The sequence below is a fragment of the Xenopus laevis genome, chromosome 9_10S (genome assembly GCF_017654675.1).
Source record: "Xenopus laevis strain J_2021 chromosome 9_10S, Xenopus_laevis_v10.1, whole genome shotgun sequence".
NCBI lineage: Eukaryota > Metazoa > Chordata > Amphibia > Anura > Pipidae > Xenopus > Xenopus laevis.
The window spans coordinates 96,701,351-96,773,439 of record NC_054388.1 but is presented as its reverse complement, the minus strand read 5'-3'; the positions used below and the strand labels follow the sequence as shown (position 1 = coordinate 96,773,439).

The following is a 72,089-nucleotide window of genomic DNA, read 5'->3' as shown; positions in this document are numbered from 1 at the left end:
AATTCTATTTTGCCTTTACATCCCCTTTAATGTTTCCAACTCCAGCTGCAGGGACAAAGATCATGGAGCCAGATTTAAACAGATAAACTGGGATTGTCATTGAAGGATTATTTTGCTGCAGCCACTGGTTCTGCATAGTTGGAGAAAGTTTGTATTAAACAATACAAAAACTATAAAATCCACATTAGATTACATGACAATACAGGACCCAGTGCAGTTTATTATTAATCAGTCTTGCTTTATCTGCTTCTATGGCAGATATTATTTGACTTGTTGTGTTGTGCTGATCATTTATGATGATCCCTAAGGAGCCCAGACCACACTGAGCACGTGCATGTTCTTGGTCTTGCAAAGATGTTTAACAGCTTTAAATTCCTAAAATTGTTCCAATTAATCTAGATGTCCCCTGAATGCTTCAAATTCCTCAGTGGAGGATGTTTGAAAGGGAGTATCCTAAATACCCTTTTAGTTAGTTTAAAGAGACTACTGATATAAATGCCCCCATAAAATGTATTGGCAGTAGGTGTATAGCTGCTCAGTATCTGTCCCTACACAGTGAGCTTAAAGGATAATCCGTTAATTAGCATTAAGCGTTCACTTACCTTCCCTTAAATGGCCATTTAGAAGGAGGGCATTTGCTAATGGGCACTTTCTTTTCCTTCTTTCAGTACCTGGGAAACTGGGAATGAGAATACATTCTTATGTAACACAACCTGTATGGGGCCTGTAGAGGCTTTTGGTTTAATAATTCAAACTTGATCGTTATAGTATTTTTCTAAGCACTGCAAATACCTATTTTTTTTTTTTCGCTTCCTCGTTTTCTATGTAGAAAATAAACAAAGGGAAACGTCCTTTGTTCCGTCTGCTTAGAAATAAAAAGAGAGACTGCAACAGTCTCATGTTACTGCTCAGATGAAAACCATGCTTTCCTTGCTTTCTTAATTCTAGATTCGACAACTATTCCGCCAATGTTATGGTGGATGGAAAGCCAGTTAATTTGGGCTTGTGGGATACAGCTGGACAGGAGGACTACGACAGATTGCGTCCGTTGTCTTACCCTCAAACGGTAAATACCTGATTTGTTATTACTTACAACCTTCCCTCCTGGACCTCCTGAATTATTATTAGCTGTATTTAAAAAATCCCTTTATATGGTAAAATTCTGGAAATTTCCTATTGCCAGAGTCTTGGAGGCACATTTATCAAAGGCCGAATTTCAAATTCATGTGAGTTTTTAAAAACTCCCCCTAAACTCCCATACATTCAACCATTCAAAGAGCCGACCGATATCGGCAGACTACTTGAATATCGGTCGTTCGGGCTGGACGGAAAATTTTGATCGGGTGCCTTTGAAGGCACCCAAACATCGTCCATTGTTAGTGCTGAATCGTCAGATACAGGTAGAATTCTATTGTTTCTACCTGTATATCTGACTATTCAGCTCTACACGTGTCTATTGAAATGAACAATCTTTCTTGGAGATAGCATCGAAATGCTATCTCCCATATCTGTAGATGTATTAATTGGGATGAAAGCAGATGTTTTAAGGTGGACATACCCATGCCTATAAAATTGTAAGAAATTTTGTGTGGTTTTCAACATGTCTATGGCATACATTTAGGGGCAGATTTATCAAAATGTGAGATTACAACTCACCAGAAAAAAAACTTGCTCGCTTTCTATTCGTTCCTATTGAGTTTTTAAATGCATGTTGTCCTAAACTCTAATATAGTTTAAACAAATAAGCTGCTGCGTAGAAATAAGGACAGCCATTCAGGTTTCAGTAGGGCTATAGGGCACTTATTTGCATTAGAGAAAACTTAATGGGATACGGTCATAGGAAAACATGTTCTTTTCAAAATGCATCAGTTAATAGTGCTACTTCAGCAGAGTTCTGCACTGAAACCCGTTATGCAAAGAACTGTTTGCTCTTTTGAAAATTTAATTTTGAAATCTGATATGTGGGTAGAAATTTTGTCAGTTTCCCAGGTGCCCCCAGTCATGTGACTTGTTCTCTGATAAACTTCAGTCACTCTTTAATGCTGTACTGCAAGTTGGAGTGATATCACCCTTCGCCTCCCCAGCAGCCGAACTGCAGGTTGCAGGTCCCACTGCAACTCTTTCAGTTACATTGAAACAACAGGAGAAACAAAAGCCTGCCAGAAAGCAGTTCCATCCTAAAGTGCTGGCTCTTTCTGAAAGCACATGCACAAGCAAAATGACCTGAGATGGCGCCTACACACCAATATTACAACTAAAAAAATACACTTGTTGGTTTAGGAATGAAATTGTATATGGAAGAGTGAATTTTTTGCAGTGTGATTTAGAAATAAAAACTACAGCATAAAAATCATGACCGAATACCTTTAAAGTGGACCTGTCACCCAGACATAAAAATCTGTATAATAAAAGTCCTTTTCAAATTAAACATGAAATCCAAATTATTTTTTATTATTATTATTATTAAAGCATTCATAGCTGGTGTAAATGCATCTAAAAGTCTCAGCTGTCAATCAAATATTTCTGCCCCTCCTCTATACCGTAGGTATTGAGTCGGGGCAGACAACTACTTTCACTTTCCATTCATCACTTACTAGATGTCACTGCCCTCCCCACATTCCCCCTCTCTCAACCATTTAATTGTGTAACCAGTGCATGGGGCTGGACATCTGGTCCCCCATTCTGGTGCACAAACAAGATTCTGAGATGATACAAGGCTTTTCTTAAAGGAACAGTAACACCAAAAACTAAAAGTGTTTTAAAGTAATGAAAATATCATGTAGTGTTGCCCTGCACTGGTAAAACTGATCTGTTTGCTTCAGAAACTCTACTATAGTTCATATAAACAAGCTGCTGAGTAGCAATGGCAGAAATTGAAAAACGGCTAAATGGCACAGGATAAATAATGGATAACAGATAACATTATGTTCTACAGAGGCTATCTGCTTTGTAACTTGAGCCCTTTCTCCTTTGAACAGCTGCCCACATGGCTACGCAGCAGCTTATTTATATAAACTATAGTAGTGTTTCTGAAGCAAACACAGCAGTTTTACTAGTGCAGGGCAACACTGCATTATATTTTTATTACTTTAAAACAATTTCATTTTTTGATGTTACTGGTCCTTTAATAACAGTGTCCACAAAATGGCTCCTGCCTGCTTGTTATAATTATTAATTCCTAGACAGAAGGAAACGAGATTCAAATCATGTATACAGTTTAATTAAAGTTCATTTTGCTTGACTAACGTGACAAAATAGGATTTGAAACAATTTTTTTAGAGTGACATGTTCCCTTTAAGCTTTTGAATGCAGATGAAAGGGTTGAAATGCTTTTCATGAATTGCTAAACACTTGAAGGATGACCATTTTTCATAAGCTAGGACTGCCTATTATTTTCAATCCAGCTCTACTAATAGACGTAAGTTCATTCCATTATGATCCTTTAATGGAAAATCTTTTAGGACAGTTCTGTAGCAAAGGCATCCAGAGAACCCGCACTGTTGGGCTGGGATAGTTCTGCACTTGTAGCTTTGAGACCGCTCATCTGAGTTATGGTTTTGTTTTAGCTTTATAACATAATCTTGTTGATTATTCTGTGTATGAAAGTTCATTTTTTTTTTTTCATACAATGTTCAGAAACTTACAGAAAATAAGCCTTGTAGACTAAAATCTGCATTTGAACCTAAATATTTTCTGTTAGGCCCTTAGCCCGAGCCCCAAAGCCTCCAATGTTTCGGTGAGTTTGTTAAATCCCCTTTCGCTAGCTGAGTGGGTGGCATATTCTCAGCAAATGCAAAGCACCTTCTGTTGGTGTGGGCTGTAATTGGAACAAAACTCGTTTCCCTTGCATGCGGCGCACAATTAATGCTTAAATGTCACCTTGATCTCCATAACACCCTGATTGGGGGTAAAAAAATAAATAAATTAAAAACATAAATTGATTTTATTTTAATGTTCTCTCCTTTTTTTTTTATTTTTTTTACTCTCTTGTTCTTTGTTATTTATGTATGTCTCTCTTGTTATGCAGGGAAAGGGCCAAATCTGCAGTTTTTTAAAGTTTTTTTTTTTTTTTTGTTTTTCAGGATGTATTCTTAATTTGCTTTTCACTGGTCAGCCCAGCGTCATTTGAAAATGTTCGTGCTAAGGTAAGTGTTGGTTCTGAAATGCTGCATATTAATATCACATGAAGTGGGAAGGGGATGTATTAAAGGGTTGATTTACCTTCGAACAACTAGTTTTCAGATAGATCACCATGAAACAACCACTTTTTCCAATTACTTTCTATTTTCTATGTGTCACCGTTTTTCTAATATTGAAGTGAAAAGTGTAGTTTTTCGCCTTCTAAAGCAGCTCTGGGAGGGGGGGTCGCCGACCCCATAAACTGTTCCAAATTGATACATTTCTTATCATAGTCCCTGCTGAGCAGAATCCATGCGTTTCATTACCGGCAGCTGTTAGAATTGATACAATAGTTGCTAATACTCCAGATATGCTGCTGAGAAATGTATCCACTAAATGTTGCAAAACTGTAACAGTTCTGAAAACAACTGAACTGAAAAAAGTGTTTGGTAGGTGAACAACCCCTTTAAAGGAAAACCATACCCCCCCCACCCCCAACAATACATTGCATAAAACAGCTCGTGTAAAACCCTGCTTCATGTAAATAAACTATTTTCATAATATACTTTTTAGTATTATGTGCCATTGGGTAATCCTAAATAGAAAATTGCCATTTTAAAAATAAGGGCCACCCCCTGGGATTGTAGGATTCACTGTGCACACAAACAAACTATACTTGTTAGGTCACATGAGCCAATTAACAGACAGAGTTGTGTCTTTTGCTTCCACACTTCTTCCTTTTACAGTTAGAGCTGCAGTATTTCTGGTCAGGTGATCTCTGAGGCAGCACACAGACCATCACTAAATGGTGGCTCAAGGCAAGAGATGTAAAAAGATTTACTTAAATATATAGACCAGTTTGATAAGATTCTTTAATATGCCACTTAATTTGATATAAACTAACCGTTGCTTAAGACAGTGACATAAATCCACAGGGGCTGCTACCATTCATTAATGTTACCAGTGCACTGACCTACATACACATTGTCCAAAACAAAGACTCTGGGTGTAAGAGGCTGCCTTTTGTTACTTTCTAGGGTCTAATCTTTGTGCCATTGGGTGGTGTTGGCGTAGATCATTTTACAGCAAAGATGTTTACAAGGGGAACCATCAGAAAACTAAGATTTTAATATTAACTTATTCATACTGAAATAAGAAACTTTCTAAATACAGTCCATTAAAAATTCTGTACCATTTCTGAAATAATCAAGTTTATCTTCACTATTCCTCTCAGCATCTGTTTCTCTTCATTCTCTCTTCATGCAGGAGGAGTTGGGTGTCCTTTTGCCTAGAAGATGTATTGGAGCTCACTCTATTATAACCAGCAGACATCATGTCTCTCTACATGCGGAATGTGTGCAAAATGCAGTTTTTGTTTGTACTGGAATCCGTTATTAGAGTGAGCTCTAATACATCTGCTAGCAAAGGATCTATAAGATATATTGGATCTAACTGTCAATGAATATCTGACACCCAACTGCTGCATGAAGACAGAATGAAGAGAAACAGATGCTGAGAGAGGAATAGTGAAGATGAACTTGATTATTTAATAAACCATACAGAATTTTTAATTGATTGCATTTAGAAAATGTTTTGCTATGGTTCCCCTTTAAATGGGCAGAACAGGGTTACCCCTGCGTCCGGCAAGTAAACGCATGGGTTACCCATATTTTGCATTCAACCTGTGTACTGCAGTTGAGTTCTCATTTGACATTACAGCACTAACCTGTTTAAAAATCCAACTGGCTCCCTTAACGTTTTGGTGCTTATACATTTGGTGTAAATGTTTGTGTTTTCTGTGCAGTGGTACCCAGAAGTGCGACACCATTGTCCCAACACTCCCATTATCCTTGTGGGCACCAAACTGGATCTGAGAGATGATAAAGACACTATTGAGAAGTTGAAAGAAAAGAAACTCACACCAATCACCTACCCTCAGGGACTTGCCATGGCAAAAGAGATTGGTAAGATCTGCGTCTTGGCATATTGGTTTTGGTTTGTGCCTTTTTTTGGCAGAAAATTACCTTTTTTTCCAAAGAAGGCTGATGCATCGTATTTGTATCATTTTAGAGCTGAATAAGGTTATCTGCTAAAGCATTTTTTTTATCCATCGCCATAGTAAGTCCATTTAAAGATGAAGGAAAGGCTAAAATTAAAGGGGTTGTTCACCTTGAAGATAACTTTTAGTATGATGTAGAGAGTTATATTCTGAGACCATTTGCAATTGGTTTTCATTTTCTATTGAAGGTTTTTGAGTTATTTAGCTTTTTATTCAACAGCTTTTCAATTTGCATTATAAACAATCTGGTAGCTAGGGTCCAAATTACCATAGCAACCATGCATTGATTTGAATAAGAGACTGGAATAGGAGAGGAGCTTACTAGAAAGATAAGAAATAAAAAGTAACTATAACAATACATGTGTAGCCTTACAGAGCATTTGCTTTTTAGATGGGTCAGCAACGCCCATTTGAAAGCAAAGAGTCAGAAGAAAAAGGGAAATAATTATCAAACTATAAAAAATGGAAAAGTTGCTTAGAATTTGCCATACTGTTACATACTAGTTACCTTAAAGGTGAACCACACCTTTAAGTAAGCTTTATCAGAAAGTTCTATATAAATACACCAGTCAACCCTCAAAGTAATGCTGCTCTGAGTCCTCTGTCAAAAGAAACACTGCATTTCATTCTCCTATTATTGTTTACACATGGGCTTCTGTATCGGACTTCCTGTTTCAGCTTAAAGGAAAACTATACCCCCCGAACAATGTAGGTCTCTATAAAAAGATATAGTATAAAACAGCTCATATGTAAAACCCTGCTTCGTGTAAATAAACCATTTTCATAATAATATACTTTTCTAGTAGTATGTGCCATTGGGTAATCATAAATAAAAATTGCCATTTTAAAAAAATAAGGGCCGCCCCCTGGGATCGTAGGATTCACTGTGCACACAAACATACCAACAAACCATACTTGTTAGGTCACATGAGCCAATTAACAGACAGAGTTGTGTCTTTTGCTTCCACACTTCTTCCTGTTACAGTTAGAGCTGCAGTATTTCTGGTCAGGTGATCTCTGAGGCAGCACACAGACCATCACTAAATGGTGGTTCAAGGCAAGAGATGTAAAAGGGCAAGATTTACTTAAATATATAGACCAGTTTGATAAGATTCTTTAATATACCACTATAATATGATGTAAACTATCTGTTGCTGAAGTGTTCATTTTGGGGGTATCATTTTCCTTTAGACTTCCAGGGCTTGAGCATGCTCAGTTTGCTCCTGCTCCCCCTCCCCTCCCTGCTGTAATCTGAGCCCAGAGCTATGAGTGAGCAGGGAGAGACTCAGGCAGTGATGTCACAACAAGCTAATATGGCAGCTGCTATCCTAAACAATCAGGGAGAGCTTCTAGAGCTGTTTACTTGGGTATGGTAAAGCATTCTGCAGAATACATATAGTTTATCACTTGCACTAATCTTTTGGCAATAAACTGCTTCAGTAGCTTTCCTTTAACAAGTCACGTGATCTGTCTTTCTACAGGTGCTGTAAAATACTTGGAATGCTCTGCCCTTACACAGCGAGGGCTGAAGACTGTGTTTGACGAAGCAATCCGAGCAGTCCTGTGCCCACCTCCCGTTAAGAAGCGAAGGAGAAAATGTCTGCTCTTGTAAAAACTCCCACATGCCATCTTCTATCCCTCTCAAGTCTGTAGGCTCAGATGGGATCAGTGACTCAAATGCCAATTCCCCTCCCTATTTGTGATAATTCATTTATTGCCTATAAATATAATCTTGAATTTCAGCCATTTTCCCCTAGTTCCTATTAGTGGCATACATTTCCCCAAGTCCCTTTAAATCCTGAATAGATGCTCCGTACTCTAGGCCTTATTCACAGTAAATTATCTTCTTTTTTTTTTTTTCTGCTGTAACTAATCAATTGTTGCCAAATGTTTAATCAACTCATTAATACTTATAACATGAGCCATCAACAAAAGTAACGTTTTTTTTTTTTCTTGGGAGGGGGGGGGGAGATGTACCTTTTGGATATAAAGCAGTACGGTGTTTACTGCTTATATAAAATCCTTTATTCTCCTTAATTTACTGTATTGCATTGTAAATCAGTGGCTCTTTAGAGATGTTTAGAACACAGTGTATTCCCTTACTGCTTGGGGGGGGATATCCTTATTCGGTTTAAGGCTACTAATCTACTCTTCTGGCTACAAACTAGGGATGCATTGAATCCACTATTTGGGATTTGGCTGAACCCCCGAATCCTTGGTGAAAGATTCGGCCGAATACCGAAATTAATCATAATTTTCATATGCAAATTAGGGTCAGGAAAGGAAAAAGTGGAAAAATCCTTCTTTTGTGACGAAAAGTTGTGATTTCCCTACCCGCCCCTAATTTACATATGCAAATTAGGGTCAGAAAAAGTGGAGAAATCCTTCTTTTGTAAAGAAAAGTTGTGATTTCCCTACCGGCCCTAATTTACATTATGGATTAAATTAGGATTCGGTTTGGCCGGGCAGAAGGATTCGGCCGAATCCCGAACCGAATCCTGGATTCGGTGATTCCCTACTACAAACTGTATTATGATGGAAATGTAACCATAGGTTTTGGGGTTTACTAGTGGAAATAAGCAACAGTATTTGAACACAACAGCTACTGGTTGAACATCAGCTATATAATCTTATGGAGGCAGTAAGAAGGGTTGCTATAGGTAAGTATTTGATTTCTGTTGTTGTTTGGGTTTTCCTTTACTCATAGGGCATTTGTTTGAACCGTTTTGTTGCTGGGGGTGACCAAAACATCTTCGATAAATCCATCCAGCTTTGGACTAATGGTTCACGGGGTGTGACGGCCACTGGAATTTGGTTGAAAACAGTGACAGTCCTAACCACCTCTTGTCTAGATCACATGTAGCAGTGACCTCTGCTCAAAGGGGTGGTTCACTATTGAGAACTTTTAGTATGCTGTAGAGAATGATATTCTGCGATAATTTGCAATTTTTCATTTTTTTTTATTATTGAAGGTTTTTGAGTTACAGTATTTAGCTTTTTATTCAGCATATCTTCAATTTGCATTTTAAGCAATCTGGTAACTAGGGTCCAAAATACCCTAGCAACCATGCATTGATTTGAATAAGAGACTGGAATATGAATAGAGCTAGGGACCAAATTACCCTAGCAAACATGCACTGATGTGAATAGGAGACTGGAATACGAATAGGAGAGGCCTGGATAAAAAGATGAGTAATAAAAATTAGGAACAACAATACATTTGTAACCGTACTGAGCATTTGTTTTTTAGAATGGGGGTCAGCGATGCCCTGTTGAAAGCTGCAAAGAGTCAGAGGAAAAAGGCAAATAACTAAAAAACAAAAAATAAATAAAATAGATGAAGTCCAATTGAAAAGTTGCTTAGAATCATCCATTCTATAACATACTAAAAATTACCTTTAACGGTGAACCACCCCTTTAAAGGGGAACTATTGTGAAAATGAAAATTGAATATAAGCTTCAGCATACTGAAATAAGAAACTTTCTAAATACAATCAAACATTCTGCATTAATCAAGTTTATCTTCACTATTCCTCTCTCAGCATCTGTTTCTCTTCATTCTCTCTTCATGCAGCAGTTGGGTGTCAGATAATCATTAACAGTTAGATCCAATATATCTTATAGGGAGGCTCCTTTTGCCTAGAAGATGTATTGGAGCTCACTCTATTAAAATCACCAGACATCATTTTCATTTTTGCGATAGTTCCCCTTTAAATACACTGGGTCTGCCTGTCACTGCTAGATCTGCTTTAGGCAGTACATATCCCATACTTCTTAGTGGAAGCAGTAACGGGCAGAACTGACTGCTGCTGTTTTTGACCTGGTTCCAGTCCTAGTCTGTGATGTATGAACAGGCAGTTGCTGTTGCAGAATAACACCATCCCTGATGTACATAGAATTCAGCGAATTGTCTGCTGCAGCCAGAATGCCAAGATTTGCCTTTCTCAGTTCGAGATGCTGAAGTCAGGTCTACCGGCTCGTAGTCCAATGCTTGACACTGTTTTTGTGGCAAGTAACTGTATCGTCATACGGTTTTGCAACTTTGATTCCCACGTATCCTAAGATGTACAAGCTCTTCATGGTGGCTTATTTGTAGATTTGATAACTTGTATTTTATTCTCTTTCAGATTATTGTAATTTGCAATTTTTTTTTTGTAAACTGACAAATTTAAACCTAATCCCGTCTACCCGTGTTCCTTCTCCTTATCGGTGTGCGATCGATGGCCTCCTTCCTTCTATAACACTAGGTGTAAAAATCGCTGGGTAGCAATGTATGTGCATTTACTCATCCGTGTAATCGGCTGTGTGCCATGAGAGCAGAGGAAGGTTGCTGGCCTTCACGGCACACAAGCGGTTAACTCACTCCATAAGTATCTCGTACTGACCAATGTTAATGCATTTTAACTCCTTTTACGGTAATGCTTTTAATTCTGTCCTGAGGTCTGTGAGCGCCGGTTCATTGTAGAGCAAGTGTTAATATTGTTGTGCACTGCGGAACACTAGCGAATACAAAGCTCGTACGACTTTCTATCACTTGAACAAACTTAAAAGAGAATTTGCGAATGTTGCGAGAACTCGTGGACAGTGTTTTTACATTGATGTTTTTGCTAATGCAATTTAGTGTTTTACATGCATGTTTGAATTAATAAATTCTTAAACCACCAAATATGTTGGTTTTTTGTTTTTTTTCCCCATTTATCCTCCTGAAACATTTTGTGATCCTCTTGTCTATTTACAACTGTCGATTTCTGACTGCAATTTCAGTATTTAAAAGGAATGCGCCGAATCCACTATTTTGGATTCTGCCGGACCCCCAAATCCTTCGTGAAAGATGTGGCTGAATAACGAACCAAATCCTAATTTGCATATGCAAATTAGGGGTTGAAAGGTGAAAAAAAATGTACTTCCTTGTTTTTGTGATAAAAAGTCCCGTCATTTCCCTCCCCGCCCCTAATTTGCATATTGCAGATTCTGTTCGGCCAGGCAGAAGGATTCATCCCAAACCTGCTGAAAAAGGCTGAATCCCGAACCAAATCCTGGATCCGGTGCATCCGTAGTATTTAAACTTGTGGAAAACAAGGATGTGGCAGTGCATTAAACTTTCTCCAAATAGAAGAAATGTACTTGAAAAGTAGTATTTTGGGCTGATTTATTGAAAATCTCTGCAAACCCCCATCTGTTCCCCTTCCTGCTGCCTCCTTTCCCAGGCTGGACAGGGGGGTGGGCCACTCTGCACTGTAGCATAGGATCCAATCGGCAGCTAAGCTGACTTAAATGGGAACTCCACAAACACATAACTTAAGTTTTTTTGAAAAGTAAACATAATTTCAAGCAACTTTGCAATATACATCAATAAAAAAATATGCAGACTTTTAATGTTTTTTAATGGTTTCTGACAGTTCCCTAAGCCTAACCACCTGTTCTCCTGCTGATCTCTCGGACTACTTTGCTAAAAATTCATTAGTATACATTGAAAAAAACAAAACACCAAGACAAATTAAACTTGAAAATTGCAAAGCCTTTATTAAGAAATAACTTGCCAAACTCTGCTTCCGCTCCTCTTCAGAAAAGACGACAAGTCGACAATCCATCGTGCTGCGCTCGATTTCCCCTCCCTGGCTATCTCCTATAAGGAAGGCAGGGAGGAGAAATCGAGTGCCGCGCGATAGATCACTATTGCCTTTTCTGAAGAGGAGCGCAAGCGGAGTTTCGGTAAGTTATTTCTTAATAAAGACTTTGCGATTTTAAAGTTTAATTTTTTTTTTTTTTTTTTTACAATGTATACTAACGATTATATTAAAACTTTTTTTGATGTTACTGGCCCTTTAAAGAGCTGACATTTCTTTGCCAACAGCCTGCACCTTGTTTTTTCCAGCAATTTTAAGGGGCTTTATAACTCTCTCTCGTTCTACGTGAATTCATGGAATAACTCGTGCTAAACATACATTTTGCATATTGTTTTAATCACAAAAATATCCATTCTATTTTCTTCTGAAGCTAAACGGAAACGTTTTACTCCATGTCTGCTCTTGGTGAGGTACATAATTATATGGTAAGTGTAAACCTCCGTTTTGGCTTGCCGACACATTTTGTAGGGGAGTTTTCTGCACTGCATAGAGATAATCTAATTTCCTACCTCACAAGAACCAAACATGGAGTCGCTTCAATTTCCTTGTTCGTTTAAGATGCAACAAAGACCATCGTTTTTTTTTTTTGTTTTTTTTTTATTAAAAATGAACATTAGCTCTAGGGATGCACCGAATCCAAGATTCAGCCTTTTTCTATTTGGATTCGGCCGAATCCTTCTGTTCGGCCGAATCCAAAATAGTGTTTTCGGTTCTTCCCTAATAAGCTCATATTGAATAAGGTGGTATAAGGCACTTTAAGGTGTTTGAGCTCTGAATTAGCGGGGGAGGGCAAGAAGAATGTATAAAAAGGAGCAGAAGGAACAAGAGAAAGGGATAATAAAAGAAGGGAGTCACAGAAAGGAGAATGGGGATATGAAAGGAAGATAAATAAAGGTTTTATTTTACTGCTGTAAAACTGACTGATACTTTTATTATTGCTGTTTCTCTCCATTTGCTTTCTGGAACATGGAAAGACTATCTTTCTTCATGAGATCAGAGACACTAAAGATGAGAACATATTGCAATTTGCTTGATGTTTAATGAGATATAATTGGTTATCCAGAGAGCCCCCATCCACAGACCACTAAGCTTCTCTGCTCTCTTCTCGTAATCTCCTTTCTTCAAACCTTTCAACTTGACTCAATATTTCACATTGTTTTCAGGCATAAGCACATGCTTCAGTGAACTTGGGACTTGCTGATAAATCGATCAAATAAAGCAATAAATATGTTGTTTGGTGAACACACCTAGAGAGATAAACCAGCGGCTGGTGAAACAAAACCTGCCTTTAGAAACAGAACATTGGGAAACCTTTACCAGCCACTGATTCAATGGTCTAGACGTGTGGCAATTAAAATAAATGGGGGAGATTTATCACTAGGCGACTAAATCTCCCCGAATCTGAACGTGTGTCTCTGCCCTAAAGGGGTTGTTCACCTTTGAGTTAACTTTAGTATGATGTATTATAGAGAGTGATATTTGGAGACAATTTGCAATTGGTTTCATTTTTTTATTTGTGTTTTTTTGAGTTATTTAGCCTTTTATGCAACGGCTCTCCAGATTGCTATTCAAGCAATCTGGTTGCTAGGGTCCAACTTACCCTAGCAACCATAAACTGATTTGAATAAGGGACTTGGAATATGAATGGGAAGGGGCCTGAATAGAAAGATGAGTAATAAAAAAAAGAACAATAATAGAACATTTGTAGCCTTACATAGGCATTTGTTTTTAGACGGGGGTCAGTGAATTTAAAATCTGGAAAGAAGCAGATGAAAAAGGCAAAAAAAACCCATAAAAAATAAATAATGAAGACAAATTGAAAAGTTGTTTAGCATTGGCCATTCTATAACATACTAAAAGATAACTGAAAGGTGAACCACCCCTTTAAACAGTTCAGTGTAAAAATAAAAACTGGCTTAATAGATAAAAAAATGTTTCTAATATAGTTAGTTAGCCAAATAGTGGAGCTGGAGTGAATGGATGTGTAACATAATAGCCAGAACACTACCTCCTGTTTGCAGCTCTATAACTCTGAGTTAGTCAGCGACTTTACGGGAGGCCACATGGGACATAACTGTTCAGTGAGTTTGCAATTGACCGTCAGCATTCAGCTCAGATTCAAAAGCAAGTTATGACCCATTTTCCCCCCCCTCAAGTCTCTGATTGGTTACTGCCTGGTAACCAATCAGTGAAACCAAATAAAGCTGCAAAGCAGGAAGTAGTGTTCTGGCTATTATGTTACACATCCAGTCACTCCAGTCTTTATACATTATATTTTTGGCTAACTAACTATATTAGAAACATTTTGTATTTTGCACAGCCTGTCTATTTACCCAGTTTTTATTTTTACACTGAACAATTCCTTTAAAGGGAACGTTTAGGAAGCTAATAAATGTAGCGCTGCTTTATCAATAGTTTAATTCAATAGAGCAGTGAAGACGTTATGGAGAAAAAAAGGACAGATACTGAGATGTTTGGGGAGACGGTTATTCTTCATGTTGCAGAAAGTGCTGCTGGAATGGAGAGATGTGAGGAACATCTGCTGTGAGCTCAGCCTGGAGACCTGATGATTAGCAGATGTGATCCAGTAACTAAATCACATGGAAGTTATAAGGAATGTGCATAGTGGAATTCCATGAGACTCATCTGAGACACCCAGCTGGTTAACTCTTCAGCTTGTTCTCTAACACATTAGCTTCAACCCTAAAGGCAGGAATGACAAGCATGTAGCCTTATAGCTCAGCTCAACTACAATTCCCACCATTGCTGGACTGACCGTATATAGAGGGCCACTCATATAACTGATATATATATTTTGCCACACAGACAACATTTTCACAGCTCGTTTTCCTCATGTATACACATAAATATTTGGTGGCTTTATAGCAAATCCATAAAACTATAAGATAATGTGATTGTCGTGCTTACACCTTTTTTACAATTTGCCGACCATTACTTTAAGAACTCTACTTACTGACACTTTTGTCAATTCCCCCCAATGACAATCATGTTGGGTATGTGTTTGAGCTGCTCATAAACACTCATAGCAACCAAACCCCCCCATTCCCTGAACCTTTTGCATAAATATGTATCAGTGTCACAGATTACCTTCCATGTCGTCTCAATGTACAATAGGTTTTTATGGCTGCACACACAAATACACCCCTGTTATTCACAATGTAAAGCCTGAAGTTTGTTCATTTGTTCCTCACTTTGCTTCCTTGTTACTCGGCACTGCAGGAAACAGGAGAAGTTCAATGTCCCGCAAGTATTATGTTCAACAAGGAAAAAGAGTGCAAATATTTTCTCCACCACGGGGATTTTTAGAATATAATCAATATAGTAACTGATACATGTATTCAGCACTGGATTGTAGAAGCTTAAAGGATAAGTTAACCTTTAAAATAAGTGAATGTAAAATTGACGAGGTTGCTATTCTGAGCACTTTTGTCATTTACATTCATTATTTATTTTGTTTTTTAAGGGATATTAAGGGATACATGTGCTGTTAATATGAATGAATTTTGTTCCAACAGCGCTGCCTGCTGGTCAGTTTCTAACCAGTCTGACCACCAAGTAGTTGTAATCAAGTGCCGCATGTCTCTCTCTGAGAGTAGGGAGGAGGGAAGACAGAGAGGTAGGTGAGCGGAGGAGGGAAGCAGATCCACGGAGAAGTAGTGAAGAGCCTGAGACACAGCTTGCGATGGACGCCGGGAGGAGGATGCCTGTCAGTGAGGAGCCAGGGAGGAGAAATCGATCGATGCAGTGTGGATGGTCGCCTTTTCGCCGTTTCTGAAGAGGACAGGAAGTGGATTTTCTGTTATTTCTTAATAAAGTGTTTGCTTTTTAAAAGTTTCATTTGTCTTGGTATTTATTTTTCATTGTGCACTAACAAATTTTTAAATTTTCTTTTTTGATGTTACTGGTCCTTTAACAGCACATGTAACCCTTAATATCTTGGAATAAAAACAAAATAAATAATGAATGTACATTACAAAAATGCTTAGAATAACACTATCATCAATTTGACATTCACTTATTTTAAAGGTTTACTTATCCTTTAAAGTCACTGGTGTAACCGGCTACTGAACCCTAGAGGAAACTCTGTGTTAGCCCCAAAACTTGGGGAAGATGATTTGCTGCACAGACATTTATTTAAAGTGTACATCAGTCAGAATCAGCTGTTTTAAAGGAGAACTAACTCCCCCCCCGTTAATCAAAAATCCCCATCCCCTTCCGTCCATTGGCCCCCCTCAATGCTTTCTCCCTCCTTAGTAACTCAGTACAAAAAGTGTCCCTGTCATGTACCTTGGCATATTCATGAAGAGTAGCGCAGCAGAGCTCTTCTGAGCCATCTTCGGAGCTTTCCACGCATGCGCAGTAGGCACGAATAGCAGAATGGTCCCAACTGCGCATGCGCGAAAAAGCTCAGTGCCGGTGCTCACCGCGAGGAACCAGAAGATGGCGTCTGAGAGATTGAATATGCCAAGGTACATGAGAGGGACACTTTGTCCACTGAGTTACTAAGGAGGGAGAAAGCAGTGAGGGGGGGCAATGGATGGAAGGGGATGGGGATTTTTGATTAACGTGGGGTTTAATTCTTCTTTAAAGGAGAACTTAAAGGGATACTGTCATGGGAAAACATATTTTTTTCAAAACGCATCAGTAAATAGTGCTGCTCCAGCAGAATTCTGCACTGAAATCTATCTCTCAAAAGAGCAAACAGATTTTTTTTATATTCAATTTTGAAATTTGACATGGGGCTAGACATTTTGTCAATTTCCCAGCTGCCCCTGGTCATGTGACTTGTGCCTGCACTTTAGGAGAGACATGCTTTCTGGCAGGCTGCTGTTTTTCCTTCTCAATGTAACTGAATGTGTCTCAGTGGGACATGGGTTTTTACTATTGAGTGTTGTTCTTAGATCTACCAGGCAGCTGTTATCTTGTGTTAGGGAGCTGCTATCTGGTTACCTTCCCATTGTTCTTTTGTTTGGCTGCTGGGGGGGGGGGGAAAGGGAGGGGGGTGAGATCACTCCAACTTGCAGTACAGCAGTAAAGAGTGATTGAAGTTTATCAGAGCACAAGTCACATGACTTGGGGCAGCTGGGAAATTGACAATATGTCTAGCCCCATGTCAGATTTCAAAATTGAATATAAAAAAATCTGTTTGCTCTTTTGAGAAATAGATTTCAGCGCAGAATTCTGCTGGAGCAACACTATTTACTGATTCATTTTGAAAAAAAAATTTTTTCCCATGACAGTATCCCTTTAACCCTAAGAATGTGACTAAAAATGCCATATTTTATATACTGAACTTATTGCACGAGGCTAAAGTTTCAGCTTGTCAATAACAGCAATGATCCAGGACTTTAAACTTGTCACAGGGGGTCACCATCTTGGAAAGTGTCTGTGACACTCACATGCTCAGTGGGCTCTGAGCAGCTGTTGAGAAGCTAAGCTTAGGGCTCGTCACTAATTATCCAGCAGAAAATGAGGTTGGTCTGTAATATAAGCTGATACTACAGGGCTGATTGTTAAATTCTGATGCTAATTGCACTGGTTTCTGTGCCGCCATGTAGTAATTATCTGTATTAATCACTAATCAGCCTTATATTGTGACATTTCTATTCTACGTGTACTGGATATTGTGAGTGGGTCCCTAAACTCAGTAAGTGACAGCAAACAGGCCGATACACCAAACACAAAATTCACATCCGTTTACCTTTAAATAAAATCTTCATTCCAGTTGCATGAATGATATAAAAGCATATTTCAATACAGTGGTAGATGAGTTTTTATGGAGATAAAACACGTCACATATTTCTCAGAGTAATTGTTCTGGGCACATGCCACATTTTGGCAACAGGTATGTAAGAGAAATGAGCCGCAGGACAGGTTCTATCCCCAGGCTAATGAACAGCTTAGTCCACAGGAGAAATTTCGGTTACATAATAAATTTTTAAACACAAAAAATATAAAGAACATTTTGTTGCAGCTGACGGGACGCCGCACAGATAATGGATTTAGATGCTGACAAACAAATATGTGAGCAGGGCTAGTAAATCTGTGGCTGCACCGTGCAGCATTAGTGCCTTTGTACAGACGCCGTCACACTGTGCCTGAATTATCATCTGAGCTCCAACTCAATCCTTAGACATCGTCCTCAGTGTTTAAAGTCAACTTGCAGTGTTCTTTACTCTACAATAACAGAGGAGTAAAAAAAAAAAAAAAAAAAAGACAAAATCTTGGAACAATTCTTCAAAATGCTCAATTCGAAAGCCACTCACTTTGTGGCCAACAATATCTGCATCCAGCTTTTTAAAGCTTATGGGAAAATCTTCTAAAGGGCGACGTGACTAACGTGGGTGAAAATTCGTCAGCGTGACGTCATTTCAGTATTTCACTGATTTGCTAACGGTCCCTGGCGTAACTTCACTAGCGAAGGAGATAGACTCTAACTAACTAAAGCCAGGCGAATTTGCACTCTGGCGAATGGACGTAACTGCGCAAATTCACTAAGATGCGGCTTTTACTGAACGTTACCTCTTGTGCCAGACTTGCCTTCAACACCTCAGAAGTCCCAAAAACCGCTAGCATCTTTTCCAGGTTAAAAAATAGCGTTTATTTTTTTTTCGGGGTAACTGGCTTTCCCCCCTACATTTCCTTACATATGGCACATAAACTATACACTGGGCTCATGTGTAGGGCATTATAACAACTCTATTTTATGAAGCTTCCCTGGGATTGTGTAGTGTAATGTATTTGCTGCAATATATACGTCCATTTAAACTTTAATTCCCGCCGTATGCAAATTAGGCAACGCTAGCGCAACTTTGCTGTGATTGGCATAGTAACACTAGCGCAACTTCGCCATCGTTCGGCACCCTGGACGCAACTTTGGATTTTAGTGAATTGGCGTTGTCCCTGGCGAAGTGTTACACTGTGAGCAAAGCCGTCGCTGGCGAATTTTCGGAGGTTACTGAATTTGCCCCATGTGTGGTTTTTCTTATATCTGCACTAAAGAGCAACACTCAAAATGGACAGAAACCTAAAAGAAAAGGTAAGTACTGAGCGAATTGGGGGCAGGCCACGGGCTTTTTCTTAAGGGTATTACAAATTAGCAGCAACTACATTGCCGGTAAATTTGTAATACCGGCCCCGGCATTGGCAGGTGTTTTACCGGCTAGGCCCGTAAAATACCGGCAGGTGGCAACCCTAGGTATACCTGGAATAGGTAAATCTAAAACAACTGGACTTGCTGAATAATCAATGAAGACGTTTCACTACTCATCCGAGCAGCTTCTTCAGTTCAACTGACTGGTGTGGGAAATCCTCGGCATATAAACTCTTCCACTAATCCAATCACAATGGCACATTTATCTCTTCAGAGAGGTGACATCTGAAACTCACAGAGGTGTTGATTCTGTGTAGTTGTGATAGGATTATCCAATGTATCGTGCAACTCCTAGATACAGGTGTTACTTGTGAGAGTTGCATGAATGGATGTATAAAGTGTTCTGAAACCACCGGCTTTCATATGCTCGGATGAGTAGTGAAATGTCTTCAATGATTACTGTGCAGCAGTGTGCTAAGGCTGAAGTTAATTAAGGTTCGGAGTTCGGAGCATCTGGTTACTTAGAAGTCTATGAGGGACGCTTGTGTTTTTTTGTGCTTAGATTTGGAGCACCATAGTGGCACATCATTGCCCCAGAGGATGCACGCTTCAGAAACTAGCATTTTACTAGCCCTGCCGACATATTTTTTTAAAACTGTATACAAGTTAAAAAAACAAAACACACACAAATCTATCAAACAACACATGAGCACATATGATTGAATAAACCCATGTCTGTCCAAGCCGCACTGTAACAGCATCTGTCATTGTTTCCAACTCCTGATTTTATGTACAAGGCAGAACCTGTCCAGAGACAAGTCAATTCTCTGTCAGTAGTGCATTCTGTGCATGTATAAACCAGCCTGCACTTGCTGAGACAACCACATTAATACAGGACACTTTGCACAGCTTTGTGCTCCTATTTGTTACTTTAGACAGCAATAAAAATGTCAGCTTTGCTCACTGATAAAGCAACAGCGATGTTGAACTGGTAGATTGTGTCCTGGTTGCAGTGTATGTTGCTGAACATGGCAACTATCTGGACTTCAAGTAGCCAAAACAGATGCCAAAGTCTTCTCCCGAGGATTCATAATAAATACAAACACTTTAAGCTTCAGGGGTGTTGACAAGGATGCCCACTATACCCTTAGCTTTCACATACTTGGTTCTTTCAAGCGTTTTTAAAAAAATAAAGTGCAACGAGATGCTTCCCAATGTAATAGAAAAAATAAAGTCCTTTTGGATCACCATTCAGCCCCAGGAAAGCCAAGCTGTCTTTATGGGAAGCCATTCCCGGGCTACATTTGGTTTGCAGCTACGACACCTGGTGGTGCTTGACAGGAACTGCAGCTGGTTTGATCCAGGCACAAGCTTCTTAAGGCTTTCAGAACAATGTCCGGCATGTGATCAGTGATCATCCTGGGGCTGATATATATACTACTGAATGAAGTCTCTTTTGACCATGATGCACTGTGTTTCACATCGGAAAAACACAAGCTGGAGAGAGAGAGAGAGAGAGAGAATCACAGAAAGCATTAGATTTTATGAAATAAATACAAAACAATTCAAAGGCCCAGACTGATTTAAACATCGACTAACAATAAATGTCATTCACATGTGCGTTTCACTCTGCTCTTCTGCCTCTACCTAGTGGTCAAAGACAGAGTAACACACTGAATTCTAGAATACAACGAGCAAAGAGAGCAGTATGGCACCTTCATCACATAAGTATAAAGCTATGCCCATATACTATACTGTGCAGTAAAAAACAGCTATGTGTAATGGCACATCGCTTCCTTCAATACCTTCGCTCTTAACAAAAAACCTTCTGCTTACATAATTTCCAAAATATGACACTTACTTTGGCCTTTGTAACAGTAGTAAGGCACAGGGCAACCTCCTTTTCTGGAGACTACTAATAAACAGATTCCTGGATTCCAGTATACAGGGGTTAAAACCTGATCCCTAGGACTCAACACCAGGATTTCAACCTAAATTAAACCTAGTTCTCGGGAGCTTTCAACAATGGTTAAGCCTAGGTGCAAAGTGAACCCTACAAACACAGCTGCATTTTCATCCGACAGTCGGATAAATGTAGTTTTTACCTGCGATTTCTCCTTCACTTTCATTTTCTTTAAAACATCCAACACGGCGCATGTGTTAAGTCGCATTGCGACCAATCGCACTGGAAGAGCCATAGGGGCACGAAACGCGTTAGTTTCTGCACATACCCACTGCCATGTACATCGCACTGTGTATTTGAATAAAAGCCGCATTCTTAAACAGCGACTCTCTCTGATATTTGGATCAGCGCCAGATAGCTGGTTCAACTCTACTACGTGTCCAACTTAAGCTGATTTTAAGACCATGCAATTGGATATCCAGGAACCTCATACCTAAATGTCAGCCTAATCTTAAAGGATAAGTAAACCTTTAAAATGAGTGAATGTAAAATTGATGAGAGTGCTATTCTAAGCATTTTTGTCATTTACATTCATTATTTATTTTCTTTGTATTCCAAGATATTAAGGGATACATGAACTGTTAATAGGAATGAATTTTGTTCCAACAGCGCCACCTGCTGGTCAGTTTCTGACCAGTCTGACCACCAAGTAGTCAAGGAAGTTGTCAGGAGAAAGAAAGTGGCTGCTCTGGTGTTCTCCTGCTTAGGAATAAAATTAGAAACTTTCTCAAATCACCAAAACCAGATTCTGATTTCCCCACATCTGCATTTCTACCTAAACTAAACTCAGTTCATGGAACTGATCCACAGGAATACATAACAAACTTTCAGTGTAGTCTTAACATGATCACACCACCACACCTGACTAGAGCTGGCAGTTGTTTGTTGCTGGGGAACACACAATACCTGGTAAATGCCACACTGTGGTGTGTTACAGACTTTTGGTACTGCAGCTTTGTGTTGGCAACCTGTTCTGCCATAATATTAAGTTTGGATCAATCATTTGCTTAGTATAGGCAAGAAAATATCACTATGGGCCAAGCGATACTAATGCAGTTCTGCTGGCTGTCCTTCTACATTCTATAGCGGAGACATGTCCCCAGCTATAACATTTTGTGCCACTGTCATGTGATCTGTACTTAGAGAGGAGATCTGGAGAAATGTTCAATCTAATTTTCTGTAGGCCATATGTATAAAATGTTACTAAGGTGACCACTGTAAAAATAATGTGAATGCAACATACTATCCCGATCTTCTGTCTTCGACTATATGGATGATCTTTCCTGGCAGGAAGAGGAGAGGATATTGGGGCGATCCTGAAGGAGAATCCTCTGTCAAGGTATTATAAGACATTGTTCTGTGCACAATTAGGCTTTGCTCAGCCAGAAGCGGTTGGGAGAAAGCTTCAAAGTTTCTGCCATCCAGTTCTGTTGGGAAGTCATCTGGAGTCCCTCCGAATATTTCATACCAGCAACCCCGAAGCAGGATCTGGTACTGAAAAGACAATAGAAAAATGAAGCTAAATTAACTTGTCCTAGACAATACCATTCATAAGGTGACATGGTAAAAATCCAAAACAAATCCAACCAGTAAGGAATCCACTTCGGTGCAAGGTTTAGACCCATGTCGCCCTACTGGGTGACAGCTAAGAACAGGCAACACATTTTACTGTAAGTCTAGCTGGTATTCTTTACTAGGACATCCTGGGCTGGTAGGAATTCACCCAGACAATGGAAAGATTAACACGACTCTCCCTTACCTTAGGGCGGTTACAGTTAACAACCATCCTCAGTATTTTTTTCTTAAGATCTTCCATGTTAGGAAAACTCAGTCTATGCAGAAAGTAAAGACAAAAACAATGTAAGTTGGAGTTCAATTTAAGAGGGCTGGTGTTAAAGTGCACAACGGGTTTCTTACCTTGGCACCAGATCTTTCCCAACTATTATGGAGACAATGAAACTTTTGGAATAATCTGCCAGGTCTTTGCTAGGGAGAAAAGTGAGAAGATCATGAGAGGGGCTCCCGGAGGTTAAACGATTTATCAGTAATAGTCAGGTCTTCTGCTAAAGTGGAATGATTATACCATGTGAATAAAGGAGAGGCAAATATATCTTACCTTAACAAGCCCCCTGGGGGTGAAAATGCATAGCAGGTCAGGCTAGGGAAGGAATTGCGCAGCATGATTGCCAACACTGCGGCTGCTCCTGCTCCCAAGCTGTGTCCAACAACAACAAGCTTGTATTCCTATACGGGGAAAAAAACAGAAGTGTGAGGGTGGTAGAAGCAGAGTGAGACAGGTTCACTCATTCTAACACATGGACACTCAGCCAGGTCTCTGACCCCTCTTCCAAGTTTGACTCCTAACAGACCAATAAGCTTCATGACAATAGGTGGCCACAGACGTAGAGATCCCCGCATTTGGTGATGTCGCCAAACAAGCGGATCTCTCCCCGATATACCCACATTGAAGTGGGCAATATCAAGCTGATCCAATTGTTGGCCGAGCGATTGGATCATAATGGATCCTATACGGGCGGTTGGATCGCGGGACAACATACACGCATTGATGCGGCCGCGATCCGACAGGACTTTTAACCTGCCCGATCTAATAACAGGTATGGGACCTGTTTGCTCGGGACCTGGGATACTGGATCTTTCCATAATTTGGATCTTCATACCTAAGAAAATCATTTAAACATTAAAGGAATTCTGTCATGACTTTTATGATGTCATTTTTATTACTAAATTACACTGCAAATAATTCACTGTACAATATAATATTTAATTCCTGAACCAACAAGTGTATTTTTTTTATTGGTGAGTAGGTGCATCTCAGGTCATTTTGCTTTCAGAAAGAGCCAGCACTTTAAGATGGAACTGCTTTCTGGCAGGCTGTGCAGTGGGACCTGGATTTTACTATTGAGTGCTGTTCTTAGATCTACCAGGCAGCTGTTATCTTGTGTTAGGGAACTGTTATCTGGTTACCTTCCCAATGTTCTGTTGTTAGGCTGCTGGGGGGAAAGGGAGGGGGGATATTACTCCAACTTGCAGTACAGCAGTAAAGAGTGACTGAAGTTTATCGGAGCACAAGTCACATGACTGGGGGCAGCTGGGAAACTGACAATATGTCTAGCCCCATGTCAGATTACAAAATTAGATATTAAAAAATCTGTTTGCTCTTTTGACCCCCCTCCCTTTCCCCCAAGCAGCCTAACAATAAAACAATGGGAAGGTAACCAGATAGCAGCTCACTAACACAAGATAACAGCTGCCTGGTAGATCTCAGAACAACACTCAATAGTAAAATCCAGGTCACACTGTGTCACATTCAGTAAAGTGCTGGCATTTTCTGAAAGCACATGACCAGGCAAAATGACCTGAGATGGCGTCTACACACCAATATTACAACTATAAAAATACACTAGCTGGTTCAGGAATTAAATTATACATGGTAGAGTGAATTATTTGCAGTGTAAACAGTAAATTTAAAAATCATGACAGAATCCCTTTAAACTACCAATATGGTCCCTTTACTGGTTTGGCAGCATCTCTGGCTGTGTATGGGGACTGCTCAACAGCCTCCTGACAGATATCTGGCCAGTCCCACATACCTCTTTAATAATCAGATCACTTGCCAAACAAGCCTATCAGTCCAAATTAGCCCTGAATACAGGGGACAAAATCGAGACCTTGCCAAACAAGCAGATCTTTTTGTGTATTTCCAGCTTTAGTTAGCACACCCTTTTGACAAATACTTACGGGTGCAATGGTGAAAGCCTGGTTCAAGATGCCATCATTTATAAGCCTCTTGTATATGTAACTTGCGGCTTGTGTTATACCCTGAAAAAGCAGGTTAAGGGTCAGCATAAGGGTCACTTTATACATTATACAAGCACTGAAACAGCAGAGCATTTCATCTACATCTCCCAGCATCCTCTGCCACTAACCCTGCAGTCCACCAATGCTCCAAGCTTTGAGTTTGATCCCCAAGAAATCCGTGTCATTTTGAAACCAAATGAGCAGACTGTTTAATTACCTATGGTTTCACTGTTAAATTATAGTTTTACCTATAATAAAGTTTAACCTATAATATGACACTCAATATTGTACAAAATGGACAAATTAAAACATGCAGGGAAGCTCATTCACAAATTTGCACCACAGCAGTAACCTATAGAAATGTATCCCCAATTAGCTTTGAAGCAGAACGTAAATATCTGATTGGTTACTTAAGCTATAAGATAAGCTTTTATTAATAAATAATATTGTATTGTTTCTTTTGCAGCAAAAGAGTCTAATAGACAAGATGAGACTACAGTAACAAATTTCAGTGCAAATGACTGTTTTACAACGAATGTTTATAATAAGGTTTCCGCAATAAATGGGATTAATGCTGCTCTATAAAGGAAACGCACCTTATGTGCAAAGGATTCTCCCGTCACCCCTTCTATGTGAAGATTCTCACAGTCTGCGGAGAGATCAGTCAGAACGTCCTGCAGGGAACAGAATGGCACATAATAAACATAAAGGGGAAGAAAAGCCCCTACACATGTATCATAGTGGAATATATTCCTGCTGCTAAAAATGGGTGGTTCTCTGGTTATAGGGGATGTGTCATTAAATTGTTATTGCAATTGAACGGATATCATTGACACATAAACACAACCACAAATCATGACTTCCCAAATGGACCCAAAACTGATCCTTGTACAGCCCCAACCCCTCCAATATTTACTTTCCAGCTGGCAGGGCCGCCATCAGAAATTACAGGGCCCCATACAGCAACATTTTCTGGGCCCCCTGGTCAACGCCCAACCCAGATCCCACCTCCATGCCCCAACCCAGTTCCCGCCTACACAACAGTAAAAATTCCACACAGACATCAGCGCTAAAATTGTTAAACCCCCTCACTCACAAGTTATAAAAAGCCATTGGTGGCCATGGTCCCCTATAAAAACCAGTGGCGCCAAGGCCCCCCATAAAAGTTTTTACAAAAACATTGGTGGTCAGGGCCCCCCCTATAAATTAAAACCCCTATAAATTAAAAAAAATTGTGCCAGGACCCCCCCATAAAAGTTTTTACAAAAACAGTGGTGGTGAGGGGCCCCATAGAATATATTAAAATAATCATTGGTGGCCAGGGGTTCAGTTTGGGTCTTTTCAGCGCGGCTTCGGGTCTTTTCAGAGCGGCTTCGGGTCTTTTCAGCGCGGCTTTGGGTCTTTTCAGCGCGGCTTCGGGTCTTTTCAGCGCGGCTTCGGGTCTTTTCAGCGCGGCTTCGGGTCTTTTCAGAGTGGCTTCGGGTCTTTTCAGAGCGGCTTCGGGTCTTTTCAGCGCGGCTTCGGGTCTTTTCAGCGCGGCTTCGGGTCTTTTCAGCGCGGCTTCGGGTCTTTTCAGAGTGGCTTCGGGTCTTTTCAGCGCGGCTTCGGCTCTTTTCAGAGTGGCTTCGGGTCTTTTCAGCGCGGCTTCAGGTCTTCGCGGTGCAAGAGCTTTACAGCACAACTGATTCAGTTAATGCCTTTAAGAATGGCTTGGATGATTTTTTGGATAGACATAATATCAAAGGCTATTCTGATACTAAGCTCTATAGTTAGTATAGGTATGGGTATATAGAATTTAATTAAAAGTAGGGAGGGGTGTGTGTATGGATGCTGGGTTTTCATTTGGAGGGGTTGAACTTGATGGACTTTGTCTTTTTTCAACCCGGTTTAACTATGTAACTATGTAACTATGTAACTGGGCCCCCCTTTAGGCCCGGTACAGCTGTACCCCCTGTGCCTCCCTGATGGCGGCCCTGGCTGTGTGCATGCATGAATGGGGTGGCACTTAGTTAGCTCTTTCAGGAAGAGATCTGGGAGAGATCTGCTGTCTGTGAGACACCAACTCCTTGGCCATCAATGTTTTTGATTTGGTAAATCATCCAGTCAAGCTATTGAACCTGAGCAGGACAATGGACACTTCAATTGTTGAATGCATACGTGTGATACGTTCATGTTCCATAAAACATATGTATATTATCAGTGAAAACTTCATTCGTCTTCATATTTATGTATACAAGCTACCCTATGGCCTCCCACTGTTGAGGTAAAGGCAACAATGAAATACTGCCCTTACTAGACAAATGAACATGAAAGTGGTAGAACTGTTTTTTAGCTTTTAGTAAGTTATAGAATGTCCAGTGTGAGAGATTATCAGTTATTTGCCTTCCTTTCTGCTTCTTTTTAGCCTTCAAATGGGGGTCAGTGACCCTGAAGTTAATAAGCATGTGTACTTACCTCTAGAGATAAAGTGCCTCTCACTGCTACAAGTATGGATTCCGTCTTATGGTCAAGAGCAACGTAGAAGGGGATTTCGTAGATCTAAAAGGATAAACAGCAAAAGCGAATCATAACATTAGGTCTAAAGAACAGACATTTCCTGCCCCGGAATAAAAGGCACATGTATTTGTTTCTTAATATTATTTTGTATTACCCTGTTGTGAAAGCTGATGTAGATGATATCCCGGTGCTGGAGTCCTGTGGTTTGCAAAATGGAGCCAAAGTGGCAGTTAAACCTGTCCCCACCAGCAATTTCATTCTGAGATGCTCTGTTCTGGCAACTGAGAAGGAAACATAAATGCTTCATTAGATAAAAAAAACACATATTCTGGACTCTTGGTGATCTTGAATGGCTCTACTTTGTGCACTTTGCATTGTATAACTTGCTGTCAGGCCTTTACACTCTGTTTTGAAGCTCAGAGGCTCCAGGCCAACTCCTTGAATAGAGTGCTGCCTAAAGTAGGGACAGGCAACTCATGCATCATTCAGACACACAAGTTAGCAAAAGTGCCCCCTACACTGATCCCCAGATTTTTGGTCTGGCACTTGCTCTTGCACCCCTCAGCCCTCCAGCACTTGCACCAGGGAATAACAAACCTCCCTTTTATCGAACAGTAACCCTGCCATAGACCAAGAAGTATCCAAGAAAGCAATCACCTACAAGTTTTACCCTAAATGTAAGTGTTTTAAAGTAATGAAAATATAATGTAGTGTTGCCCTGCACTGGTAAAACTGGTGTGTTTGCTTCAGAAACACTACTATTGTTTATATAAACAAGCTGCTGAGTAGCAATGGCGGAAATTGAAAAAAGGCTATATGGCACAGGTTAAATAATGGATAACAAATAACATTATGTTCTACTTATCTGCTGTGTAACCTGAGCCTTTTCTCCTTTAAATGGCTGCCCCCATTGCTACACAGCAGCTTATTTATATAAACAATAGTAGTGTTTCTGAAGCAAACACAGAAAATGTAATGTAAGTTTGGTGATACCTAGGGTTGCCACCCGGCCGGTATTTTGCCTCTTCTAGCGTCCGCGGGTCTCCGTCGCGTGGCCCCGTCCCCTTTGATGTCACACCCCACCCCTTTTGATGTCATGCCCCGCCCATTTGAGGACACGCCCCCAGCAGGTAAAAAAATTTATAAAAGGTGGCAACCCTAGTGATACCTTTTATTGACTAACTGAAAAAGTAACAATTGCAAGCTTTTGGAGCACACAGGCTCCTTCGTCAGGCAAAATTCAAATGAAAGGCTAGAAAGGCACATTAAAAATACCATTAGATCATTGAAAAAGGGTTCACGGGCAATAAATTAGAAAGATAATGTGCCTTACCAGCCTTTCATTTGAATCTGCCTGACAAAGGGGCCTGTGCTGTGCGCTCCGAAAGCTTGCAATTGTTACTTATCCAGTTAGCCAATAAAAGGTATCACCAAACTTTACATTTTCTGCATTTTTTCAATGGGTAAAGCTGGCCATAGATGCAAAGATTTGATCAAACACATCTTTGATTCGTACGATTTTCGGGTGGTGTGTGGACAGTGTCCTGATATTTTTTGTGCCATGGTGATCGCTCGTTCAGTCGATCGAACAGGTTAGAAAATCTCTGTCGGCTGCCGATAATATCTCTGCATGTATTGCCAATCTGATAATATCATTTGGATACTGTCACTAGCTTTTGTTGGACATAACTTTCATACAATTGCTGTCAGGGGAAGAACATCGGTTGATCTGTTCTTTTTCTACTTTATTTGATCTGAAAGGTTAGTGGCAGGTCGGAAAATTGCACCAAACGATTGTTCGTCCGATAGGAGGTTAAATCTGCACGTCTATGGCCAGCTTAACGCGGTACAACATCTTAAAACTATGAAGCAAACACAGCAGTTTTACCAGTACAGGACAACACTGCATTATATTTTTAATATTTTAAGACACTTTTATTTTTTAATGTTGCTGTTCCTTTAAGCTGTTTCCCCTTACCCACACTGCTTTGAAAAATAAACAGAACTTTGCGTTATTCATCATGGTAATTAATCCAAATAAAAACCCAAGGACTGCACAGTATGCTCTTCAACTAAACCTAGCACAAATGTACATTGTTTGCTTACTGAGACTGCACAAAACTCAGTTTCAGGGATTTTCTACTCAGACAACCAGTTACTCACCACTGTCCACAGAGCTTGCACAAGCCGGTGAGTGGGTTGCTGTAGACATACAAGGGCCAGCCATAAGCAGCAGCTGCAAATTGCATGTAGTGAGTCGCTTTATTCAACTCCGTTTCCAGACTGTCACTCTGAAACTGAAAACCCAAGTGTTATGTAAAATGGCAATTCTACAGTTTTAGGTACATGATATAGTCCTGCTGCTCATATTTCACTTAAATTATATGGGTGACAGCAGGTCCGGACTGAGAAAGAAAATAGGCCCTGGCATTTCAGGTACACAGAGGCTCAAACAGCTCCCACCAGCCCACTAAATACTGACTTTCTATGGGACCTTATAGCAGCCCTCTGGCATTTGCCAGAACCCACAGATTGCCAGTCCGGGCCTGGGTGACATAAACGTAGTTCTGTGCCAACACACTATCACCAGAGGAATAGCGGAACAGGCTGGTTAAACTGTTAAACTGCTGCTATCTGTTTTTTATGTACAGGTATGGGACCTGTTATCCAGAGTGCTCAGGACCTGGGTCTTTCCGGATAATGGATCTTTCCGTAATTTGGATCTTCAAACCTTAAGGGTAAGGGCACACGCTCAAATTCGGGGAGATTAGTCGCCCGGTGACAAATCTCCTCTTCTTCAGGGCGACTAATTTCCCTGAACTACCTCCTGCCGGTTAGAATATAAATCACTGGCGGGATGGCGCTTCGTTTTTTGAAGTCGCCCGAAGTAGCCTCACAAGAAAACTTGGGGCTACTTCAGAAAACGAAGAGCTCCGAGTGCCATGCCGTTGGCGATTTACATTCAAGCCGGTGTGGAGGCAGTTCGGGTAAATTAGTTGCCCCGAAGAAGAGGAGATTTGTCACCGGGCGACTAATCTCCCCGAATCTGAGCATGTGCCCTGAACCCTGAAGGGGTTGTTTACCTTTGAGTTAGCTTTTTATATGATGTAGAAAGAGAGATGGATATTCTGAGACAATTTGCAATTGATTTTCATTTTTTATTATTTGTGGTTTTTGAGTTATTTAGCTTTATTCAGTCGCTCTCCAGTTTGCAATTTCAGCAATCCGATTGCTAGGGTCCAAATTACCCTAACAACCATGCATTGATTTAAACAAGAGACTGGAATATGAATAGGAGAGGCCTGAATAGAAAGATGAGTAATAAATAGCAGCAACACCAATAACTTTGTAGCCTTACAGAGCAATTTGTTTTGTGAAAGCTGGAAAGAGTCAAAAGAAGACAAATAATTCAAAAACTCTAAAAATAATAAAAAAATAATGAAGACCAATTGATAAGTTGCTTAGATTTGGCCACTCTATAACATACTAGAAATTAACTTAAAGGTGAACCACCCCTTTAAATCTAATAGAAAATCACGTAAACATTAAATAAACCCAATAGGTTTTGCCTTCATTAAAGGAAAACTATACCCCCAAAATGAACACTTAAGCAACAGATAGTTTATATCATATTAAGTGGCATATTAAAGAATGTTACCAAAGTGGAATATATATTTAAGTAAATATTGCCCTTTAGCCACCATTTTGTGATGGTCTGTGTGCTGTCTCAGAGATCACCTGACCAGAAATACTTCAACTCTAACTGTAACAGGAAGAAGTGTGGAAGCAAAAGACACAACTCTGTCTGTTAATTGGCTCATGTGACCTAACATGTACGGTTTGTTTGGTATGTTTGTGAGTACAGTGAATCCTACGATCCCAGGGGGCGGCCCTTATTTTTTAAAATGGCAATTTTCTATTTATGATTACCCAATGGCACATACTACTAGAAAAGTATATTATTATGATAATGGTTTATTTACATGAAGCAGGGTTTTACATATGAGCTGTTTTATGCAATATCTTTTTATAGAGACCTACATTGTTTGGGGGGTATAGTTTTCCTTTAAGGATTAATTGTATCTTAGTTTAGATCAAGTACAAGGAACTGTTTTACTATTACAGAGAGAAAGGAAATCATTTTTAAAAATTTGCATTATTTGGATAAAATGAAGTCTACGGACGGCCTTTCCGTAATTAAGAACTTTTTGGATAACAGGTTTCCGGTTAACGGATCCCAGGGGGGACCAAAAATATTTTGTCATATGGGCCCAACGATTTCTGATGGCAGCCCTGAATGTTAATCTTAAACACACAGCAATTGTGAGATAAAACCTGCTGGCAGCAGTTGGAACCCAGATGAAGAATGTGACTTACTGTATTCTGTGTTGGTGAATGGCACAGCACTTCTTCTGGGTCCCTGCTACGCTCCACTTTATCCTGTTCTTGGTGTAGGAGAGTGAGCCCTGCAGCAATGTCACTGGGAACCAAATCCGTGTCCTACAAGAAGGTATCATTATAACAAGTATTTCTAAAGTGCCAACATATTCCACAGCAATGTACAACAGAAAGGTGTAGATACCAAGCATACAAATATCAAACAAATAATGATCCATCCTGTAAAGGTGGCCATACTCAGGGATATCTGCTCGTTTGGCGATCTCTCCCCAATTGAGGTGAGCGATATCGGGCTCATCCGATCGTGGGCCCTAGGATCATAATGCAGGAGAACAGGCGGACGGATAGCAGGACCGCATCAACAAACAGATGCAGCTGCGATCAGATGGGATTTTTTTACCCTGCCGACTTTCGGCCAGATATTGATTGGGAAACCTGTCGGATGGCCACACACACGGGCCAATAAGCTGCCGACTCGGTCTGTCTGCAGCTTTTATCGGCCCGTGTACGTAAGGGCCTTGCTCTTATTAATTGCAGCCAGGTTAAAACAACAGCAGGAACTAGTAATATGCAGATTAGTAGGAGTCCATTATGCAGAAGGAGTATCTGTACTTTGGAAATCTAATTATCTACCTCACAAGAACCAAACATGGAGGAGCATCAGTTTTCCTGCTTAGATCGAGAAATAATAAAAGATCTTCATGATTAAATAGATCTTCATTATTAAACCATTAGGCAAAAAGTATGTGCAGCAGCCCTAATCATTGAACTTATGTTGAACAAATATGTCTAGTGCCCCTTTAACCAGTCCCTTATTTGGTCATGTAGCATTAACCAATCCCTCCTTAAGACAAGCCAACACAGACACAGGTATTTGTCCCAAACACCCTGTACCATAAACAGCACCCTTGTCTCAAGCGTTTACTTAAATGAAAGAAAAGTCATAAAACCACATAAAGCATTGTTTTTAATCACAGCAAAAGTCATAAAATTGCTCTCGTGGGGTATATTTATCAAAGAGTGAAGTTAGAGATCGCCACAGTCCTCTAGAGTGACATTCCGCCACTCTCCATTCATTTCTATGAGATTTTGAAAGGTATATTTATCAAACAATGTTTTACCTTCAGCCATTGAGAAATACTCTTTTAAAAATCCCGTAGAAATGAATGGAGAGTAGCATCGTGACATTTCCCCTTTAAAAGAAACCGTCTCTGATGTCAGCCCTGCTTTATGTTCCCATATTAGGTAGAAAAATGGTTCTATTGAAACACTTATATGTAAAATGCCTAGTTTTGTCCTGCTTGTTAATAAGTGACCCAACAGCAGAAGTGGGACAGATTTAAAGGAATTCTGTCATTATTTTTATGATGTAGTTTTTATTTATTTCTAAATTGCACTGTTTATATAGCAAATAATTCACGCTACAATATACCATACCATCAAGTCTATTTTTTTTAGTTGTAATATTGGTGTGTAGGTGCATCTCAGGTCATTTTGCCTGGTCATGTGCTTTCAGAAAGAGCCAGCACTTTAGGATGGAACTGCTTTCTGGCAGACTGTAGTTTCTTCTACTCAATGTAACTGAATGTGTCTCAGTGGAACCTGGATTTTACTATTGAGTGCTGTTCTTAGATCTACCAGGCAGCTGTTATCTTGTGTTAGGGAGCTGTTATCTGGTTACCTTCCCATTGTTCTGTTGCTAGGTGATATCACTCCAACTTGCAGTACAGCAGTAAAGAGTGATTGTTTATCAGAGCACAAGTCACATGGCTGGGGGCTCCTGGGAAACTGACAATATGTCTAGCCCCATGTCAGATTTCAAAATTAAATATAAGAAAATCTGTTTGCTCTTTTGAGAAATGAATTCCAGTGCAGAATTCTGCTGGAGCAGCACTATTAACTGATGCGTTTTGAGAAAAAACATTTTTGCCCATGACAGTTTACCTTTAAAGGGGAAGGAAACCTCCTCGGCGCTAACCCCCCACCCCCCCTCCCGTGTATTGCCCCCCCTCCCTCCTCCCCCCTGGCCTACCCCTCCCGCTGGGCAAATGCCCCTAACTTGTTACTTACCCTTCTGCGCAGGTCCAGTCCAGGGAGTTCACAGGCGACATCTTCTTCCACGCGATCTTCTTCCTGCTTTGACCGGCGCATGCGCAGTAGGATCGGTTCGCCGGTACGATCTACTGCGCATGCGCGTGACTTTTGGCGCATGCGCAGTAGATCCGTACCGGCGAAATGCTCCTACTGCGCATGCGCCAAAACGCCGGTCACAGGAGGAAGAAGATCGCGTGGAAGAAGAATGTCGTCTGTGAACTCCCTGGACTGGACCTGCGCAGAAGGGTAAGTAACAAGTTAGGGGCATTTGCCCAGCGGGAGGGGTAGGCCAGGGGGGAGGAGGGAGGGGGGGCAATACACGGGAGGGGGGGAGGGGGGTTAGCGCCGACGAGGTTTCCTTCCCCTTTAAGAACACTCCTCCGATGAACAGGGATCGTTCCTATTCATTGGCAGACAGTTCTTATACCAGTCCACATTCAGCTGTTGAGCAGATGACTAATGACATCACATAAGTACTAACATAACATACCTTCTGTATACTAACAAATATTTATCGCATTCTACAAAATATAATTATATCAGGCGACAACTTGAAGTTCCATGACTCGTATTTGAAGTGCACTTGGCACTGGAATATTGACTTCTATTATGTCAGTAGTCAAAATATGCAAAATATAATTATATTTGGAGGGGTTGAACTTGATGGACTGTCTTTTTTCAACCCAATTTAACTATTTAACTAACTATGTAACTATGACGAGTTAACTTGAAGTTTCATGACTTGTATTTCGAGTGCAGTTGGCACTGGAATATCTTGTTGACTTTGAATATGTCAGTAGTTGATACTTTAGGACACTGATCCCCCCCATGAGTAACATGTTGCTCTCCAACCCCTTAGATGTTACTCCCAGTGGCCTCAAAGCAGCTGCTCATTTTTGAATTCCTGACTTGGAGGCAAGTTTTAGTTGCATAAAAACAAGATGTACTGCCAAACAGAGCCTCGTATGGACATATCAAAGTGGCCAATCACAGCCCTTATTTGGCACCCTCATGAACTTTTTTCATGCTTGTGTTGTTCCCCAACTCTTGAGGATTTGAATGTGTCTCACAAAAAAAAAAAAAAGTTGGGGAACCCTGCTTTAGGGGGGCATATACCAACCCACATAAAAATGTACAACTGCTCAATATCAGAAAGACATCTATCAATACAATTATTAAAGAAAACGCCTATAAAATATTGTATGACTGGTACCTCGGCAAAACTACACAGACTACGACTCTTACCCTAACTGCTTTAAGGGATGTGAAAGAGTGGCAGATGAACTACATATGTGGTGGGAATGCCCATTAGTCTCAGCTCTTTGGACAGAAATATTCGCTCTTTTAAGTGTCTTATTAAACAAAACTATCGACCCAGACCCCTGGCTAGCCCTGCTTACCTTCAACTCTGACTCTCTCCACAAGAAAGAATTTAAGCTGTGCTCACAAATCTGTCTAGCAACAAGATGCACTATAGCTCATACAATACTGGAAGTTAAAAGGAGTATATGGTGGATGTCCTCAATGGAAAAACTTACAGCAATGATACATCACAAAATGGATAGCTATAATGCTATCTGGTCCCCATGGTTAATATGGTGTGAAACCCAAATTCCTCTAAATTTGGCAGATAATGCAACGTGAAGCTTTTAATAGAGTCTTTAAGTGGTATAACTAGTGATAGGCGAATTTGCGCCGTTTCGCTTCCTTCGCTATCGAAACGGCGTACAATTCGCGAATTTATCGAAACGGAGAAAAATTCACAAAACGGTGCCGGCGTCTCGTTTTTGACGCCAGCACCCGTTTTTGATGCCGGCGCCCGTTTTTGACGCCGGCGTCCGTTTTTTCAACAAAAATTTTTTTGACGCCGGCGAATTTTTGCCGTGAATTTTCACAGGCTTTTCGTGAATTTATTTGCTGGCGGCGAATCACGAAAATTCGCCGCGAATTCGCGCCTGGCAAATAAATTCGCCCATCACTAGGTATAACTACTGCTTCAATGTTAGATGCTACAAAAGTGTAAACCTTTAATATTGTGCTCAGGAGTTATATATTCTTATTAAGCGAGAGTCCTACCTCCCTACCCTTCCTTCCCTCTATCATTTCCTTCCTTTTCTATCTTTTTTTCTTTACTCATTTGTTTTTTCTTTTCTTCTCTTTTCTTTTTCGTTTTTAATATTACAGTCAGTAAAACAGCATTTGACATATTTTGCAGATACAAAGTTTGTATATACTAATGCCTGAGTATACAGATGTAATGATTATCCTGCTTTAATAACAGACTGACAAATTGCTAAATAAAAAGTTTAAAAAAAAGAAAAAAGAAAACATAGTTACTGCAGCACACTGGAAACTTGGCAATTTGCTCAAATGGATACAAATGCCATCCTGCATTTGTATCCATTTTTATTCGGATTAGCACCCAGGTCGAGCCTTTGTATTTCGCACTCACAGGACTTGTCACAAAGATATAAATGTTTTTATTAAGAATCTAACGTTTCGGCTGCAACATCAGCAAAGGCTGGTTAATAAAAAGGCTGGTTAATAAAAACAAGTCCTGTGAGTGCAGCTTCTTCCGGAGAGGATTGTATGCAGTTTCTTGAGGCGTGCACCCAGGCAGCTTATCGAGAGTGCTGGAATTTTGGGGAACTATATATATATATATATATCCACCATTAAGGTCCGCACTCGTCGTTAAAAACTGAACTCGGGTGCTGTGTGTAGATCGTAAAATCCAAAAGTCCAAAAGTTTACACGCACACCGATGTTAATATAAATGTTACTTTATTAGGAAGTCATTAATTATATTGCATCAACGTTTCGGTTCGGAATCTAGAACCTTTCTATATATATATATAAAAAAGGCGGATTCTTGAGGAGATATTGAGATTAATTTGCTGTTTCTGCACCCGGGCACATTTACTGCTGCTATCGAGAGTGCTGGTATCAGAGTGGAATAAATATATACATATATGATGCAATGTTTATTACCTTTTCTAAATAAATTATGACGAAAGAAACGGAGTGCGTGTACATACTGGAGTTCTGGATTTGGCAATCTATACACAGCACCTGGTGGATGATTACACGACGACGTGTGCGGAGTTTTACGGTGTACAAAGAAGGACTGAGATTCATGGGATTACAATAATGTGATGGCGAATGAAAGTGTAAATGAATATACTTGATAATGCATTGTGTGAACACCCAATGAAATCCTGCTGTTAGTTTCCCCTCTCCCTTATCTCTCTTTCCCTTAATTGGGAAAACTATTTATGCACTCACAATGTTTGGTGTATATAGGCTTGATAAAGGACCCATTGGGGCCCGAAACGTTGCCTTTTTGATATGTCTATTTTGAGCCAATAAATCACCTTTTCAGCAAATTGCCAAGTTTCCAGTGTCAACTGCGTTTCTTGGATCTAAAATTTGAACCTAGGCAGGTTTGGGTCGATAAACTGCACTAGCACCTGGTACCTAATAGGTCTTACAGTAGGTAGCGCACTCTAATTTTGAGTGGCTTGTGCATAGAGAGAACAGCAAAAGGTTACTGATGCAGGAAGTGTCTCCTAGAGCTTCTTTGCTCCTTTCTATCACTCAAGTGTTACAGGGTCAATTGAACTAAGCAAAAAAGTGTCGAGAGAAGCCCCCTCCATCAATAACGTTTGGCCATTCTGTCTGAAAAAACATAAGGGAGCACTCCTGTAACATGTAGCTCATCTCATAAAAAGATAATTCATGCAAACTGAAAAGTTTACAGTGATGTATGTAGGTGCGCACATGTTCCCTTTAACTCTGATATAGGGCACCATAAATGAGAACCTCTGTATCTAACTGAGATAGGTCCTGCACTGTGAAATGAGTGGGTTATATTCTAATAAAAGGCTCTAATTTGGTTTCTGTTACAGGGGGCAGAGCTTGATAGTGTACATGAAGATTTATTACCATGTTACAAATCAGGAGATCCAATGCATCAGCTTGAACTTACAGAGAAATAACTGCTGAGAAGCTCAGCGATGTTGGAGAAAGCCACTCTGTTGTCATTATCTTTGCCAATGCAGCAGCACAGGAGTCGGATGCGCGTCTCCCACACACGGGTGGATGCCTTCCTAACGTTGTAAAGTACTTGCTCTGACTGGCTGCTCTCCAGGTTCTGGGGGTCACTGGGTCTGTACAAAGTCTTCTTACGGCCGAGCGGGTCAAACACGAGCACTATGGCTATTGTAGTGAGCAGTATAATGACCCAACTGCAGGACACAATTATAAACTGTTATACTGTAGTTCTGCTGAACAACACATAGGGGGTCATTTATCAAAATCCAAATTTTCCAAATAAAAAAAGTCCAACCAAATTAGAATCCACAATTTGACCTCATTTATTATTTAAAAAAGCACAAAATAATCGGTTTGGGGGAAAAACCCAGAAAATAAATGTATGAAAAATCGTATCGTACGATTTTTTAGGAGGTTTTTCCCGAATCGTACTATTTTTTCGAGCTTTTTCCTGAATTGTACGATTTTTTCGAGCTTTTTCATGAAAAGTCCAGAAATAGTCAGATTTTCAAGGTAATTCCAGCGCAGACCACAGAAACTTCCAAATAGGATAGGGACCTTTCCCATTGACTTATATACAACCTCGGCAGGTCGGAGAAGGCGGATTTTCCGATTCAGACTTTTTACAGCCTTGGGGTATTTTTTTCCACTATAAATTCGGAATTTATAGTAAAAAAAAAAACTCAATCTTTTTGAGTTTTTAGCATTCGGACTTTAATAAATAAGCCCCAAAGTGCCACACACAGCTATTCATTTTCTCATTGTATTTAACACCACAAATGAAAAATATCTGAGCTGGATATGCAGACTTCATTTCAAACATACATTGTAGCAGTTCAACTACTGAATGGAGAACAAAAAAGTTCATGTAAAAATAGGGACAGTCCTAGCACAAATACAAACTGGATACTCTGAGCACTGGCAAAACAAGCTGCCCCCCATGGGCTCCAAGTTCACTTTTACCGAAAAAATGATGAGAAAACGAATGATTATCATAGGTGGATTTTGCTCACCATAGTTTAGCACATAGCTAATGTATTTCATGTGTGTTGCATGCACTGTGGAGCAGCAGAAAATGTTCCTGCACATGGGGAAATATATGCTATAAATACAGCCTGTCTACTGCCAGATTCCACTGATGCAAAAACAAAGATTACCTGGCAATGACTGCAAAGAGTATGACATGCACCACCACCCGATCACATTGCATTCTATTGTCCGACACCCAGATGGCTCCCAGGACAGCCCAGACAAACTCTGGAACATAGAGGGCCAGCCTGATATACACCAGTTTTGGCATGCATTTTCGAGGCCCTGGGTTGGCGATTGTTCCTGCAAAAGAAAAGAAGAAAATCCTGATTCAGAACCTGCAGTGAATCTCCATGAAATACAGATCTTCATAAGGCAGTGCCAGTACCTAGATTAATAGCTTCTACTTGTACTGGCAAAATTCAAGGCATTTTTTTTTTTTAAGTTTTTGGTTTGTAAACTCAAAAAAAATCGAGATATTCAAGTTTTTTTCATGATTGTATTCCAAAGTTTTTTACATTCAGATTTTTTCATTAATAAGCAAACATTCGAGTTTTTTTTTTTTAAAATTTGTGAGTTTATTCGAAGTAGAAAAAAACCGAACAAACCCTTACATTAGATTTTTGATAAATAAGACCATTAATTGATCCATTTCTCTATAGTATCTGTGGAATATTAGCAACTATTGTATCAATTCTAACAGCTACATTTAGGGGCAAATTTACTTATGGTTGAATATCGAGGGTTAATTAACCCATGATATTCGACTGCCGAATGGAAATCCTTCGTCTTCGAATATCGAAGTCGAAGGATTTACTGCAAATAGTTTGATCGAACGATTAAATCCTTAGAATCGTTCGATTCGAAGGATTTTAATCCATCAATCGAACGATTTTTCTTCGACCTAAAAATTGTTCCAAAGCTTATGGAGACCTTCCCCATAGTTTTTTTTTTAAAGAGACAGTACTTTGACTATCAAATGGTCGAATAGTCAAACGATTTTTAGTTCGAATCGTTGAAGTAGCCAATTAGATGGTCGAAGTAGCCAAAAAAAACGTTCGAAATTCGAAGATTTTTTTATTCTATTCCTTAACTCGAACTAAGTAAATGGGCCCCTAAATGAAACTCAGGGATTCTGCTCAGCAGGGACAAAGATAACAAATGTATCAACGTAAGTTGGCCATAGACGCAAAGATTTTTCGGACCGTGTGTGGATCATCCCAACATTTTTTTGTACCATGGCGATCTGTCGTTTAGTCAATTGGACAGGTAAGAAGATTTCGGTCGGCTCGTCGGAAGATTGCGACGAAACCAACAGAACTGAAAAAAGTGTGAACAACCCCTTTTATAAAAAAAAAAACTTGTCTTCTTGCCTGGGTGAAGGTAAAGTATCAGGTATAAAAGGGCATAGTATCACACTCAAGTCAGAAAAAAAAATTAAAAATAAAGTCAACTATCCAATGTTTTGGTCACAGGTTTTTTTCAATTGGTGGGTATGAATTACTCCTTGATATACACATTTTATTGTTTTTATGACTTTGCTTTTTTTTTTTTTTTAAATAAAACTAATTTTACATTTCAGCTCCCATAATGCATTGTTTCACTTACAATGCCCTGTGGGTACCTATTATTTTAAATTCCAGTGTCAAATGCAGAAATTGTTATCAGTGCTAGAAATATTAGCTGATAAATCTTTAGAGAATTAGTCGACATTTGCACTTTTTCAGAAAGCAGTTAATGGAGACCGTTAATGAAATGTCTTTCTTGGCCGTAGTCTAGCTGTATCTTGAAGGAATGAGTGATATATTTCTATTGTTTACCCCAACTTAAGCACTAAAACATCTTTACCTCAGCAGTTTCACTGAAACAGGAGAACTTGTTCATAGAAACGAATACCTGACATTTTTTTGTTCTGAGACTCGTTCATTCGTTTAAAAGAATAAAACTGGATTTATAAAGTTTTAATTGTCAGGGGTAGTCCTTTGTTTGGTATATTGTTTAGAATTATTGCAAAGCTTGTATCCCAGGTTGTAGGCTTGCATTCTCTTTACTAAATATTTCTCTTTTGAATGGCAACTAAATTATAAGACTTATCAGTGTCCCTCCTTTTGGCACCTGGAATGTCAGGATTTTGCAGAATACACAGTACTTAGCCTGCTGAAGTGAAACAGGTTCTATGTACAATTCCAGGCTGGAGAGAGGGGTATATTGACAGAGCAAGTCCTCTCCCATAGGAACAGACATAGCAGTAACAGAGGTTGGAAAGTCTTTTCTAGAAATTATTCAAAAATGTCAGTGTTAACAATGGTCTTAAAAGGGTCTAAACAGAAAAGGAGTAACTGAGCTAATGGCAACTAACTAAAAGTAATGGAAAGGGGATATTGATATACATATATTAACCATGAGGCCTGTTATCCAAAATGCTCGGGACCCAGGGTTTTCTGGATAATGGATATTTCCATAATTTGGATCTTTATACCTTAAGGGAGAAGGAAAATTGTTAACCACTTGGGGGTGCAAATGTTGGGCACCCCCAAGTGAATGTATTTACTTACCTAAAACCCCGGGCCGGTGCTCCAATCAGCAGAAAACTGCAGCAAGCACCACAGAGCGATTCTCTTCTGGCTTCTTCTGGCTTCTCGGGCTACACATGCGCATTTACGAAAAGCCGAACTTTTATTAAAAATTCGGCTTTTTCATTTTACTGCACATGCGTCTGCCCCGGGAAATTTGAAGACAGAAAAAGCCGGAAGAGAAACTGTCAGTGGTGCGTTTCAGGTAAGTAAATACATTCACTTAGGGGTGCCTAAGATTTGGCACCACCAAGTGGTTAACAACTTTCCTTCTCCTTTAATACTAGAAAATCATGTAAACATAAAATAAACCAGGCTGGTTCTGCTTCCAATAAGGATTCATTATATCTTAGTTTGTATCAAGTACAAGTTACAGTTTTATTTTTACAGACAAAAAGAAAAATTTAGAAAATTTGGATTATTTGGATAAAATGAAGTCTATAGGAGACAGCCTTTCCATAATTCTTAGCTTTCAGGATAACTGGTTTCCGGATAACGGATCTTATACCTGTATATATACATATATATACCTGTATATATACATACATATATATATGTGTATGTATGTATGTATGTATGTATGTATGTATGTATGTATGTATATATATATATATATATATATATATATATATATATATATATATATATATATATATATATATAGTAAAGAATGGACCCGCACTCCAATGTTCTTAGTGAAAAAAATTTTTTGTGTTTTATTCACAATGCATATCCAACGTTTCGGTCCACGCTGGGACCTTTCTCAAGGATAAATGGCATTCTCACAAACAGTGCTTAAATCCCTTTAGAATTGGCGCCAAGTATGACGTCATAGGATGGAAAAACCCCAAGTTAAACATTCAGAACATTCGTATTGTGGTAAATACAAAAAGTGTAATACATACAATTCACCACTGGGTGTCACCGTAGTGTCGATGGTGGTAGTGTTCAATTGAAACAAAAGTGTCCATTAAAAAGTGTCCATTCATAAAGTATTGATGAACAATCTGTAAAATTATACAAATGTATTACTTTGTTGTTTGTTTCAGGCAAATGCAAAAAAGACATTATATGTTTCAACTCATATTTAATCATATTCAATAAAGTATTTTATGCAACATAAATCTGCTACAAAGAGCTTTCATGTATTTTTTATATATATAAATATATAATCTGCCTTATGTTTTGCTTGCCTTTGCACGATGGTAACAGGGGATACCTATCTATTCGAGGAAACAGTTAAGCAACAATTGCCCATTAAGGCCTTTTGGTGTCACACATTCGAGTTCATGTATCCAAAAGGCTTCTCTTTGCAGGAGTGCCTTATTGCTATCACCCCCTCTTGTCCTAGCCGGTACATGTTCGATTGGCATGCATCTGAATGCTGCAGGGCTGTGTTTTGCCTCTGCCCAGTGTCGGGCTACTAGCTGCTGGGCAATATCCTGTTTTTTACCCATTGCTTTAATTTCCCTTTCAGGGTCTAGTGCGGCCCTAATGCTTGCTCTATGCATGCCAATTCTTTCTTTGAGCATTCTAACTGTCTTTCCACAGTAGATTAGCCCACAGGGACATTTGATTATGTACACCACTAGTGTGGTTGTGCATGTCATCCTATGTCTGATGCTATATCTTTTCCCTGTGCGTGGGTGCAAAAATTCATTACCCAAGATAAGGCTACTACACATGACACATCCTGAGCACTTATATACACCTGGTCGAGGTGAGAGGAAATGTTGTGTGTTAGAGCTGGTATACTTATCCAACGGATCTGAGGGACTTAAAATCTCTTTTAGAGAACTCCCTCTCCGGTAACTGAATTTGGGTCTATGTGGTAATTTTTTACCCAACATATCCTCACTTTTAACCAGTTCCCAATGCTTTAGCACACATTCACGCGTAAACCTGGAACTTTCGCCATATTGACACACATAATACATGTCATTTTCAACGCTCTGTCTGTTAGTAGTACTGGTCTGTCGTAGAACTTCATCTCGATCTAGGCTCAATGCCCACTCTTTTGTGCTCTCAATCAGAGTATTAGGATAACCCCTTAGCAGGAATTTTTTGCACATTTTGTCTATATCCTCCACCCTCTTGTCCTCCTCACTGTCAATCCGTATTACCCTCAGTAGCTGGGATTTTGGCAATGAATCTAACAGGTGCCTGGGGTGATTACTCTGGTAATGCACCAGAGTGTTCCTGTCTGTGGGTTTTACATATATGCTAGTTTGCAAGGTGTTATTAACCTTATATATTTTTACATCCAAAAACTCTATATGATCATCATTGTGATTTAAGGTCAACTTAACTGGGTTAGTCAGATTATTTAAATATGCAACCCAGCTTTCAAGTAGTTCCACGGAACCCGTCCATACAAAGAATATATCGTCGATATAGCGCCTGTAAAAGGCGCCATATCTCCTGAATAGCTCGTGACCCAAGACACATTTATTCTCATACACATGCATGAATGCATTAGCGTACTAGCATACGCTAATGCGTTCATGCATGTGTATGAGAATAAATGTGTCTTGGGTCACGAGCTATTCAGGAGATATGGCGCCTTTTACAGGCGCTATATCGACGATATATTCTTTGTATGGACGGGTTCCGTGGAACTACTTGAAAGCTGGGTTGCATATTTAAATAATCTGACTAACCCAGTTAAGTTGACCTTAAATCACAATGATGATCATATAGAGTTTTTGGATGTAAAAATATATAAGGTTAATAACACCTTGCAAACTAGCATATATGTAAAACCCACAGACAGGAACACTCTGGTGCATTACCAGAGTAATCACCCCAGGCACCTGTTAGATTCATTGCCAAAATCCCAGCTACTGAGGGTAATACGGATTGACAGTGAGGAGGACAAGAGGGTGGAGGATATAGACAAAATGTGCAAAAAATTCCTGCTAAGGGGTTATCCTAATACTCTGATTGAGAGCACAAAAGAGTGGGCATTGAGCCTAGATCGAGATGAAGTTCTACGACAGACCAGTACTACTAACAGACAGAGCGTTGAAAATGACATGTATTATGTGTGTCAATATGGCGAAAGTTCCAGGTTTACGCGTGAATGTGTGCTAAAGCATTGGGAACTGGTTAAAAGTGAGGATATGTTGGGTAAAAAATTACCACATAGACCCAAATTCAGTTACCGGAGAGGGAGTTCTCTAAAAGAGATTTTAAGTCCCTCAGATCCGTTGGATAAGTATACCAGCTCTAACACACAACATTTCCTCTCACCTCGACCAGGTGTATATAAGTGCTCAGGATGTGTCATGTGTAGTAGCCTTATCTTGGGTAATGAATTTTTGCACCCACGCACAGGGAAAAGATATAGCATCAGACATAGGATGACATGCACAACCACACTAGTGGTGTACATAATCAAATGTCCCTGTGGGCTAATCTACTGTGGAAAGACAGTTAGAATGCTCAAAGAAAGAATTGGCATGCATAGAGCAAGCATTAGGGCCGCACTAGACCCTGAAAGGGAAATTAAAGCAATGGGTAAAAAACAGGATATTGCCCAGCAGCTAGTAGCCCGACACTGGGCAGAGGCAAAACACAGCCCTGCAGCATTCAGATGCATGCCAATCGAACATGTACCGGCTAGGACAAGAGGGGGTGATAGCAATAAGGCACTCCTGCAAAGAGAAGCCTTTTGGATACATGAACTCGAATGTGTGACACCAAAAGGCCTTAATGGGCAATTGTTGCTTAACTGTTTCCTCGAATAGATAGGTATCCCCTGTTACCATCGTGCAAAGGCAAGCAAAACATAAGGCAGATTATATATTTATATATATAAAAAATACATGAAAGCTCTTTGTAGCAGATTTATGTTGCATAAAATACTTTATTGAATATGATTAAATATGAGTTGAAACATATAATGTCTTTTTTGCATTTGCCTGAAACAAACAACAAAGTAATACATTTGTATAATTTTACAGATTGTTCATGAATACTTTATGAATGGACACTTTTTAATGGACACTTTTGTTTCAATTGAACACTACCACCATCGACACTACGGTGACACCCAGTGGTGAATTGTATGTATTACACTTTTTGTATTTACCACAATACGAATGTTCTGAATGTTTAACTTGGGGTTTTTCCATCCTATGACGTCATACTTGGCGCCAATTCTAAAGGGATTTAAGCACTGTTTGTGAGAATGCCATTTATCCTTGAGAAAGGTCCCAGCGTGGACCGAAACGTTGGATATGCATTGTGAATAAAACACAAAAAATATTTTTCACTAAGAACATTGGAGTGCGGGTCCATTCTTTACTACATATGCAAAAAACTTGACCAACGCACCCATCATCTAAGAAATCCGGTAAGAGTGCGCTCACCACAATTGACTTTATATATATATATATATATATATATATTTCTTAAGGCCAACACACCACTACAATACTTGCATTGGGGTGCACAGTAACCAATTTAGGAAAAGACCAGCAACACTGAGTTACTCGTTAAAAGTTCAAAGCACATTCACCATTGCATGAATACAATTTTGTATTCTCTGAATTTTTCACAAGATATCTCAGAGTTGCTGTTTTTTTTTCCTGAGTATATATATTTAATGAATACATAGTGAATAATGTACCACCTATTGTGAAATAAATAGTGAATAAAGTACCCCCTCTTCTAAATTAGAAGAGGCAGAAGGCCGAGTGTTTTTATACAGGTCATGGAACTCCGAGGTAACTTCTAATATCCTCATATTTTGCAACTGGGGGTACTTTATTTATTATAATACACAAGTTTCAGTGAGTCATGTGACAGAAATGACATCAGTACTCACCGTTTATAACTGATGACATCAGAACTCACCGTTTATAAGGATATAATTTACAAGATATTCATGGCTTTTGTGTATTAGAAGGATATTATGAGTCACCGATAATGGCACAAGGTATAAATGCTTTTATACAGGCCATGAAACTCTGGTGACTTTTTAGTGTGTTTTGTTCCTGCAACCTACTGTGTGGCACTTACAGAGGTTGTTCACCTTTAAGTTCACTTTTAGTATGCTGCAGAGAATGATATCATGAGACAATTTGCAATCGGTTTTCAATTTATTCAAAAGCTCTCCAGTTTGCAATTTTAGCAATCTGGTTGCTAGGGTCCAAATTACCCTGGCAACCATGCAACGATTTGAATAAAAGTTTGGAATAGGAATAGAAAGTAATAAAAACAATAAATGTGTAGCCTTAAAGAACATTTGTATTTTTTAGATTAGAAAGTTGGAAGGAATCAGAAGGCGGCAAATAATGCAAAAACTACAACAGCTTGTTGATGCAGTAATTGTGCAGGCACAGATCCATGTTGTAGGGTGGAGTAGAGATTCTTTACTTACCCTCTGAATGAACGAAAGCTTTGGGATGTATTTTTCCCAAGCTGAGAAATCAAATATTATTGTCTGATATATAAATCGTATTCACAACATGTTAAAAGTGTCAATATTTGTTCCTTTAAAACAAACACCGAACCAGGCCCAGATGTATTTCTTTTCCTGGAAGAAATCAGGCCCTTTACTTATAGTTATGCAGCTTTACATGCACTTAGAAGATCAGTGCTTACCTTGCATGCTGACATACACAATGGCAGAGACCACACATATTATTGAGGCCAGTAAGACAATCAGAACAATCAGGTAACTGCGCAGAATGGCTCCTCCAACACAATCAAAATGCCCTTTGTGGACAAAATAAAGCACCAACATTCCGATCCACCTGAAGGAGAACAAAGAAAATAACATATTAAAGTCAAATATCAATGCAGCTGCGTTTAGACCCTTTGAAACTAAAATGAAATCCAATTAAAGGGCAAGTCAATCCCGAAATAAAAATTTGCCTCATAAAAGAAAATATAATTCTAAAAAACTTTCCAATATACATTTATTAAAAATGTTCAGTGTTTTAAAATTATTTGTAAAAACAACTTGCTATTAAAAGCAGCAACAGGGGTTGTTCACCTTTAAAGGAGAAGACCAACCTCCCTCCTCCCCCATAGACGTGCAGATCTGGCTTCAGGAGTTCTTTTTTTGGTCTTCTTCGGAATCTGAGCGGAGTTTCGGCGCATGTGCAGTTCTTTGAGAATGTAAAATGACTCCAACTGCGCATGCACCGAAAATGAAGGTCTTCTTCCAAAGTTTAAAGAAGAAAAGAAGATGGCTGCCGTGAACTGCGGGGGACAGATCTGCATGGAGGGGTAAGTAAAAAATTAGCGGCATTTGCCTGGGGGAGGAGGGAGGTTGGTCTACGCAGGGTAGGGTTTTTTTTTCTAGTATGGGTTTTTTTGTGTGTTGACATTCCCTTTATCTATAATAAAAATAATAATGATAATAATATATACATATATATATATATATATATATATATATATATATATATATATATATATATATATATATATATACATATATAACTGAGTGCGGTTATTGGATATTTGCAAGTAATTTGCAAGTAATTATTAGACCAGCACCCAGGCAGATGCCGCAGAGAGTGTTGTGAGTGCACCAGGTTGGAATATATATATATATATATATATATATATATATATATATATATATATATAACTACCATCGAGTAAGATCCCAGAACGTTCACTGCAAAGGCATTGTCACAATGAGATGTGATACACCCTATAAAGGTCAGTTTGAAGAAGACACAGACACAGACACAGAGTTCTCGCCCTACAGGATTTTCAAAACCTGCCAGTGGAACGCACCAATCAATTGCTATAAATATATTATAAAATAAACGGCTACAAATATCTTAAAAACTGTAAGAAAATTAAAAAACAAACAAACTCCACAGTTATGTGAATTTTTCCAACTCAGTAAAGGTTAAATGGAGACGCACAAAGTCAAGTTAAACACAAATCAATGTAGAATAATAGGGGAATGTGGGGCGAAAAACTGACAACATCAAGGGGCAGATTTATCAAGGGTCGAATTTCGAAGTTTAAAATACTTTGAAATTCGACCATGAAATTGAAATACTTCAACTTCGAATATTGAAGTCGAAGTTTTTTTCATCGAATTTGGGTATCCTGCGGTCAAAGTAAAATCGTTCGATCGAATCCTTCGAAGCGAACGATTCAAAGGATTTCAGCGATAGATTGAACGATTTTACTTCGACTTCCAAAAACTTAGAAAAATGCTCCGCAAGGTCCCCATAGGCTAACATAGCACTTCGGCAGGTTTAAGTTGGCGAAGTATTGAAGTCGAAGTTTTTTTTAAAAGAGACAGTACTTCGATTATCGAATGGTCGAATAGTCGAACGATTTTTACTTTGAATCGAAGTCGAAGTAAATTTGAAGTCGTAGTATCCTACTCGATGGTCGAATTATCCAAAAAATTACTTTGAATTTCAAATTTTTTTACTTCGAAAATTCCTTCGGATTCACTTCGACCCTTGATAAATCTGCCCCTAAGAGTAAAAGTCACAGCTTAAATTCCTCATGCCTATAAAGGAGTAATAAAGGAAAGCCTGGGGCCAGTGAAATACAGAGACAAGGTACAAGACTAATTACACTCTAAGACATTATGTTCTATTAATTCATGAGATGATACAGAGCAGCCCACAAGAAGTGCCTGGAAATCAAGCTGAGGAATGAAGAGTGTTCGCCTGAACTACAACTCCCAGGCGTGACAGACATTGTGGAGATGCAGCAGTGGAAGCGTTGGGAAAGCAGAGGAACATTATAATGGGCTACTTACCAGAGCAGCCGAATAACCAGCTCAAAGGCTCCAGGAAACACCAGGTCATCACTGGCTATTGCCCAGCGCCTGGAGAACATCAGCATGGCCGGCATCCTGCTCCTCGTGTGCGTCTCTCGCGTCAGCTACTCAATGTTGCTGCAACACCATCGCTCACATCGCATTCCCTCTCTGTCACTGAGACAGCACTAGCGCTGTCACTTGCCTGGCCCAAGGTTCCTGCTGTCAGCTGTGACATCACCGCCCACGTGACTGCTCAGCAAACCGGAAGTGCACCACTATAAAGACGCTGCGTTCCAGGGCCTGGCGTCAGCACATCGTATAGCGCATACCTCCTAACATTTTGGAAATAGAAAGAGGGTCAAAAAGACCCCAAGAAGCTATTTTTTTTGACTGCTCCCATTTAGTGGCCACACACCCTAATTACCATGTTCATGTTACACTATTTGGCAGGTTATGAAAGTTTGAACTAATTTCTATGGTTTTTTATGTGTTATTACAGTTTTGCTAATGAAAGTGAATTGCTCTTTAAGCTGCAGTTTCCCCAAGAGACCTGTCTATCTTAAATTGTTACAATTGCTCCTCTGCTTATCTTAAATTGTTACAATTGTTTCTTTGCTTATTTTAAATTGTTACAATTGTTTCTCTGCTAAACTTAAATTGTTACCATTGCTTCTCTGCTTATCTTAAATTGTTACAATTGCTTCTCTGCTTATCTTAAATTGTTACAATTGCGTCTCTGCTTATCTTAAATTGTTACAATTGCGTCTCTGCTTATCTTAAATTGTTACAATTGCGTCTCTGCTTATCTTAAATTGTTACAATTGGTTATTTGCTTATCTTAAATTGTTACAATTGCTTCTCTGCTTATCTTAAATTGTTACAATTGTTTCTCTGCTTATCTTAAATTGTTACAATTGCTTCTCTGCTTATCATAAATTGTTACAAAAGTATCTAACTGCCCTTGCACGTATTCTGGGCTTTTTGACAAAAGCCTATTAAGTTTAGAAACTTTGTATATTTTTCTGGCTGTTCAGTGCAGGAGATCAAAGAGAAAGTCGGGATATTTCTGTAACAATTCCAGGACTGCGGGCTGAGCTGTCAAATCAGGACTGTCCTGTGAAAAATGGGATGGTTGGGAGATATGAATAGGGCTTAAAATTTGGGGGGTTATTTAGTAAACTCCGGTCAGGCTTTTTAGGGCAGATCTCAAATTTTTCGTTTTTTTTTTTAAACTTACATTTTTTGGGATTCATTAAAGCCAGGTGATGCAAAAAGTCAGAATCTGAAATCAGCCATCTCAGACCTGCTGAGGTTGTATAGAAGTCAATGGGAGCGGTCCCTATCCTTGTTTAGCCCGAAAAAATTGTTCAATATGATTTTTCGTACTTTTTTTCAGGTTTTTCCCTGAAACAATTAATTACATAGTAAGTAAGGTTGGAAAAATGACACACATCCATCAAGTTCAACCTTTGAACTCTATTTTAACCTGCCTAACTGCTAGTTGATCCATCTGTCATTATAGTAACTAAGTATTTAATTTGTACACATTTGCAGGTTCATAGGAATGGACCTTGTTTCACTGAAATGAACACGTAATTTACTGACACAGCAGTGACACCTTGTGGTGAGAAAGAAATTCTGCCTATATGTATATACAAATGAATGAGTTTTTTTTAAAGTCTATTGTTACCTATGACGTCATATTTGGCACTAATTTGGATGGGGAAATGAGTATTTAACCAAGCACTGATACACTTGCCAAATGTACTTGATAAAGGCCCTAATGTGGGCCAAAACGTTGGATATGCATTATTAAATAAACACGTTTGATTTATTATAAATGGAGTGTGGGATATCATATGATACACTTTTGACCCTGTACCCACAATCAACTTGTGATCCGGTAATAAATATATATATATATATAATACACAAAAGCCATGAATATCCTGTAAATTATATCCTTATAAACGGTGAGTAGTGATGTCATCAGTTATAAACGGTGAGTAGTGATGTCATTTCTGTCACATGACTTACTAAAATTTGTGTATTATAATAAATAAAGTACCCCCAGTTGTAAAATATGAGGATATTAGAAGTTACCTCGGAGTTCCATGACCTGTATAAAAACACTCGGCCTCGTGTTTTTATATGGTCATGAAACTCCTCGGTAACTAATAATATCCTTATATTTTACAAGAGGGGGTACTTTATTCACTATATATATATATATATATATACACATTATTTAATTGCTCCCCCAAGCACTAGGCTACTATGTTGAGGCACACGCATATGCATGCATGAATTATGTGCATTTATGAAATGTTTAAAACATTTCTGAGATGTTGTTGGAGAGAGACAGGAGACCATTTCTGTCTAAGAAAGGTCAATTTTACGTTATAACTTGGACATCCAAGCTGACAAGTCAGCTCAGGCTCATTGCACCTTGCCTTCTGCAGTGTCAATTTGGCTTTCAGGGGGTACAGATTACAAACAGAAGACAATAGATCCCCTTTAAATCTGGTCCCAACCCCCATATCAAACACAAGCAATGCAGCAGCTCTGCACCCTCTACCTTTTTTAATAAGTGACCCACAGAGTGTGTACTCTCTGCAAGGATAAATGATTTCTTAGTTTTATTTATAGCATGTTAATGTTTTAAGCCTGGGAATTTTACAAAAACAGAACTGCTAGAATTCAAGAGCCAAATTTGGTGATAAGAAAGGAACTGCAATAATGGTGACTGCAGACAGGAGCTCTGGACTAGTAAAGATTCTGTGTATTATCTTCATTGCAAACACCCCCTCATTGCATAGAGATATATTTTGTATTGCTATTCATTATAGGCAGCAGTGTAAGAGTGAGAGCATGACTGTCCTTTATGCTACAGCAAAGGGAGTAAGAAGATACTATAGGAATACAGTACATGTCCACAGACATAAGGAGGCAGCACAAGCCTATTAATAAACACCCCTGTAGCTGGGCAATTATTATTATTATTATCATCAAGTATTTTTAGAGCACCAACATATTGCACAGCCCTGTACACCTGATGCTTTATCAGTGTCATTCAACAAAAATAATTCAATAATTACTTTCAGTAGAGGTAAAGATTTGCTGGTACCTTCCTTTGTGTATGTGTGTGAACTCTGCTTCAAGGTGGATATCAGGATGGGAATCCAATTCTTTAAGCCCCTGGGATTGTTACATGGCCAACCTACTTTCCCATCTACAGCCCCTGAGGGTATTTTGGAGCACAAAGGTAGGGCTCACATATGTCAACCCATGGATGGTTATATGGATTGACCCACTTTATAAGACTGTGTTACTGTTCCAAAAGTTTGCTACCTTCATAAAAAACTAGAGGTTAAAAGTAATTGAAATTCGCAGGCATTTCCGTGTTCCGTTTTTTATTGTATTCTGCCTTTTCATTCATTTTTGTCATTATACAGGTAATTTAATACACTTGAAGATTTTTGGTTAGTGTCACGGCTATGACAAATGGGTAAGTTGAAGTGGCTAGTTCTATAGGGTATAGAAAAAGGTTCCCCTCTGGATTTTGGTTGCCAAATAACAGAAGTGGCTAGCAGCAGTTCCCTTTCAGTGCAATAAAAAGCTGCCTGTGGTGTTATTCAGGTCTTTTCCCTTCTTCTGTTGTTGTTGTTGTTTGGTCAAAGTCCCTCCCATATTATGAAGCCATTCTAGTTCAGTACAAAATAGGTAAGACTTGGTGAGAAAATGGCCAGGATTTGGGGTCGAATCAGGTCCAGACTAAGGTTCTAAATATGCCCTTGAATTTCAAATTTCAAATGTGTATGTATTTTTATTTATATAGCAGGGGAGCCCAGACTGCCAGACTGCCAGGGAAAAGACTAGCATTTGTGCTAAATGGGTGATTCAGGTGGATCTGCATGGCCATGTCAGCATGACTTTTTGGAAGCACAATCACAGTACCTCAATTTCCCTATATACTGAAAAACCGCTTAATTTAAACAAAATATATATGCAGGCTTGTTGTGAAATGTTCTTTTATATGATCTTATTTACATTGGGAAGGCTTTTGCAGAGTCAGATGAATGGAAATACTTTTCGCACTGGCGAATGGACGTAACTACTACTAATTCATTAATACGCGGATTTTTCAGAAAGTTACCTCTTGCGCCAAACTTGCCTTCACCACCTCAGACCAGGCGAAGTGCAATAGAGTAGATAGGACTTCCTCAAAAAACAAGTTGGCATCTTTTACTTTTTACAGGGTGATAGGCTGAAAAAGATCGAAATTTGTTTTGGGATACCCTCCTTACCCCCTACATTTGATAACATATGGCACCTAAACTATACTGTGGGCACATGTGTAGGGCAATATAAGAACTTTTATATAATTTTATTAAGGTTCCCTGGCCTTGTGTAGTGTAATGTAGTTGCTGCAGCATATACGTCCATTCAACTTTAACGGCACGCCGTATGCTAATTAGGCATTGCTAGCGTAATTTTGAACTGCTTAACATATTATTGCAAGCAAAACTTCGCAAGCGTTCGGTACCCTGTGCGCAAATTCGGATCTTCGTGAATTAGCGTTGTCCAGGCGAATTTACGCCTGGCGAAGTGTTGCGATGTGCGCGAAGACAACGCTGGTGGATTTTCGGAGGTAAGTAAATTTGCCCCTTGATGCCATATGTCTCCATCCACCTATTATAATGGCTGATTCTTAGTCTAGATGATGACTTTGCCCCCCACACGGGAACATTTTATTGCGGATGCCCATGTTGCCATGTACATTTATTTTACTGAATAACCATAGAAAGGCCTAATACATTATTAACATTTTAGGGATTATACCCTCCAACCATACTGGGACTACTTCTCTGATAAAGTGCTACACCTGCCTGTCTAGGTTCAAGCTTCTGTATAATGCAAAAAGTAGCAGATGGAGCTGGAGTTCCATATCTAGTCCCATGAGTGGGTCACTTATTGTACAAGTGTAACACTGACTGAAACCATCATGGGCAAGTCGTTGTTATGGGGCTATGAACCATGTTTTTTTCTGGCATGCCATTTCTTCCCTTTCCATGCTTTCTTGCACTGTGCTAGATCATGGCCAGTAGTAAGAATTGTGAGAGGGTGCAAGTAGAACACTTGAATACCCAGCTTGTGATCACTATTCATATTCCTGCAACAAGACCTATATCAATGGCCCTTCTGTTTCTGCTGGTGCCACTCCAAGAGACACTCCATAGAGTCTGTCAGCTCACTGAAGGCTTCTAGTGGCAGCTTCAGCAATTGCAGCTATTACATTGTAAGCATTCGAAGGCAATAACAACAGCTTTCAACCAGACCCCCTTAAAGGGAGGCGGGCATTTAGATTGTATGAGGCGAGAGATCGTCTCCATCCCTTAAAATAACCTTTGTTTTTCTTTTTTTTTTTAAAGGGGAACTATTCGAAAATTAAAATTTAATATAAACTTGAGCATACTAAAATAAGAAACTTTCTAAATACATTTACCTTTTTCTGAAATAATCAAGTTTATCTTCACTATTCCTCTCTCAGCATCTGTTTCACCTCATTCTGTCTGCATTCAGGAGTTGGGTGTCAGATAATCATTCACCGTTAGATCTAATATATGTTAGGGTAGGACTACATGGACGTTTTCGGCGCGATCCAATGCACAGCAAAAAAAAAATGCCGGCGTCAATTCCCATGCAATGGAAATAAGGTAAGTAATGGAAATGTCAGATGAAGTCGCAACACTGATAAGACGCGACACGACTGTAGGATGCAGGCGCATCGTGCAGCGTCTACATCTGACAGTCGTGTCGCGTCGGATCAAAGCTGCGACAACATCCGACAATGCATTCACTTACCTTATTTCCATCACATGCGATTTGATGCTGGCGTTTTGTTGAAGCACTTTGGATCATGCCAAAAACGTCCATGTAGTCCTACCATTATAGGAGGCTCCTTTTGCCTTACCTTTTGTATTAGAGCTCACTCTATTAAAATCACCAGACATCATGTCTCTCTACATGCAGAATTTGTGCAAAAGGCAGTTATTTTGTTAGTACTGGAATCAGTTATTTGAGTGAGCTCTAATACATCTGCTAGGAAAGGGAGCCCCCTATAAGATATATTGGATCTAACTGTCAATGACTATCTGACACCCAACTGGGGCATGAAGGGAGAATGAAGAGAAACAGATGCTGAGAGAGGGATAGTGAAGATAAACTTGATTATTTCAGAAACGGTAGAGCATATTTAATTGATTGTATTTAGAAAGTTTCTTATTTCAGTATGATGAAGCTCATATTAAATTTTTCATTTTTGCAATAGTTCCCCTTTAATGTTAAGGTATAAAAGCAGAGGACAAACAAACAGCTGACGTGACACCAGCAGCCACCAAACGATCTCGCCTAAGCTACTGAACTTTGTACACACACCGACTGAAAAACTGCTATCCTGCTTCAACGATTGGTCCATGCTCAGTGTGTGGGCCTATCAGAGCAGGTGAAATGTCTCGAGCCGCCCCTAGGTCTGTATGTGGCAGAGCATATAAGGAAGCTGATGTGATCACTTCTGTCTCATCACGGATTCTCTGCTGCCTGTGTCTCTCCTCTCAGCAGTAAGTGCACTCACTTGGGGAAGGAGAACTTGCAAATACTGTTCAGGGGGTTATGTGCAGAGTAGGCAATGTGTGTAGTACGTGCAGTTATTTCTTGCAGGGTACAGAAAGTTATCTCTTGTTTACTTGCTGCACTAAGATTCTAGTTTTGAAAGTTTATTAACCAATTATCTGTTGTCTGCAATTTCAGCTTTATTTTGTATATTACCCATATAGACTTTTTGCATGTTAATGAGCATCCAGGGGGCCATGCAACATGTAGTAAAGGAATCTACCCCCTGTTGCACAACCATAACTTCGCTCAATGTCACAGTATCACAAATACCAGCATTGTATAACGTTATCAAGGTTAAAAGCATGCAGAGAGCTGTAGTCCAGCAACATCTGCGTCGCTATTGATCAATAAAACGTTTGCTCCAGCTCTTCAGAGCCAGCGGATGCATTAAATGCAAAATAATCCTCCAATGAGAATCCCTGTTCTTCTTTGAAATTGGAAGCATTAAAAACTGTTTTCCCAGCACTGAACAAGACTGGTCAAGTTCTGTAGAGAACCATTGGGATAGTTTTATGGTGACTAGAATTTATTGTTTCAAGGAGAAGTAAAGCTACAGTTTATAGCCAATAGATTAGCCACAATAGTGCAAGTTATAACACAATGGGGCATATTTATCAAGGGTCGAATTTGAATTGAAAAAATTTCGAAATTCAAATTCAAAAAGACCAACTGAAATGAAATCAAAAGGTTTTTTTTTTTGGTTCGAATAGGACAGTTTTTGATCGAATAGGTCCGTATTCGGCCTAATTCAAATTGTACGAATCTAAGGAATAGCACATTCGATTGAATTTGATTCAAAGTTTTTTCCAAATTTAGATTTTTTAAAGTCCACCAATTGACTCCAAATAGGTTCTAGGATGTCCCCCATAGGCTAAAACAACAATTCGGCAGGTCTTAGATGGCGAATGGTCAAAGTCGAATTTTTATAGAGACAGTACAATTTTTTTCAAATTGAAATCTAATTTGGACTATTCCCTAGTCGAAGTACACAACAAATAGCTCGAAATTCTAATTTTTTTAATTTGAAAGTTCACCTCGTCCTTTGATAAATCTGCCCCTATGTTTATTCTGTAAACGGCTCTAAAAGCTCTGTCTGTTTGTTTAGAATAGAAGCTGCCATATTAGCTTGGTGTGACATCACTTCCTGCCTGATGACTCATAATTCTGGGCTCATATTACAGCAGGGAGGAGGGGAAGGGAGGGGGAGTGAGAGAGAGATGAGCAAACTGAGCATGCTCAAGTCCTAGCCCTAGAGGTTTAAGCTGAAAACAGGAAGTCTGATAAAGCCCATGAGTACACAATAGAAGGAAAGAAATGTGGTTTTTCTTTTGATAGAGGACTCACAGCACCATTACCTTGAGGGTTTACTGGTGTATTTATATAGACCTTTCTGATAAAGATTACTTAATTTTAGCCTTTCCTTTTCCTTTAAATGCCATTTAAAGTGGATGTAAACTTTTAGTATGATCTAGAGCAGTAATTCCCAACCAGTGGCTCATGAGTAACATGTTGCTCACCAACCCCTTGGGTGTTGCTCCCAGTGGCCTCAAAGCAGTGGTTTATTTTTGAATTCCAGGTTTGGAGGCAAGTTTTAGTTGGATAAACAACAGGTGTACTGCCAAACAGATTCTCCTGTAGGCTGCCAGTCTATATAGGGGCTACCAAATAGCCAATCACAGCCCTTATTTGGCACCCCAGGAACTTTTTTCATGCTTGTGTTGCTCTCCAACTATTTTTAAATTTGAATGTGGCTCACAGGTATAAAAGGTTGGGGACCCCTGATCTGAAGAGAAATAAAGCAAGGAAACACTGTTTTTTATTTTTTTTAGAGACACTAGCCTTAGTCTGTATCTTTTTCATGTAATCACATGACTTTATATTTTGGGGAAAATATATATTTTTTTAGGTGAAGGCTTCCACTAGGTTCACAAAAGAAATTTCTGACATATACTATGCTATACTTGATGTTTACGCTGCATTTATTTTTCAGTGTTTGTCAGGGATATTATACACTATACATGGAACTAGTTTATTTGATCACGGCTGTAACTGGATTTTATAGAAAACCTGGAATACAAAACATATATATAGAGAGAGAGAGAGCGCGAGAGAGAGAGAGAGAGAGAGAGAGAGAGAGAGAGAGAGAGAGAGAATTCATGAAGGGTAACTATTAACCATAGCTTTTGTTTAGGATGCCTATAATCTAAAAAATGTTTCACCAACCAGAGATACATTCCAAATGGGGCACACAATAATATTTGTTTTAAAGGAGAACTAAAGCCTAACTAAATAAATAGGCTAGAAGTGTTGTACATTATGTTTTGGCTTCTATACCAGCCCAAGGCAACCACAGCCCTTTAGCAGTAAAGATCTGTGCCTCCAAAGATGCCCCAGTAGCTCCCCATCTCCAGCAACTCCCAATCATTTACTTCACTGCACATGCTCTGGGCTTAGGGACAGACACACAATATATATTTATATCTATGTCTGATCAGTACATAATTCAGATTATTGGTACAAACTGGCACAATTAGCAGCTGAATGTAATCATCAGGCCTGTAGTACCATCTTATATAATAGGCCAACCTTATTTTCTGATTTGCAACTACCCCTAAGATTAGCTTCTAAACAGCTGCTCAAAGCTCACTGAGCATGTGAGTGTTAATGCCACTCTTAACAAATCCAAGATAGGGAGTTCCTGTGACAACATTGAAGTCATAGATCATTACTATTTACTGTTAGGGTTCAGTTCTGTTTTAAGAAAAGACCCCTATCAAGCACTGTGGCCTTTTCACTGGGGGAATTCTCCTGGTGTGGACGACCACATTGGGGCACACATATTTGCTTAATGAGCGAGGTGGCTATAGCACTCTATAAGGGACTTATCTTAAAATAAATTCTATTGTTTCACCTATCTGCACTGAAGGCACTGTTAGCCTGCACCTCTAATAGGGGAAAATTTTTTTGGTGATAGGCGATCTTTAATTAGCCTTCCCAAACTCAAAAGTCACCCTCCGCCTATGCATTTTCATTTTAGTCCAGTGGCCAACGGGTGACTTTACGTGCATTGGCGCTTGTGGTTTTTAGTAGCTTAGGAGGGGGTATATGAAACACCTGCTATGGCAATTGCCTGATTGGAAATGTGGACTGCCACGTTTCCAAGTGCCAACTCCTATGTGTTGGCGCTAAAGCTTCCAGGAGACTATTGTAGAAGCCAAGGGGAAGCAAGTTTGGATGATTTGGCACCACCCCTTGAATTTACTGAATTTTGTGGGCACCAAAACATTTCCTATCTCCCATTGCCTTAATGGTGTGACCGTCCCTTTTAATCCTCAGCGGGGCTTGTTAATCCTTGTTACTTTGACTTGTTTGTACCATTTTTAACAGTTGCAGACATCAGCATTTCTGAAAGACAGTCAATAGTACAGTATTCTCATTTGGCACGCCTGCTTTTCCTCAGCACTTATGCCAGGCATTTTGTAGCAGATACTTGTCTGCAAAATAGAAAGAGAAGAAGCCATGATCAAACCTTATAAAGTCTGAGTTCACCAACCTTTAATAAATGCAAGGTGCTGAGCTGCACAGATTGCAAAACTAAATGCACTTAAATTAAAAATGCAGTCACTGCAGCCCTGCAGCTGGAATATTAGTGCAGAAAATACATTCTTGTTTATCAGGGTGGAACAAGTCTGATTGCCTTTTGCCTGCAGAACATAAACACCTTGTGCAGAGTGATCCTTGTGCACAGTGACCCAGCTGCACTTGCTTTTATGCTAAATTGCATGTTTTTTTTAAAGCTTTTATTGCAGGCAGTTACAAATCATTATCCTGTTGCAGCCATGCCTGTATAGTTTTATTTTTGGTTACTCCTAAAAGGGATTGTAGTGCTGCCCATAAGTACCCTCTGTCCCCATTGATTTGAGGGAAATGTGGAAACAGAGGCCAGTGCACCTAAGGGCTCTTACAGACGAGAGTTTTTACCTGCGCTCCCCTGCGTTCCGGTTTCATGCGTTCAGCCGCAGGGGAGCGCAGGAGTAGACGCACTGAATTATTTTCAATGTGGCTGTACTCACACTGACGCATGTAAGCGCCGAACGCAGGTAAAATGCAACATGCTGCGTCCCAACCTGCGTTCGGCGCTTACATGCGTATGTGTGAGTACAGCCTCATTGAAAAGAACGCAGGGGAGCGCCGGTAAAAACGCTTGTCTGTAAGAGCCCTTATAAAGGTGACAGTACACAGAAAGATCCGCTCTTTTGTCGATTTTGACAAACGAGCCGAACTTTCCCCAATATGCCCACCTTGAGGTGGTCGATATTGAGCTGATTCAATCTTGGGCCCTAGGGCCCAACGATCAGACCATACTGAAAGGTATATGGGCAGTCGGATTGCTGGACCAACTGGATTTTCAGCCCTGCCCAATCAACATCTGGCCGACTATCGGCTTACTCTCGGCCAGATAAGGATTGGGGAATCCCATCGGAGGGCCCCATACACGTGCCAATAAGATACCGACTGTCAGCAGCTTTTATTGGCCCGTGTATGGCCACCTTTACAGGCTGGCTGATGTCCCCATTTGCCAGAAAGGTAAGTAGGCGAACCTCATACTAACAATAACACAGTTGACTAGCAATTGACAGAACCTAATGAAAAATGCAAAGGGAGATAAGGGATTGCAGTTGACACCTGTACTATCTTTACTCAGAATGAGCTAAATAGGCCCCTCTCCAAGGGTTGGACATTGGAGTGGGGCTTGAATTGAAAATGTTTGACAATCACTGGTTTATATAGTGAATAAAGTACCCTTATAGTAAAATACAAGGATATTATAAGTCACCGAGGAGGTTACTTCTAATATCCTCATATTTTCCAACAAGAGGTACTTTATTTATTATAATACACACTTTTAAATGTGAAAATAAATGACATCACTACTCACCGATTATAACTGATGACATCACTAGTCACCATTTCTAATGATATAATTTGCAAGATATTCATGGCTTTTGTGTAATATATCATAATAACGTTAATGTAAACATGAATTGGTCGGCAATTATATGCGTCTATGAGCATCGCCATTGACCGGTTTTCTCATCCTTGCCTTCAGAAATCAACAACCATGGCTCCCGTATTCCCAGCACTAACTACAGAGAAGAAGAAGGAGCTGTCTGAGATTGCTCAGCGGATTGTGGCACCAGGCAAAGGAATCCTGGCAGCAGATGAGTCTGTGGGTGAGAAAACATTTCTTAGGTGGCCACCCAACTACATTTATGGCTGTCTGCCCAACACTTTGCTCGCTTTTTCCCTGTTCACTCTTATTCTCTGTCTCTATCTCTCATTCCAGCAAAACATTTCTGAACTTTTCCTTTGTCCTTGAGCTACACATACTGTATGTCAGAATGGTTCTGAGAGATGCTGTATTTGGTTATCATGCAGGTACTATGGGAAGCCGCCTCAAACGCATTAATGTTGAGAACATAGAGGAGAACAGACGTTTCTTTCGAGACCTTCTTTTCACTTCAGATCCCTCTATAAATAAGTGCATTGGAGGTGTCATTTTTTTCCATGAAACTCTCTACCAGAAGTCTCGTAATGGAACTCCCTTCCCCAAAATCCTCAAGGATCTTGGCATTGTTGTAGGAATCAAGGTAGATAAAGGCACTGCACCATTAGCAGGGACTGATGGAGAGACCACAACTCAAGGTAGGGTACACTTCAGTTTGTCTGTGTGATTGTTTATGGTGTCTTTATTCTTTATGTCATTACTGTTAAGACTCATGGTTTATATTTTGGCCTTTGACACTTGTCTTTCGCAGGTTTGGACGGGCTTGCAGAAAGATGTGCTCAATATAAGAAGGATGGTGCCGACTTTGCAAAGTGGCGTTGTGTGCTCAAGATCTCAGATACTGCACCATCAAGTCTTGCTATCCGTGAGAATGCCAATGTTTTAGCTCGATATGCCAGTATCTGTCAGCAGGTATGTTTCTCTATGTCAAACATACAAAAATTGCCCTAGTGGATAGTAGGGATGCACCAAATCCGCTATTTTGGATTTGGCCAAACCCCTGAATCCTTTGTGAAAGATTTGGCCGAATACTGAACCAAATCCGAATCCTAATTTAATTTGTGACAAAAAATCACGCGATTTTCCTACCTCCCCCTAATTTGCATATGCAAATACTGTATGTCAGAATTCCATATGCAAATTAGGATTCAGATTCGGTTTGGCCAGGCAGAAGGATGGGATCCTAAACTTTACTTTAGGCTTCTTTCTGCTCAATTGGAAGGTCACTTGGGGTGAATATGTATTTGTTCTCCTAGATATTTTTGAAACTATGAGGCGGGGGGGGGGGGGAGGCTGGCCTACAATTGAGGCTTGACCTAAAAAGTTTTGACATGGGGAGGCACATTTATCAAGGTTCGAATTTCAAATTTATGTGAGTTTTTTAAAACTTTCACAAATTCAAAATGCGACCAATCGAAATTTATTAATGAAATAGAATTTTTCCAACTTGGACGAATTGAAACGACCTGAAAGCTCGGATCTAATTCAATTAAACTCGATTTGAGTTTTTTCTCCTAAAAAAAACGTGAATGTCAGGAAGGCTGCAAACATCTCCAAATTGATCCCTGGACCTCTCCCATTGACTTAAACAGCAATTTGGCAGGTTTGTGATGGCGAATAGTTGAATTTGAATTCTTAAAGGGCCAGAGTATGATAAATTTGACAGTTTTGACCATAAAAAAACCCCAGAAAATTTTGAATTTTCATTTCGACCCTTAATAAATCTGCCCCTTATTGTAGAAGATGCTGTCAGACGATTTCCTAATACTAAGCTTTTGTGCACTACTTGTCTTCAATAGAATGGGCTTGTGCCAATTGTGGAACCAGAAATCCTGTCTGATGGGTCCCATGATCTCCAAAGGTGTCAATATGAAACTGAAAAGGTAAGAAATACACAAAGCAGTCTGAATCTCTCAGCCATAAGCATCATACCCGTGATGCATAATAGTTAAACAATGAAATGTGTTGGTGTTAAATTCTTGACTAATATTTAAGATGAAGTGCTTCACTTCTATTGTGTAAATCCAAACCGAAAAGAGGTTTAGGCTGTAGGACCCGATTAATGGTTTCCCCTACATTGACCAAGATCATTGGGCAATAAATGGGCCAGCGGAAAACCGAATTGGATAACAGGAAAAGTGGGGCTATCCGGTACTCCACTGGAATCCACAGGGCCAAAAGTCAGTTAAAAAAATTAATTTTATTGGTCAGTGTTAAAAATGTACATACATCTTCTAGGGCCCTACGCGTTTCGTACCTCTAGGTTACTTAATCATGGGCCCAAAATAATCTCCATCCCATCCACTGTGCACCATTGCTGATGAAAAAGGACATATAAAGTGTTTATTATACCAAGCCATCAGGTCTTCCACTTCCACTATGTAAATGTACAGAATATTATGTGTGTACATAGGTATTATAGGATATACTATAAAAATGTGTAAGTATCCAGACAGAGGGGGCACATACAAGGCTCATTCTTTCAGAATTGATACTTCTTACTTTCCAACATAAAGAAACTTTGGCCAAGAAGGCAATATGCACAAAAGTAAATACTGTATATGTATTAATCCAATAACTCACCGGTATTGTAATCCCTCCTCACTAAGGTGCTGTCTGCTGTGTATGCTGCCCTCATTGAGCACCATGTTTATCTGGAAGGAACTCTATTAAAGCCAAATATGGTCACAGGGGGTCAGTCTTGTTCACAAAAATATACCCCTCAAGATGTTGCCATGGCCACTGTCACTGCCTTAAGACGTACAGTACCTCCTGCAGTTCCAGGTATGAATATAGTTCTGTAATATGTTCAGTTGTACCATTTGTTGCCAGACTCTTTATTTCCTAATTGCTCCATGAACTACAGCACATTGGAAGGATTTATCCACATTATCTGGAAGGTAATTAGTACTGGTGGACTGAGTTTAAAATGGATCACATAATTACTACTACAACATTATAAAGAAGTCAGATGCCAAGACTTGCCTTTTGGGATCAATTAATGGACAAAATTTATTTGCAGAATGTAATTTATACATCCAATATACCCTGGCATTGACACCAGGAACTTTTTATAGTGGAGTCACTAATTTTATCTGAGTTTTCTAAATTTTGAAATCTAACATGGGGCTAGACATATTGTCAGTTTCCCTGGTGCCCCCAGTCATGTGACTTGTGCTCTGATAAACAGTAACTCTTTACTGTTGTACTTCAAGTTGGAGTGATATGACCCCTCCCTTCCACCCCCCCAGCAGCCTTACAACAGAACAATGGGAAGGTAAACAGATAACAGCTCCCTAACACAAGATAACAACTCCCTGGTAGATATAAGAACAGCATTTAATAGTAAAAATCCAGGTTCCATTGCAACACATTCAGGTACATTGGGCAAAAGAAAAAACAGACAGAAAAGCAGTTCCATCCTAAAGTGCTGGCTCTTTCTGAAAGCACATGACCAGGCAAAATTACTTGAGATTATAAATAAAAAAAAACACACTTGTTGGTTCAGGAACAACATTTTATATTGTAGATTGAATTATTTGCAGTGTAATTTAGAAATAAAAACGACACCATAAAAATCATGACAGAATCCCTTTAATGCGTTTTGGTGTTGTTTAATACAGTCTCCTTATTTCTTACTGTATATTCCATGTGTATTTTGCAGGTATCTGCTTCCTCTCAGGAGGTCAGAGTGAAGAAGAGGCCTCCCGTAACCTCAATGCTATGAATAGCTGCAGTCTTACTCGGCCGTGGCGTGTGTCTTTCTCATATGGTCGTGCTCTACAGGCATCAGCACTCTCTGCCTGGCTTGGAAAGAGTGAGAATGAGAAAGCTGCTCAGGAAGCCTTTGTTAAGAGAGCGAAGGTCAGGATTTTTCCTTTCTCATTGTTTTTCTTGCAAATTGTGCCTCAGAGGTTCAAGTTTTAAATAGGCATACATAATTCAATGTACTTGTAAGGCAAAATGTAAGTTGATCCTATTAGCATGATGGGCTATATTGGGTAAAAATTTCAGGCAACTCAAGAGCTGACTCTTATGTTGGCCTGGATACCAAATATTGCAAGATAATGCACGCTTACAGGAACCCAATGAGGTCCTGGCCTCCCAGCATTATAAACCCTGTCTAAAGTATTGCTGATATTGCCTGATATCAACCATGGAGGTCATCAATAACCCTATATACAAGATAATAATCTGCTGACTCTGTCACTTAGACTTCTCACTTGTGGCCAAAAGGATTGTTCTTGCATGTGTTGATCCATCAAGAAATGCTCAAGAAATGTCTAATTTTCATACTTTTTAGGACACTCTTATAAACTTTCACTTGTATTTTTGCAGATTAATGGTTTGGCAACTCTTGGACAATATGTTCCATCTGGATCATCAGATTCTGCTTCATCTCAGTCCCTGTTTCAGCCTAGTTACACCTATTAAAGTGTCTTGCTGTGAGCTATTCCGGTTGTTAAAACACAAACTTCCAGCAAAATTTGCCTTCGGTGACCAGTCTCCAAAGAGGACAGTTTTACCAACATTCCAAATAGAATATTTTTAAGAATGAGAATATTTGTATGCCAATATTTTTAGTACCATAGTTTTTTTCTGGAATGGGCCAAAATCTTTATAATTTCAATTTTATTTCAGTTGAAGCATTTGAGCCAGATATATATATAATCTTCTTTAATGTACAAGTTTCTGCTCCTTCAAGTATTCCAAAATGTATTTCTTACATCTCATTAAAATTGATCTTTACATACAGTAATTGTACTTCTATATGTTTTACAATTATGTAGAATTATACACCTGCAATCAACATAAGGACGATGGAAATGACTTGTGTTGAGAAGCATGCAGCTTATTGTTTTTAATAAGACTTGGTCACTGAACAACTTTTGGATGAGTAAAAGGTGCTTATTCCCATTGTGTATAATCAGTTCTTACCATTAAGTCTGAAGAACACGCTATAATAATGGAAAAGCTGAATTTATTATACAGAGCTTATCTCCCTTTAAACTAATTATGCTGATTGCAAGGGAGTAAAATAGTCTTCTATATATATGGTATATATGTTTATCTGGCTTATGTTGTACACAGATATACAGTATTGTGCCTTCAGTTTTATGGGCGTATAACTGAATCTCTTTACTAACTGCTATTGGATATGCTAGATATAGATATAGCTATATATATAACCTGCATACCATTAAATACATGCTTATATTTGACATTTTGTCATGAAGCAACAAATATAAATATATATTTCACTTGTGAAGCCGAGTTTAAAAAAACAGCCTGTGCCCCTGTGGTTCCCATTATACATTTTAGTGCCACTGTGAGTAATGAGGGAGAACATTAACTTCCTATTTCTCATAATACAGAGATAGAAATATTTTGTCTTTTATAAACATCACTTCTGTTCCCAGCCTTGGTCTCAGCGACTGTAGAACAAACACATGCGCATTGGAATCTGACCTGTGTGGTTCTGGGTCGGTGTGTACTCAGCACTTATCTTGGCACTACAGGAGAACAGCTGACTGTGATATGTTTGGGGAGAGGGTTAGGCTCCTCTGCAATTGAACAAAAGTCCAGAATTAGCAATAAATGTATATCCTTTTTAAAAACTAGCCTGGTTAGAGGATTTACTATTCTTTGTGCATGATCTTTCATCCAGTTCTATTTTCATGTACAAAGAGCATCACCAAGTCTGACAGTCGTTAGCTTAGAAAGAAAACCATCCTTTGCAAAATCATTGCTCACAGATAGGTAGTTTGTTTTCTGAAGTAGCTCGAAGTTTCTTCACAAGGTGAAGCGCTGTGTATGTTTTCCCACCGCAAGAAAGGATTTTGGTAAAATTTCCCCACCACGAGAAAGCATTTTGGGTAAATTTGTTGCCCGTGGAACCACAGCTTTAGGGCAGAGACACACTGTCAGATTCGGGGAGATTAGTCGCCCGGCGGGATGGCACTCTGAGTGCTTCGTTTTCCGAAGTTGCCCAAAGTTTCCCTGTGATCTTAAAGGACAAGGAAAGGGTTAAATTACCTGGGGGTGCCACTTTGTTAGGCACTGTGCTGCGATCTTTCCTCTTGTCCCAAGGATCCCTTGCAGCCGTCCTGGGCCGCATGCATGTGCAGTAGATTAAAAACAGAATTTAGAGATTAAAATTCAAATGCGACTGTACATGTGCACTGTCAAGGCAAGGAATTTCATGGTTTGATGTTAGCAATTTAAATCAAAGTTTGCAATTATAATGAATTAACAAACTCACCCCCCCCCCCAGTGATCAAACATTTCCTTCTCCTTAAAATTGAAAGGAGAACTAAAGCCTAACTAAAGAAGTAGGGCAGAAATGCAGTACATTATGTTTTGGACGTCTGTACCAGCCCAAGGGGACCACAGCCCTTTAGTAGTAAAGAGCTGTGTCTCCAAAGATGCCCCAGTAGCTCCCCATCTTCTTTTCTGCTGATTCACTGCACATGCTCTGCGCTGCTGTCACTTACTGAGCTTAGGGACCCACTCACAATATACAGTACACATAGAATAGAAATGTCACAATATAAGGCTGATTAGTAATTAATACAGATAATTACTACATGGCGGCACAGAAACCAGTACAACTAGCATCAGAATTTAATAATCAGCCCTGTAGCAGGGCCAACCTCATTTTCTGCTGGATAATTAGTGACAAGCCCTAAGCTTAGCTTCTCAACAGCTGCTCAGAGCCCACTGAGCATGTGAGTGTCACAGACACTTTCCAAGATGGTGACCCCCTGTGACAAGTTTGAAGTCCTGGATCATTGCTGCTATTGACAAGCTGAAACTTTAGGCTGGTGCAATAAGTTCAGTATATAAAATATGGCATTTTTAGCCATATTCAATTTAAAGTTAAGTTCTCCTTAAAAGGTGAACGATTGCAAAAATGAAAATTTTATAGAGCTAGATAGAGGGATGGGGAAGAGTAACTGTACATGATTTTTAATTGATTATATTTAAAAATATTCTTATTTCAGTGAGCTGAAGCTTATATAAAATATTCTTTTTTTTTGTGATAGTTCCCCTTTAAAATATATATTACTCCTTCATTGTACACAAATTTTTGGGGATTCATTAAAGTCTGATGGTGTTAAAAATCCAAATAAAAGTACTCCAACTCCTGCCGAGAACATGTTAAGTCAATGGCAGATGTCCTGGTGTGGTGTAAAGCAATAGGAAAAGCACAGATTTTAAATGTTACAAGTGTAATGGCAAAGCTGAGTTTGTTAGAACCTTGTACTCTTTTAATAGAGTGTGTAAAGGATTTAATGAGACGAGAAGGCCTGTAGATACTGGTTAATGTTTATATAAATGTTTGCTTCAGAGGTAAAGTCCATAGTTAATTTTTAATAATCTACCGCCATTTGTGTCTCTCATAGTGTGAGAGCCACAAATGGTAACCCTGCATGAGTCTGGTAATGGACTCTGCTCGGAGGCTGTACAACAAATGGGGTCCATTTACTAAAGCGCGGTAAAAATATGCACACAAAATATAGACAAATTAGTCGCCAAATACGTTTTCACCAGTTTACTAACCTGCGGTAAATATAAATTTGCAAATTTTCTTGTGCAAAATAATGTTTTCGCCAGTTATCGCATTCGCTGAAAATAACACTACGTACACAATAATATTAGCCTGGTTTACTAAACAGCAAATGTGCAAAAGACAAAATTTGCACAAGCATATTCGCAAAATGTTACCGCCACCTATGTAGTGGCGTAAAAGTATGTTTTCGCCAGAAAGTTCTCAAGGGGCAGGAAATATCCAATAATACTTTTTTGTTATCTGTTATCCATTCGTTAACCTGTGCCATTTAGCCGTTTTTCAATTTCCGCCATTGCTCCACAGCAGCTTGTTTATATGAACTATAGTAGTGTTTCTGAAGCAAACAGATCAGTTTTACCAGTGCAGGGCAACACTACATTATATTTTCATTACTTTAAAACACTTACATTTCTTGGTGTTATTGTTCCTTTAAGAATAGCTGCTGGGGTTGCTTAAACCTTGTGTCTTCCCTATACCTACTAAAATACCATTTCCCTAGCTAGAGTGGTGGGCATTTGGGATAAGGTTCTCTGGTGGGCCCCAGGTATCCCAGTCTGACATCGGTGTTACCCATGTTTGTTTACGATTTTCTACATACTGAACTGGCAGCAGGGTCAAACTGGTCATCTTATCTGTTCAAAACACATTTAGAAGATTTTAGTTATTGATCAAGGTGGCCAAATGTTGTGTACTGGTGCGCACAGGGGCATCGTATTCAATTCACCTCACTCATTTAAAAATCTTTTGACTGCTGTTCTGAAATATCTTCAGCACTGCTTCTATCTACACATCTTGCTCCTATACACTCTATAACTTTGTAGCTCTTACACATTCTTCACAGGAACAGTCATTTCAAGCCCATCTCCCACATCCACTTACTTTTTTGCTTAAATCTTTTTACACCTCTTCTCTCTTCTCAAAAACCACTCCGTAAATAATCCACTGTAATCCATGATATATAGTGAATAAAGTACCCCCTTTTGTAAAATATAAGGATATTATAAGTTACCGAGGAGTTTCATGACCATATTCGGCCGAGTGTTTTTATACAGGTCATGGAACTCCGAGGTAACTTCTAATATCCTCATATTTTGCAACTGGGGGTACTTTATTTATTATAATACACAAGTTTCAGTAGTCATGTGACAGAAATGACATCAGAACTCACCGTTTATAACTGATGACATCAGAACTCACCGTTTATAAGGATATAATTTACAAGATATTCATGGCTTTTGTGTATTATAATAAGATATACACACATTTGACTACAAGATATATTTTTACTGTTGAACACTGATTAATTGGCTGCAAAGGTAATTAACTTAGCTCCGTACTTACTGCAAATTTGTGACAACTAATTTGGGAGCCCAACAATGTACCTTGCTCCTAAGGGTGCTCAACATGACAGGCGCAAGTTCCACCCTCTTATGCACCTTTCACTGTCAGACAAAAATATCATTGCCCAAAGCATTGTGGGGAAAAGCCAAAAGGTCTTTTGCATTTGCTTTTGCAGTTTGGAATTTGCCTACCATTAGCCAATGATCCCAACTATATGGAAAAAGCCAGCTGATATTATTTGCTCTGTGTTAAGCTGGCCATAGACGATCGGACTTTCCCATCTCCCGACCCTCCACTAACCATAAAGATCAAAGTCTTACCATTCTGATCAAATAAAGTAGTAAAAGAAAAGATCAGCCAATGTACTACCTCTGACAGCAATCGTACGATAGTTATGTCTGACAACACTAGTGACAGTCTCCCTCTGAAAATCGTACGATCGGCAATACACGCAGAGATATTATCGGCAGCCGACAGAAAATTTCTAACCTGTCTGATCGACCAAACGACTGATCTCTGCTGGACGAAAAATGTTGGGACTCTCCACACACGTTCCGAAAATCGTACGAATCCATGATTTGTACGATCAGATCGTTGCGTCTATGGCCAGTTTTACCTGCTGCAGCCTCTGACTTGTCCCTGAATCTGTTGTTCTACTTGTGTGTACCTTTACCCAATATCTTCAAGCTGCCTGTTTATCTTCTGTCAGTCAACATTTTTACACTGCTCAAACAACACTTCTCCAACAATAAAAGTTTAAGTGTACATCATAGCAGCCTTAATATATACCGTAGTTATGTATTTAGGAGGATTGGACAAGGACATAGCAGTATGTATGAAGGGCAGGGTATTCATATTATTTTCATCAGGACTTTACCTAGTAATTATAGTTATAGTCCTCATGGGCATAGGCGTCCACAATAAGGGGTAGTTGCTCCCTCCCCTTGGAGTTTTCCCCTCAAACAGGCCAAGCAGAGTCAGACTGGACTCGTTCCATGCCCATGCTGCCCCCAACCTCCTTCTCCAGCCCTGGTTGCGGCTAAAGAAGGTACGCATGCATGCGCGCAGGGGAGGGGAGTTGCTGCTGCGGCCCGAGTCCGGAGGAGGCTTTGCAGCAAGGGTCCGACCCTGAAGCCAAGACAGTACCCCAGGTTTCCATAACGGCATTTAAGATCTCTATAAATGCTGATTCTGTGCTCTTTCACCTGATAAAACGACAGGTCTCCATTGCAGCCACTGACCCTGATTCCCCTTACATTGTATCTTTTCTAGGCCTTAGCCTAGTCACATGGTGTGTTGTGTTAGAGAGCGAGAGACTGTAGAAAATGGCTCTGCTTTAGTGAGGAGGTGAGGTGAAACCAACATGCGTTTGTGTGAGAGGCTGCTTGTATGTACTGTATATGTGTGTTATCATTGTAACATAGTAACATAGTAAGTTAGGTTGAAAAAAGACACACATTCAAGTTCCACCTTTTAGGTCTATTTTACCCTGCCTAACTGCTAGTTGATCCAGAGGAAGGCGAAAAAAAATTGAAGCCTCTCCAATTTGCCTCAGAGGGGGAAAAATTCCTTCCTGACTCCAAAATGGACCAGTCCCTGGATCAACTTGTACTATGAGCTATCTTCCATAACCCTGTATTCCCTCACTTGCTAAACACCATCCAACCCCTTCTTAAAGCTATCTAATGTATCAGCCTGTACCACTGATTCTGGGAGAGAATTCCACATCTTCACAGCTCTCACTGAAAAAAAAACCCTTATGAATATTTAGGCGGAACCTCTTTTCTTCTAATCGGAATGGGTGTCCTTGTGTCAGCTGGAAAGACCTACTGGTAAATAAAGTATAAGAGAGATTATTATATGATCCCCTTATATATTTATACATAGTTATCATATCACCCCTTAAACGCCTCTTCTCCAGTGTGAACATCCCCAATTTGGCCAGTCTTTCCTCATAGCTAAGATTTTTATCATCAGAGCTGTAAACCCCCCTATTTATTTGGGGTAATTTTGTCTCCCGCCCCTGTTCTCCCATTACCCTACCACATTTTCCAAATTATTATATTATTTTATTGATTTGCCAGTGTTATTCTGAGACAATTAGTGATTGCTTTTAATTTTTTATTATTTGTGGCTGTTGGGTGACTTATCTTTTTATTCAACACCTCTCCAGTTTCCAATTTGAGCAATCCAGTTGCCAGGGTCCCAACTAACCTAAAATCCAAAAATATTCCATGTCAAACCTGCCAAGGTCATGTAGAAGTCAATGGCAGATGTCCCTTTTTCATTTGGAAGATATCCTGATCTGCTCTGGGTTTCATACCATAATCTG

The 72,089-nt window shown here is 39.5% G+C and overlaps 3 protein-coding genes across 4 annotated transcripts in view; 2 read left to right on the top strand and 1 right to left on the bottom strand.

Annotated features, from left to right (window-relative positions):
* rac3.S (Rac family small GTPase 3 S homeolog) overlaps nucleotides 1-8,107 on the top strand; it is a 19,821-nt gene extending 11,714 nt beyond the window's left edge. Inside the window, exons 3-7 of one of the 2 annotated variants that reach the window (XM_018237398.2) lie at nucleotides 949-1,066; nucleotides 3,701-3,736; nucleotides 4,083-4,145; nucleotides 5,924-6,083; nucleotides 7,660-8,107. In XM_018237398.2, the coding sequence (XP_018092887.1) occupies nucleotides 949-1,066; nucleotides 3,701-3,736; nucleotides 4,083-4,145; nucleotides 5,924-6,083; nucleotides 7,660-7,790 (508 nt within the window). In that variant the 3' untranslated portion in view covers nucleotides 7,791-8,107. 2 annotated transcript variants of the gene reach the window in all.
* Nucleotides 8,108-19,304: 11,197 nt separating this feature from the next.
* daglb.S (diacylglycerol lipase, beta S homeolog) lies at nucleotides 19,305-49,358 on the bottom strand. The gene is made up of 15 exons (XM_018239180.2): nucleotides 49,098-49,358; nucleotides 46,955-47,106; nucleotides 38,900-39,074; nucleotides 37,678-37,936; nucleotides 31,575-31,697; nucleotides 29,361-29,494; nucleotides 27,352-27,478; nucleotides 27,156-27,239; nucleotides 25,298-25,375; nucleotides 24,642-24,722; nucleotides 22,999-23,126; nucleotides 22,800-22,868; nucleotides 22,642-22,714; nucleotides 22,126-22,376; nucleotides 19,305-20,416 (listed from the first exon to the last, which is right to left on the bottom strand). The coding sequence occupies exons 1-15, from the start codon at nucleotides 49,190-49,192 to the stop codon at nucleotides 20,218-20,220; spliced, it is 2,028 nt and encodes a 675-aa protein (XP_018094669.1). The 5' UTR covers nucleotides 49,193-49,358; the 3' UTR covers nucleotides 19,305-20,217.
* A 6,350-nt stretch (nucleotides 49,359-55,708) lies between these two features.
* Nucleotides 55,709-65,602, top strand: aldob.S (aldolase, fructose-bisphosphate B S homeolog). The gene is given in 8 exon segments (NM_001089178.1): nucleotides 55,709-55,720; nucleotides 60,886-61,009; nucleotides 61,215-61,481; nucleotides 61,595-61,755; nucleotides 62,643-62,726; nucleotides 63,453-63,627; nucleotides 64,508-64,707; nucleotides 65,182-65,602. Coding segments are annotated over 7 exon segments (1,095 nt in total). The 5' UTR covers nucleotides 55,709-55,720; nucleotides 60,886-60,897; the 3' UTR covers nucleotides 65,278-65,602.
* The last annotated feature ends 6,487 nt before the right edge of the window (nucleotides 65,603-72,089 follow it).

Coding starts and splice junctions, on each gene's coding strand:
- daglb.S (XM_018239180.2), bottom strand. CDS start 49,192: ATGCCGGCCATGCTGATGTTCTCCAGGCGCTGGGCAATAGCCAGTGAT. Junction 27,479..29,360: donor TGCAAGCTCTGTGGACAGTG/GTGAGTAACTGG, acceptor TTTCCTTCTCAG/TTGCCAGAACAGAGCATCTC. Junction 24,723..25,297: donor GAGAATCCTTTGCACATAAG/GTGCGTTTCCTT, acceptor CTGCTTTTTCAG/GGTATAACACAAGCCGCAAG.